This window comes from Anomaloglossus baeobatrachus, chromosome 2, assembly GCF_048569485.1.
Source record: "Anomaloglossus baeobatrachus isolate aAnoBae1 chromosome 2, aAnoBae1.hap1, whole genome shotgun sequence".
NCBI classification, from domain to species: Eukaryota; Metazoa; Chordata; class Amphibia; order Anura; family Aromobatidae; genus Anomaloglossus; species Anomaloglossus baeobatrachus.
Window position 1 is genome coordinate 93,362,825 of NC_134354.1, and position 71,939 is coordinate 93,434,763.

General features: G+C 45.2%; 3 protein-coding genes across 3 annotated transcripts; all 3 read left to right on the plus strand.

Moving 5' to 3' along the window:
* Positions 1-8,918: 8,918 nt before the first annotated feature.
* LOC142283580 (protein kinase C theta type-like) lies at positions 8,919-12,067 on the plus strand. Its single transcript, XM_075333131.1, has 8 exons — positions 8,919-9,055; positions 9,268-9,359; positions 9,489-9,551; positions 9,705-9,843; positions 9,952-10,143; positions 10,257-10,385; positions 10,479-10,666; positions 11,486-12,067. The coding sequence occupies exons 1-8, from the start codon at positions 8,933-8,935 to the stop codon at positions 11,514-11,516; spliced, it is 957 nt and encodes a 318-aa protein (XP_075189246.1). The 5' UTR covers positions 8,919-8,932; the 3' UTR covers positions 11,517-12,067.
* Positions 12,068-33,952: 21,885 nt separating this feature from the next.
* Positions 33,953-38,288, plus strand: LOC142287022 (protein kinase C delta type-like). The gene is made up of 10 exons (XM_075333418.1): positions 33,953-34,043; positions 34,871-34,959; positions 35,110-35,280; positions 35,493-35,584; positions 35,714-35,776; positions 35,930-36,068; positions 36,177-36,368; positions 36,482-36,613; positions 36,707-36,894; positions 37,707-38,288. Exons 1-10 carry the CDS (start codon positions 33,953-33,955, stop codon positions 37,735-37,737), a joined length of 1,188 nt encoding a protein of 395 aa, XP_075189533.1. The 3' UTR covers positions 37,738-38,288.
* Positions 38,289-68,560: 30,272 nt separating this feature from the next.
* LOC142283596 (protein kinase C theta type-like) lies at positions 68,561-70,861 on the plus strand. Its single transcript, XM_075333132.1, has 5 exons — positions 68,561-68,655; positions 68,764-68,955; positions 69,069-69,197; positions 69,291-69,478; positions 70,297-70,861. The coding sequence occupies exons 1-5, from the start codon at positions 68,590-68,592 to the stop codon at positions 70,325-70,327; spliced, it is 606 nt and encodes a 201-aa protein (XP_075189247.1). The 5' UTR covers positions 68,561-68,589; the 3' UTR covers positions 70,328-70,861.
* Positions 70,862-71,939: the final 1,078 nt, after the last annotated feature.

Consider the following 71,939-nt stretch of genomic DNA (forward strand, 5'->3'; position numbering starts at 1 on the left):
GAAATTCTTCTGTAACCAATGCCGTCAGTATGTTTTGCAACAATAAGGTTGTGAAGGTCTTGAACAGCTCACTGGTTTTACCTATCATGATATGTTTCTTGTGTGGCACCTTGGTAATTAGACAAGTTTTTATAAGCCATCAGAAATGATGGGCGAGCACTAAAATACTCAGGTACTACAGTAGTTACTTTAGTCAATCAGGTCAGATGCTCTGAAAGGGCTCAACTCAAATAATGAGTGTTATGGAAGTCAATAATTGGGCGGTTCGGCTCTCTACCCACATACAGCCAGCCATATGCGGAGCACTTCCAGGGGGAGGGAGGACAGAGTTTTTAGATACATATTTATTTAGAAAATTGGTGACGTGTTCAATACTTATTTCACCCGCTTTAGTATCAGAACCTGAGTAATCTTATAACGCAGTTTATTGCCATTATTCCATTAGAAGACTCCCTTTTCTGAATACAAAATGTATAGTGATCTGGAATTAAAAGGGCAGTCAAAAACCAAATAATCTAATCACTTTTCTAATATATGTCAATTAAAAATTCCCTGCAGTTCCCTTTTTGCTCTAACTTCATTGTTTCTTTTTTTTTTTCCTTTATTTCCTATAACTTTTTTGTTTGAGAATCCCCAATGCCTGCTTGGACACTGAAACAGGATAGCTTCACGCAACGTGATAATACATATGTGGAGTGTAGACTCTTTATGAACTTTCCCCAAGAGCTCAGAGATTTAAGGCACCAACACAACGAGGGGGATAGGGCTTTCCAGCTTATGCGGCCCACTGAAATCCCAAGTGTCAGTCATCGAGAGCACAGCTCCTCTATCCAAAGATAGGAAGCGGGACCCCGACAGCTTCAGGCCGAGGGGTCACTTAGAACTTCTAAAAGACAGTGCATTGAGGCAGGCTCCAGACCATTAGCAATACCAACGGGAACGGAGTCCCGGACATGCTCCCCTCAAGCGTCAGTGGTACCCAGAGACTTGGTTTACTCCTCTGTCAGAGTCTGCTTTAGAGTCGCATCAACACCAACACGGCCTGAGGGAGTATGCTGCTCTTCCCTGCGTCCAACCTGCATCACGCTCCCCTACACCTTATCATCCCGAGTCCAGGGACCTTCCCTACCAGTAGAGGGAACGTCATCTGGCTGCCCCACTCCATCTCACCCGTGTACTCCCATTGGCAGCTGCTGTACTCCTCTTACTGGGAACCACGGGTGGCATCACGAACTCCTACCCCCTGTAAATACCCCACCTTTACATTTCAGAGGCCACAAGCCCCCGGGTCCGGAGAATGTCGAGCCACAGCAACCCTGGATCAGAGTGGTTCGATAGCTGCAGGTGCGGCACACATTTAATTTGGCCACTGAAATAAGGGTTACAAGGGAGTGACATGATGGATCATAGATGAAGCCGTGATCTTGCCTGAGCTATAACTGGATGACATCAGAACTGCAAATAATTACAACTCTCATTTTAAAGCAGAAGGGCCAACAGGAAAGTACAGAAAATGGAGGAAGAGACTCTGTGAGCCTCATCTTATCTGTGGTTGTAGATGACCCCAGGAAGATGTTACGCTCGCAAAAGTGCGCATGTGGTAAATAAGGTAAAATATGCTCCTGGACGAAGCTTTTCTTGCGAAACGCACATCGAGTCGGTTGGGACCTGGCCCTTACGTGTGACTCGCTGGACTGGTAATTACATTGAAAAACTAGTGTAAAAAAATTGTAAGTGTGTTTCTTAGAATGTACAAAAAAAATAATAAAAATGAGTGAAAAAAATGCAAATAGTAATTTTTCAAATTTGTGTTCCAACAACTACATAAACAATGGGGCTATCAAACTGCTCACTGCTCCCTAGATAAATACATTACAGGGTATAAATTACAAACATAGACATTTGTGGCAGTTTTCTGTTGTTCTTGAACCACACAGACTCTGCAAATATGGCCATCTATTCCAAATAACTATTACTGATTAATACAGTTGTTAGCCGCATCCATGCGGTAACGAATGGGGAAGTGGATGTGCTACTGATGGTGCACGCATGGAGGTAGGAGAAACTGTGCCTGCTGCGTGACTACAACGAAAAGGATCAGCCACCAGACCTACCTTACTGTCCCACTTTGCGGGGGGGGGGACAACACTCCTGAAGTCCAAACAGTGCTAACAGTTTGTCGGTTGGATGGCAGATGATATTTTTTTCAATTGTCCTAGAATTTAATCAGAGTCTCTCCTCTCCGTCTCTTGATCTCTTGCTGCATGTATAATCCCTCCTTGGGATTCTAGATAGTTCTTCTACTGAGTGCATAGGCTGTACAAAGGTAGGAGTCTGAATCTTTTTACAATTGACACAAAATATAGTCAGAGGCCTCTTCTCTGTCTCTTGCTGTGTGTATTACCATCCGTCCTGTGAATTCTAGCTAGGTCTTGCACTGAGTACAAAGTCTTTGGAAGTTTCGGAAGTCATATTCTTTGTAAAATTGCATCAGAATTGAATCACAGTCTCTCCTTTACGTCTCTTACTGGGTATATTACAGTCCCTCCTTCTAATTTTTGGCAGCCCTTGCACTTAGTGCATAGTCTTTGTGAGTGTAGCAGTCCCACTACCCACTTTTATGTCTAATTCAAGGTGTATCAGAGGCCCTCTTTCCTTCTCTTTTTGGAAGTTCTTGCATAGTCCGCATAGGCTTTGTGAGTTTCAGAGTCCCTCTATCATAAAGTAAACCGGATGTATCTGACCATGTCATACACACCATATGCCCAGGTAAGGGTAAGGTAAGGTATCCTCCAACTGTGACACCAAGTCGCCTGTGACATCGCTGTCACTCGGGCGTCTTGCTGTCACAGTTGGAGGATCCAGCGGTGGCCACGAGTTACCTTAGTGACAGCTGAGCAGATCGCGCGGCTCTCTTCAGTAGCTTTGTGGAGCTGACAGGAGTGGCGGTGTCTGCTGCAGCTCCTGACACCTTCATGTAGCAGAGCTGGATGCGATGCTGGACCTCCGTGGATTACGCCGGACATGGAGGGGTTTTTCGGGCTTAATAAAGTGGTGAACGAGGGTATTTGTTAGTGCTTTTTATTGCAAATAAAGGATTTTTCAGGTGTGTGTGTTTATTTACTGTAACTTACAGATTAATCATGGAAAGTATCTCGGGGAGACGCCGGACATGATTAATCTAGGATTTAGTGGCAGCTATGGGCTGCCATTAACTCCTTATTACCCCAATTGACAACGCACCAGGGCAAATCGGGAAGAGCCGGGTACAGTCCCAGAACTGTCGCATATAATGTATGTGGCAATTGTGGGTGGCTGCTGACTGATATTGTTAGGCTGGGGGGCTCCCCATAACGTGGGGCTCCCCATCCTGAAAATACCAGCCTTCAGCCGTATGGCTTTATCTGGCTGGTATTAAAATGGGGGGGGGAACAGCAAGCCGTTTTTTTTAATTATTTATTTATTTTACTGCATAGTATAGACACGCTCACCGGCTGCTGTGATTGGGTGCAGTGAGACAGCTATCACTCAGCGTGGGGGGCGTGTCTGACTGCAACCAATCACAGGCACCTGTGTGTATGGAAAGCAGGGAATACGAGATTGGTTAATCAGCGGCCGGCATTTTCAAAGTAATTGTTGCCGCGTATTCTCTGCACAGCTGTTCCTCGCCGCACTGGTGATTGTGGATTGTTAAGTATGAGCCGGGGGAAGAAAAAGACCGAGCACCAATGTAAGTATGACTGAGAACAGCAGAAAATAAGGTAAGTAGACTGACTTTAATAATAAAAATAAAAAAAAAAATAGATCGCTCATTTAAAAACGCACACGGACGAAACGTGCTGAATACGGACATACTCTGTGTGCAGGCACGGACCCATAGACTATAGCGGATCTGTGCCTGCGTGCTGCCAGCCAAAAACGGACATGTCGTACGTGTAGAAAAACGTACACACGTACTTACCACACGGACACACGTTCCGTGTGATTTTACGTGTGTGTACCATCTACCATAGAGTAACATTTGTGTCCGTGTCTCCGTGTCTCCGGTACGTGCAAAAATGTACCAAACACGTACTGGAAACACGGATGTGTGTTGCAGGCCTATGTAAAGTTTAGTCTTTAACAAATGAAATACGGCACTATGGGGTTGAGATCAGGTGATGACTCCTGCGTTAATTTGGCTTTATGTTTTGGGTTATTGTCCATCTGTATTATGAAATGGCGACCAATCAGTTTGGCTGCATTTGACTGGATTTGAGCGCACAATACGTCTCTGAAAACCCCAGAATTCTTCCGGCTGCTTCTGTCCTGTGTCACATCATCAATAAACACTAAGGATCCAGTGCCACTGGCAGCCATGCATGCCTGGCCGTTACACTGCCTCCGCCAAGTGTTACATTTGATGTGGTATGCTTTGGATCATGACCTGTACCATGCCTTCACCATACTTTTTGCTTTCCATCATTCTGGTAGAGGTTGATCTTGGTTACATCTGTCCAAAGAATGTTCTTCCAGGACTGTACTGTTTTTTAAGGGTTCTTTTTTTAGCAAAGACCAATCTAACCTTCTTATTCTAGAAGCTTATGAGTGGCTGCACCGTGCAGTGAACCCTCTGTATTTTCTTTCATGCAGTCTTTTCTTTATGATAGATTTAGATTTTTATATGCCTATAATCTGGAGAGTGTTGTTCACTTGGTTGGATGTTGTGAAGGGGTTTTTCTTCACCATCATAATTATTCTGCGATCATTCAGCAGTATTGTCTTCTGTGGATATCCAGGTTTTTTTGCTTTGTTGAGATCACTATTGTTTTCTCTATTTCTTTCTCAGAATGTACCAAACTGTAGATTTAGACACTTCTAATATTGTAGCAATTTCTCAGATTTTTTTTTTCTGTTTTTGCTGATGATGGATGGCTTGTTTTACTTACATGGAAAGCTCTTTGACTGCATATTTACTGCTCAGCAACAACTTCAAAATGCACGCACCCAGGGGCAGAACGATCGCGGTTGCAGGGGTCGCCTTCCGACCGACCCTGGGGATTGCACATTCAATTGTATTGGCATCACAGATGCCAATACAATTGAAAAAAATGACGAGTGAGCATCATGCTTCCTCTCTCATCATTCTCCCGCTGTGTCTGCGCTCTGATGTGTCAGCACAGCAGACTGCGATGATGACATCACTACTGCAAACTGTGCTGAGATGTGCCGAGCAGCAGAACAGTGGACATACTGAGGGGACCGGAGCAGCGGGGGGGCACAAGGAGAAGTGAGTATGTATTTATTCATGGCAGACAGATGACTAAGGGGTGCATTAAATGATATGGGAGTTCTATGCTACAATATGGAAGAATATGGGAGCTGCATAATGCTTTATGGGGGCTGCATGAAACTTTATGGGGGCTGCATGATTATTTTGAGGGGGCTACATGATACTATATGGGGGTTAAATAATACTATATCGAGGACTATGGGGGTGCATTGAACTATATGCAGGCGTTTGGGGGGTGCATTATACTACATGGAGGTATATAGGGGTTGCATTATAATATATGGAGGGCCATAGGGGTGCTTTATACTATATGGAGGACTATGGGAAATGTATTATACTATATGGAGGACTATGGGGAGTGTATTATAATATATGGAGAACTATGAGATGCATTATATGATATGAAGGACTATGGGGGATGCATTATAATATATGGAATACTATGGGGGCTGCATTATTATATATGAAGGCCTAGGTGGGTGCATTATAATACTAGATATTATATCAGGATAAAGGAGTATGGGAAAGCTGGGTGCTGAGGTTAAGAGCCAAGTGTTAGCATAATTATCCTGTAGCACGAGGGGGATGGGGACGAGGAGGGGGCCAGGTCAAAATTTTGCACTTGGGTGCCATTGCAAGTGCCATACCTCAAATCAACTCCAGGCCTTTTATGTGCTTAATTGAGAACAAAACATCAAAGGCATTGCCCACACCGGCCCATGAACCAGCCTGAGAGTCAAATGTGCAATTACTTTTGGGCCCATTAAAACCAGGGGGGCACATGTAAAGGAGCGGAAACTCCTAAACCCTTCATTTAATTTTAATGTGGATACCCTCAAATGAAAGCTAAAAGTCAGAACTTTATGTCCATGTCCATTATATACCTATAACTTGAATATGTTTCAGTAACCAGGTAAAAAAAACAACATTTGTGTCAGTATCCAAATATATTTATGGACCTAAATGTATGTCATCACATTCATTTAGTTTTTTTGTTTTTATTTCACTCCTTTGTTACTCGATTCATTTGTTCAGATTCTTGATGACATTAAAATGGGAAAACTGTTCTTAAATGAGTCTTCTTGGTATGATTATTTTACTTGATAAAAACCTGGCATTAATGGGGGTGTGTAGACTTTTTATATCAGTGTAGAGTCCAGGCTATTTTGCTCACTGAAGAATATCTAATCTGAATACGAATGTTCTGAAGTATAAAGTCTTTATGGCAAATACCTGTAAAAATGGACATCATTTATCAAAACTGACCCAAAATAAATAACTTTTCAAATAAATATACATTTTTAACATATCCATTCTTATCAATATTTCACGTTACTTAAAATAAGTGATAAATTGTGTAAATGCAAAAGAAAAGCTGTCAAAATATAAATTAATATTAATTAAGGGTTTTGTATTGAAAAGGTTTTATTTTGGTGTGACATTAGGTTTTTAGAAATTATACAGAAACTTTACAACTGTTAATAAACTCAGGCCTATAAGCCAGGCTCATGATGTCACTGGCCCATCATTGCTGTCATTTCAACTTTGCCTTTGGTCCCTTTGTGATGTCACTTGACCTTTGGCTTTGGTTCCGCTGTGATGTCACTTGACCTTTGGCTTTGGCCCCTCTGTCATGTCATGTGATCATTAGAATATGATGATGTCACAATTGCCTTTGTGATGTCACGGAATCAATGAAATGTCTCTGCAGCCTGAATATTATCCAGTTGTTTTCATCACTTAGTGGGTGAGGGCAATTTTTCTTGCGCTTGGCAAATTTTGGTTTGATATAAAATATTTGACTGAAAAGCAGAAGGCCTGTCATGGGAGCAGTTCTAGACTACATCCGGGAGCGCCCTAGAGGTGGACAGGACCTTCCTCAGCCCAAAACGACATCTATGGAGCTGAATAATAGGAAGAGAAAGGGAGAGAGACTTGGTAAGGTCTCAAGAAAGAGGAGAATAGAAGCATCAGAGGGTGAACAAGAGGGCACCAATCAAAACATGATCAAAGCTTCAAAAAGACCTGGAAGCCCGATACAGGAGAGTATCATGAAAAAGAAAAAAAAGGGAAAAGATGGCATCATTATCAAAGCTTCAAAAAGACCTGGAAGCCCGATACAGGAGAGTATCATGAATAAGAAAAAAAAGGAAAAAGATGGCATCATTATCAAAGCTTCAAAAAGACCTGGAAGCCCGATACCAGAGAGTATCATGAAAAAGAAAAAAAAGGAAAAAGATGGCATCATTATCAAAGCTTCAAAAAGACCTGGAAGCCGGATACCAGAGAGTATCATGAAAAAGAAAAAAAAGGAAAAAGATGGCATCATTATCAAAGCTTCAAAAAGACCTGGAAGCCCGATACCAGAGAGTATCATGAAAAAGAAAAACAAGGAAAAAGATGGCATCATTATCAAAGCTTCAAAAAGACCTGGAAGCCCGATACCAGAGAGTATCATGAAAAAGAAAAAAATGGAAAAAGCGATGGGGGATAAAGCTGTGGATGGACCCAGTGTTTACCCCAATACTGACACTGAGCAGCTCTCAGGTGAGTACAGATCTAAGACACAGAGACCCAATATCCGAAATTTAGTCAATGACAGGATTTTTCGTAGGAACCCACTTATTATGATTACGGTCTTGTTTCTCTTTGGTACCCCCCTATATTTTTGTACCCATCTGTAGGAGGCCACTTTGGCATTAGCTAGGTCTATTATTTTCTTACTGCAGAAATACAATGGGCTCCAGAAATGGTATTTCTATGAAGCCCCCTATAGCCTATTGTCTGTATGCCATCTCCCTCTGGGGATAGTGGTCAGATGGAGAAGCAAAATACATAGACACATGGTGTGTACATCAAAGTGTCTCTCTGGGGGCCAAACCTGTTATCCCCCCTTTATTATAGTAAGAGCAGGTTTTAGAAAATAACCAATAAGTATTTAACAAGACATAGAATATAAGACAATCATAATACATGAAAGATAAAACAATCTTAATACAATATAGCATAATATAATATAATCAAATTATTAATAATGAATTACATCATTTATATCAAAAAGCATGTAATTTATTGTTAATGGTAAGACACTTCCCTATAATATATTTTTTGATTATAGTCTGCTGGTTTGGTTCTGCAGTGGTTATCTTTTTGCGTAATGCTGTGGTTCACTGTTCCAAAAAACTTAATTAGAACAGAGGTTATGATATATAATAAAAAGTAAAAATTAAGACAAATCAAATAAAGAGTGAAAGTTGAGATTTATGTAAGAAGTCAGATAATGTAACAAAATGGAGATTGTGTTGCATGAACTATTATATTCACATACAGATATTGGCTTTCTGTCACATCTTATTTCTCCCTTCCCCACCAGGTATAACACCAGCTGAATCTCCCATCATTGTGATGGGAGTGGAGAGCTTCACCTTCCATAAAATCCTTGGAGAGGGCTCATATGGTAAAGTAAGTATTAGACATTGTGGTGACATCTTCCTCATGTGTCTGATGTGGAGCAGTAATATGACTCTAGGAGCGTCACTGCTTCACATCTTCTCATCACATCTCATGACAGCTCATTCCATTCCTCCAGTTCTAACTCTCTGTATTCTCCAGGTCATGTTGGCCACACATCAGGCCTGCCAAAAACAACTGGCAGTGAAGATGGTGAAGAAGAGGCTCCTAGTCAAGGACTCAAGAGACGATGTCCTGATAGAGCGACAGGTCCTGGAGATGATTAGGAACAGTCCATTCATTTCTCGGGCTTTTGCCACCTTCCAGTCCCAGGTAAGAGGCTCATAATCCAACATTTCTGAGTCATCGATGTATTAAATTTATCTACTCTATGTGCCAATTTGTGTGCAATGTTCTTCTAGGTCACAGTCATAGTATTTGTTAAAAGAATGTGACTTAGAAGAACATTGATTAAAACCAGTGCAACCAGTGCCTCATATCGACAATATTTCATTTACCCTCATTATTTCCTCTGTTTTACACAGGACTATGTTTTCTACGCCATGGAATATCTCAGTGGAGGAGACCTTAGAGGCTTCATCACAACGTATGCCCCTATTCCCATTCCAGCCATCAGGTAAGTTAGAATGTCATATATTAGATGAAGATAATGGTTGTCAGGGATATACGGCTTTATGTCATTATCACTCTCTTAGTTTAGTGGATGAAATATTGGATTTTGATGGATTTCTTTTTTTCTCATCAGATTTATTGCAGCTGAGCTGATCTGTGGGCTGCAGTTTCTCCACAGCAGAGGCATTATACACAGGTAAGTACGGCACACTTTCTATGTAGACCTGGTATGAATAGTCTTATACCCTCATCCTAATGCCCTCTGTAGACACTTTTTATCTCAGGCCACAATGGGGTCTTCCGCCCGGTTAATATAATAAATATGTTATTATCTCTTTTTTTCTACCAGAGATATAAAATCAGACAACATCTTACTGGACAACAATGGTCACTTGAAGATTGCTGATTTTGGTCTTGCCGTGATGAACATCTTTGGCAATGCAAAAACGACAGGATGGGCCGGGACGCTTAAATATATGGCTCCTGAGGTGAGGAATCATTTACATGTCCCTGAGTTATCTCAATACAAGACTGGACATCTCCATGTGTTCCGCTGTCTGGTCAATATTCTTATTGTCTTCTTTATGTCTTCACAGATTCTTTTAGAGAAGCCATACAACACAGCAGTGGACTGGTTCTCTGCTGGTGTTGTGATATATGAGATGGCTACTGGCAGATATCCATTCAGTGAAGATGAAATTGAGGAGAACATCGAGAAGGCACTGATCAATGATGATCCTGCCTTTCCAAAAGAACTGGACCCCCAAGTCAAAGCCGTCATAAAGGGGGTGAGTATAAAGGCACAACTCAGTAATAAAGTTTTTGAATACTATGAAAAACACAACAATAAAAAAGGATAACAACTGAAGGCTGAATAAATGTCTTCATTGTATGTTCCCAGCTCTTGGATAAGTCACCAAAGAGTCGGCAGAAATTCGTGGACAACATTAAAGATCATCCATTCTTTACGGAGATCAACTGGACAGAAATAGAGGGCGGCAAAGCATCTCCACCATTCCACTTACCACCTGTAAGTATATGACCCAGAGAAGATGGTGACAGCAGTACATCTCTATTGTGTGACTTCTTTATAAACACTGATTCTTGAATATTTTGTCCACAGCCACCAGTGATGACATCAGATGCAATGAAAGATGTCCTTTCTTTCTCCGAAGCCACTAAACCACGAATGGCTAAAAAAAATCAAAATCTTTTCTGTGGATTCACATTTGCTGATGATGGATGGAAGGTTGTAAAGCAGATGCAGAAAGCTAAAACACCTAATCGGAGACCTAAAACACCCCATTACAGGTGAGTCATTGTAAATGGGACTGGGATAGGGGTCATGAAACCCCATCTTGTCCCATGAGAATCAGTTAGCACAGTGTAGTGAGGAAAACTCTTAAGGGTGCTTTACATGGTGCGATATCGCTAATGATTTATCGTTGGGGTCACAGTGTTTGTGATACACATCCGGCGTCGTTAGCGACATCGCAGCATGTAACACGTACGAGCGACCATCAGCGATTGCAAAAGTGGTTAAAATCGTTGGTTTTGGAGAGATCGCCCAAACACCAAATATCGTTGTCAGGTGAGTAACGAGGTTGTTTGTCATTTCTACGGCATCACACATCGCTATGTGTGACACCACAGGAATGACAAACAACTCCTTACCTGTATCCACCAGCAATGCGGAAGGAAGGAGGTGGGTGGTAGGTTATGTGCCGCTCATCTCCGCCCCTCCGCTTCTATTGGCCAGCCGCTTAGTGACGCCGCAGTGACGTCGCTATGACGCCGAATGCACGTCCCACTTGAGGGAGGGATTGTTCGGCGGTCACAGCGACGTCGCTGCCAAGGTATATGCGTTTGACGCTGACATAGCAATAATTTTTGCTACGGCAGCGATCAACAAATGTCGCACGAGTGACGGGGGCAGGTGCTAACGCTCGCGACATTGCTAGCAATCGCTAGCGATGTTGCAGCGTGTAAAGCACCCTTTAGTGTTGCTTACAGTTTGCTGATTGCCCATGGGGCCAAACCTGGAGGTGTTTTCCCATTAAGATAATCCCATTTCATGTGTCCCATTAATATGGAAAAGTTATTTCTAACCTAGTATCTCTTTTTGTGAAGGTCGCCTACCACAGAATCTGGAGGAGGATAAGATGGTGGAAATAAAGAGCTCTGAAGACATGCCCCAGCAGAGCATCTAATGGAAATGATATGCACCAGAAAGAGCCAACGAGTCTTAGAGTGCACTCCTGACTACTTGTCAGTCCTGGCTCCTAATCAATCAACACTAGGAGTGTCCTGAGGGCCGTGACCTGCAGTGTAACATGCAGCCATATCCACTCCTTCCTATTGAAGGATGGGGGTGTTGCTACATTCTGGTGCTCTGCAGTGTCCAAATACAAGAAGAAGATGAAGACCATGAAAATCCTACCAGGAGTCAGTAAAATGACCGTGGACCAGAACTTCTAGATGGCATGTTGCCTTGTGCCCCCAGGGAAGGACAGTTATCCATAGGCCATGGTTCCCTAGAGGTTTCCCCCACAGGGGGTTTTTCCTCTCCTGAGTGCCGATGGATAAACACAACATAAAAACAATGGCAACTTGTCATCTTCTGCCCTAGGTGGATCTCCTACTACAACCACTAGTGGCATAGAGGAACCTAAGAGGACTTTTACAAGCAATAAACAGGACAATTCACCATCATGTGCTAGTAATAGTTTCAATTTATATCTTATGTATAAGTATTTTTTTCTATTTACCCTTAAAGAGAACAGGGTGTACTGTATTAATTTTTATTCTCATCAGGGCTGAACTCCTGGTCACTATGGGTCACTGCTTTACTCTTCCTTCCAATAATTTGGATACATTTCCCCTATGATTGTGTTTTTTCACTAAAATCTCAGCCAGGGAGTAACACCTCAATATAAATCTCCCTTCAGTCCCTAGATTTCTGAAAGATTCAGTCGTTCTTTCCTAAGGTGACACTTCCACTGACTTCCAGGCGTACGGACCTGGCCACTGTTCCCTGTTTGATGCAATGGTTTAATGTTTCTTTAACCCCTTAACAACCACCAATGCGCATTAAAATGGCGGTCACTCAGGAAATAGGGAATAAGGAAATTGTGCCCCCAGAGCTGCAAAATCTCCAGGATTTCAACTACCAGGAATAACAGAGAACCGGGAGAACACGAACGAGACCAGTTACATAACGGTGATCCTGTGCCTCTCTCTTCTCTCCTTGTAGTTGTTCTGGGAGATAAGAGGGATACAAGTGCTGTCCTGTCAGTGAAGTTAGAATCAAGTTCAAGATCAAATCAATGAACCCTACCCTAATCTCCTGATCATCACCCCCAGATCATCACCCCAACACCATTCCCCTTGTCATCCCCCTAATCAGATTGCATTTTAATTTTTATTTATTTTTTTTTATCTTATGATTTTTTCTTTCTGTCTTTACTAATAGCTGGGTTAGGGTTTAGTGTTCTGGGTTTTATAAAATTTACACAACAAAAGTATAATAAAAGAAAAATAATAAAATACAACTAAAAAAATACCAGTCTTAGATTAGGTTTAGGTTTACTAGTGTTAGGTTTGCTTTTAGGTTTTATTCTTTTAATGTTAGGCAAGTATATAAAATACAATAGTGGCCCTCAGAATGCTTACTATGGAGCAGGCGTATACGCTGCTTTGCTACGGCAGTTCCGGGACAGATACAGAATTTGCCTCTAAAGCAGAACTGTTTTGAAACAGTGACAACTCGGCTTCCTCCACAGGATCCCACAGCCTGATGGTAGCATAGTCAGTCGTCACTGCTGAAACGTCAGTGGCAGGGCCAAGTTCTGCAGTCCCCTCTTCATAGAGCTATCCTGATCAGTCCTTTTCCCCGCAAATTCCCCAGTTTCCAGCAGCCTATGGTACAAAAGTTGACGTCACTAATTTTACCTCCTTTGATTTTTTCAAAATTTTTGCCACCCAAGAATCCCTACAATTAATCGCCCAGCAAACCAATTTCTATGCCCTTCAATACATAAAACCCATGGCCTTCCATTTCTGTTCATGGAGTTTCACCAATGTCTCTGAAATAGAAAATAATAGGGGTATTAGCCTCAACATAAATTTATTGAAAAAACAACAAAAACCACATACTCTGCTCCTACTGGGCAACAAAATCTGTCCTCAGTACCCTTTTATTTACAGCTGTAATGACCCTATCCCGTTATGAAGCCGTAATGAATTTTCCTCTTTTTAGGGACAATTCCCAAGTTCTCTAAGAAATGACTCTGATTAGGATTGCCTTAGTAAATTGAGACCCCTAATTTATTTTTAAATTCCTATACCCCTCAGCACAATGTTTCCATTGAAGCAGAGGTTACCATTAGAGATGAGCGAACCGGTCGCGGTTCGGCTCGAGTTCGGTTCGCCGAACGGAGGTCTCGTTCGAGTTCAATTCGGCGAACCGAACCGGTTCGCCGAACCACTCGAACCGCATAGGAAACAATGGCAGGCAATCACAAACACATAAAAACACCTAGAAAACACCCTCAAAGGTGTCCAAAAGGTGACAAACAACTCACAACACAACACAAACACATGGGAAAGTGACAAGGAGATATACTCATGCGAAAACAAAAGAGCTGGACAAGGAAAAAGAGGAGGAGACACAGATATATGAGTATATGCAAGGAAACATCGATGCCATTACTGTGCAACTTGAGCCCTGCTCACTTTAGGCTTCCAATCTGGATAAATTGCCTGAGCTTGCCACGTACGCCTTGGGGATCTTGTCGTGTCCTGCAGCCCGCGTTCTCTCGGAACCTGTCTTCAGTGCTGCTGGGGGTCTGCTGGCAGATGAGCACATGCGTCTATCCACTGACAACGTTGGCATGGCTCTCGGAGGACTTTTCTTCCCCTGGGTCATCCAGGGGAGGCGAAAGGCACGCGTATTTTTGAGAGTGCTTCTTGCAAAGCATCTTTTTCATTTTGAAAAGGGGGATCAACTGATGCCAGTCAAGTGGGGTGTGTGTGGCCCAATTAGTGGAAACGAGGGAGACTGTGGTTGGAGTCCCCTCGCTGTGTTTCTAAAAGAACCAAGATGAACAAGTCATGACTCTCAGAGGACTTTTCTTCCCCTGGGTCAACCAGAGGACGCGAAAGGCACACGTATTTTTGAGAGTGCTTCATGCAAAGAATCTTTTTCATTTTGAAAAGGGGGATCAACTGATGCCAGTCAAGTGGGATGTGTGTGGCCCAATAATTGGCAACGAGGGAGACTGTGGTTGGAGTCCCCTCGCTGTTTTTTAGATGATTTTCGAAGTGCATGTCATGCCTAAAAGGTATTGTTTCGGCATCTCAAACTTGTTGGCTACAGAAAGGCTGCCTTTACACCCTTTTATCACCAAGGATTTTCGAGACCTTATGCCCATTGCAGTGCCCCAAGAGCCGATGGCCATTTGCCACTCCTTCCCCAAGAAAGGGGTGCCCGCGCTAACACAGCAGGTCGCACACAACATCACCGCTTCCTTGAGAAACTCTGTGTGTTACAGGGTGAATTTCAGCACAGATACTTGGAACAGTAAGCATGGACAGGGGCGTTAAATGTCGCTGACTGGGCACTGGGTAACTATGGTGATAGATGGAGAAGTGTCTGCTGTACAAGTCTTTCCGTCCCCACGAGTTGTGTGTTTAAATCCTTCCTCTGTATGTACAAGTTCCTCCACTGCTTCTGCCTCATCAACCTCGTGTTGTTCCTGCACCTCAGCCCAAACCCTGTGTGGTCAGGCCACCTTTCCTTGTAACTGTGCCCAAGGAATCCCACACAACTCCTTACTATGCTGGCAGCAGAGCTCAAGGCCATCAGGTGGTCAAATGTTTACTTTGAAATGTAGGGGAAATGTGAGACACCGCTGAGGAGTTGTGGACGGTTAGCTCTGTAGAGTGAGACCGAGTTTCATCAATGGTTGTCTCCACTCAACCAGCAGCCAGGGAATGCCGGGTGCGACAATGATGCTAAACAGTCTGCGGCCCTTCTTCAGGGCAATGTGACACACGTGCCTTGTATGACTCACGTGTTGAATCCAAATCTCCAACAATGTTTAAAACACTATCCCGGCCTACATGTCCTTCTGTCGAGGGCACGGTGTAACGCCTGCCTGGATCGACACACTCAGATGGGCTGTAAAGGATAGGCTAGAGGGAACCCACTCACCAAGCTGGACCCCCAGAACCCTGAAACCCTTTAATCCCTATACAGTGATGTTGAATGACACAGGGCCCAAGTTGATCAATACCTGTGGAAGGCTGCAGTTCCAGAGAATAGTAGTCATGCAGGGTCAAAACATTAATTGAGGAAGAGGAACAGAATGTGAGGGACAGGACTTAATCAGAAAACAAGCAGAGGTGAAATGCAAATCGGCCAACGAGGTACCTAAACAGCAAGCAGGAAAAGTAGTCAGGTAACAAGCACACAAACTCATAAAACTAAACTGGGGGTAACAGTAACCAGAGGTTCATAGCTATGTCTGGCAGTGGTCTTCACTCTTCAGACAGGAGGGGCCTAAAAAAGGGTGTTGTGTCTTCCCATTGGTTGTAGCTGAATGATGGTACTTCATCTGTGAGATACCCACCACCTGCATTCAGCCTGTGGTTCTGCATCTGTCAAGGTAACGCATCCCAGTGGGTGAGCATAACCTGTGTCCACCTGCGCCGCTGGCGTCGACTCCTCTCCCATCATCAGCACTATGCACGAAAGGAACACGTTGTCACCTTGCGACAGGAGTACAAATTGACGTAGCGGACTACGGTGGTGACTTAACAGTCATGTGCGGCAATGATGCAAACATGGCAGCGTGCCTTCGTCAGGCCCATGTGACACACGTGACTTGTATGGCTCACATGTTTAATCTGATTCTCCAGCAATTTTTAAAACAACATCCCGGCCTACATGGCCTTGAACAGCGGGCACACTCACTATGTGCTCACTTCCATCGTTCGCACCCAGTAGCTCAACAACTTTCATTGCTCCTGAAGTCTTAAAGTCTGGCGGTTAAACGTCAGAATTGCGATGTTCCGACACGCAGGAATTTTAATCTGCACATGTTGCAGCGTCTGTGGCAGCACCGCAGAGCCCAGCTGAAATACGTTATGAGGTTTACCCTGGGCTAACTTGATCCAGAGGTGGTGCACATCAGGCTGCTGGAGTGGTGTCAGATTAAGGACATATGCACCGTTCTACACAGTTTACAAATGTCGACGCAGATGTTTAACACTGGCGATGACATTCTCAGCGTGACAATTTTGGTCATCTACATGATGGAACACACTGTAAGTATTATTCGGAGTCAGGTGTTGGTCCAAGAGGAAGGGAGGAAGTACTGGAGGAGTCATATGCGGAAGGGATAACAAGATCTACAAGGTCCAGACGGTCAGCGGCACCTTGGTGGCAGTCATGGTACGGTGGGGGAGAGGGATTATCAAGGGAGCATAGTATCAGCAAAACAGTTCAGGAAGGTGCAGGAGCCCAGGAAGAAATGGAGGATGAACTGGCGATGGGCATGGAAGACTCAGCAGATTAGTGAGAGCTTGCTCACATTTTGGTTGTGCGAGGTTGTGGGGAGAGGGCAGAGGAAGGAGGCACGATTCTCACCTCTCCGCCACCAACACACCAAGGACTTGATCCTCCTGGATGCTCAAGACACATGAGTGCCTTCTTGCTGCACTACCAACAACATGACCCTCGGATTGTACGAATTCCAAGTCATGCTGACTACTGGGTTGCCACACTGTTAGATCCCCGGTACAACACAAAATTTTGCGAAATAACTCCTGCCATAGAAAGGGACGCACGTATACAGGCGTATCAGCAGAAGGTGGTACGCAATCTTACATCTGCTTTTCCACTAAACACCAGTGGTGCACAGAGTGAATCTCAACGCTTTTTCATCGATAGGAGGAAATGGTCTTACTTGTCCACATCTGAGGGACCGAGGGCTGGCTGCTGTGCTGAGACGGCGTTGAGTACGGTGTCTCTGCAGAGTTGCATTTTTGGTCATATACAAACTGAGTTGAAAAAGGACAGATGCTGGTGGAAAGGGGAACAGGTGTGTTGGAAAGCGTAAAAAAGTTTCTGTCCGTGGGTTTGGTGGTTAAGCAACATTAACATTTGCTGAAGAAACAACATCTGTTACGGTGGGACTGGCAGATTTGGATAAGGTGGCATATACTATGTTACCGCTATATCAAAAATATTAAGAAGAAATGAAAGAGAAAGGTAGATATCACAATCGCCATTCGGTGTCCACCGTTCTCAGAGATGGAAAAGGAGAACTTGGCAACTGGAAGGTTAGGTGGAGGATACAGAGCAGGTTGACTCTCAAACAAATAGTAGCCTGAACCGAGTTAGACGCAACTCGGATCTGGAGACTTGGAGCCCTGTTAACGTGACAGGGTCCACACGACCACCCAGCCCCGGAACTCCCTGTTAACAACACAGGGGCCATTGGTTACGCAGTCCGTGTGCATAGGTGACACACCTGTGGACAGCAGACGTATCAGCAGCAGCAGGCCTGTTTATGCCACTGGGCTGCACTAGCAGGACTGGTAGGACAGGAGCTGTTCTTAAACGTTCTGCGTTACCAACTGTGGTGGCGGCCTGCATCGATGACCTATCCCTGCCTACCTCTGGCCTAAAGCTGCAATGGGTTCAACACATGGAGGTGTGCTCTTTCGGAGCATAATAGAAGACTGGGCACCTTCTTCTTGGCTCCAGCCCCTTTTATAACCTGGGTCCGCCCGAAACCAGAGTGGACCACAATGCACCTCCTGGAGACAAAAGCAGAGTGACACGTCATGAGTGGCATAACTAGCGTCCTATTTTGAACCGCCACTTGAATGATGACCTCATGTCTGCCACAACCAAAACACCTCAATAGTCATCGTCTGACCAACAACAATCAGGTGACAAGTCATGGCCCTCTGCAAGCCTGTTGGGAGTGGCCTGGCCAAATTGTCAGGACACCTGATGCCCTGTGGTCTTTATGGGCTCCCCACATCATGGGCAGGGCCAAAGAGTTCATTACCCGACCTAGCCTGTGATGCAGTAAGTGCCTGAGCATGCTCAGTAGCATGAAATACAGTTTCTGAAAAAAAGACTATCCGCTTCAGCTAGGCACAACACAGGACTTAGACCCGGCACGGAGTGCAAGTACCTGTGCAAAGAGTCTTTTCTCAGTCAGTGTGAAGTCCCACAGGTGTTGTGTTGGTGCATTACCTTCAGGGACTCCACGTGGAGGAAGAGTCTGGTCACACTTAGATTGCTTCTTTATATGTATTTTCGTGACGCCACTCTCGGTATTGCGGTCAGTGGGGACCGCCACTGCAGTGTAAGGGGACACCTGGGGCTGATGTTGGGTGCAGTTAGTTTTAGTGGCCTCCCGAGAGTGAGTCAAGCACCAGGGCCCTGTGTAAGTGTGTTGAGCCGCAGGTTGCAGAATGACTCAGGCACAGTCCAAACGAGCATGCTCTGTAGCCCAAAATTAAGACTTTGCCTCAGGAATGACATAGTCAGGCAGAGCATACTCAGTTGGCGAAACACTGGAGTTAGGCTGCGGCTGGGGTAAATCGGCACACAGGAAGGAGCAACCGCGGAAACACTTCGTTCAATTGTGAGGGGAGTCATTTTGGAGTTTTGTGAGGAGTACCGTAACGCCAGTGAGCAGCATCCTGTGCCACAGACCAACATTCTTCCGGTGCTGTCTATACTGTTAACCATGATAGGAGCGTAAAGTCTGTATTTATGGCAACTGGACATCACATTACCCGGGTACGGTAGGCTGTGTCCAGACTGTAATGCGTGCACGCAAAACTTTGTTTTATTATGAAAACACATATCTATTCTGGGTAGGACGACTATATAGACAATCATACTTGCTGCCTCTGCACTGTCAAATTGTCACGTACAGTTTAAATCATAGAGGGACAGCGACACATGTTTGCATTGAATGTTGCTTTTCAATATTTACATGACTGTGTTGCAGAGCTGTGTGGTTTGCATTCACACTGTTATCATCTGCCTTATCTGTGAGGCTTCAGCTAACAAGGGTATTCAGGGTGGGTGATGTGTTTTGTCTATGTTTAGGTAGATAACTGGGAAGCTCTTGTGATGCGCCACTAGTTAGTTGTCTTCGCACACACACGCACACACACGCACACACACACGCACAAACACACAATTACTGCTGCTACGCAGAGGGCTTAGCAAGCAGTAGGCCACTGATTAGATTGTTCTATTATTTCAATTTAATGCATGGTTCTTATTGTTTGTTTTGGGAAAGTGAAATAATCATTTATGAACCCAACTGCAAACAGTGCTTTCATGTTGCGTGGTTTTGCTGCATACTGTCGATCCCACCAAATACAAGACTTAAAATGAAGCATAAGTCGCAAAGGGAATTTCACTGTGCTACAATTCGGCCTAGCGGGGCTGTGCAACCACCGCCTGCTCCATCAAGTGCATCTGCGTGCTCTTCATCTTCTGTGACTGTGGGGACAGCAGTCACACATGCTTTTTCACGATGAACTTCCACCCCTTTACCCGTAAGCGGGAGTGTGATTGCCAGGTCGTGACTTGTTTTCTAAGTGGAAACAGATGGTATTGTTGAGCTGTCAGACATCGAGAGAACCACCATTGGATGAAGGCAACATTATATCCACGCCTGCACCTTTGTGAATGATTGGCTGGACTACCTTCAGTTAATTATTGTGTTCCACAAATGGAAAGGAGTGTAGAACGCACATGTGTTGTACTTTGCTTGGCAGCAAAGGAACACTAACTTAGTATTCCAGACAATTTTAGGATGGCAGAAAAAGTGTCATCTCCTTGGGCAAATTAAATAGCGTGGCAAAAGTGGGCAGGTGGGTACAGTGGCCGTGTTCTGTGTGTACCAGGACAGTAAAGCAAGCCTCACTTTCTATCCCTCCTAATGGTGAAATGCAGCAAAGAATTCCATGAGCTTGCTATAAAAATAGCGTTGCAAAATGTTCAGGAGGGTGTTATGCAGAGGTGTTAGAAATAGCTTGGCACCATTGGGGCACAAATGGAGTACAACAGCCACTTTTTGGATGCCACTAACTGTTAGCATTTTTTGCTATTATTATAGCTTATTAAAAACAGAGCAGGAGTGTGCAATGCAGTGGTGCTGCAAATAGCTTTGCACCAGTGGGACACTAATGGAAGTCCAACAGCTACTTTTAGGATGCCACTAAGTTTACTCAGTGTTTGCTAGTATAATGGCTTAGTAACAATGAGTTTGAGTGTGCAATGCAGAGGTGCTGCAAATAGATTTGCACTAGTGGGACACTAATGGAAGTCCAACAGCCACTTTTAGGATGCCACTAAGTTTACTCAGTGTTTGCTAGTATAATGACTTAGTAACAATGAGCTTGAGTATGCAAAGGGCAGGAGGGTACAGTGGCAGGGTTGTGGGTCTGGGTAGAGGAAAGGAAGCCTCACTTTCTATCCCTCCTAATGGGGAAATGCAGCGAGGAAGTCCCTGACCTTAGCTACACAGACGCTGTTATCTTCTGTAGCTGTTAAAATCTGTTTTCACGGACCTGATTGTCACCTATGGCTCTGAGCCTGCTGTTATTAGCCCTTACAAGGGCTAATAGAAACTTCTATCCCAATTCTGTAAAGCGCTGTGTGTAGAGCGTACACAGCAGTATCGGAGACAGGAGCTATGCCAGCGGTGACTGACACCCAGACGCAGAAGGCAGATAATGGCGTCCAGACGGGCAGATGCCCGTATTTATAATGCAGGGACATGTGACATGGACATCCTATCACACATGCCGTTGCTTCTCTGGCTAAAAGTCCACTTAGCTGTGTGTGTGTCTGGGATTGGCTGACATGCTGGCCCGCCCCACTACACGCGCGCGCTTAGGGAAGGAAGACAAGGAAAAAAAAAAAATGGCGATCGTCATTATCCCAGCAGCAGTGATCTGAATGCGCTGTTCCCGCACACTATACGCTGAAATTTCATAATAGTAGGAGTCACAGAGTGACTTACACTATTACAGCGGAAAGCCAGCTAGGAATTAGCTTGGCTTTTTGCTGCTAGAACCGTTCTCGAACGTAACTAGAACTATCGAGCTTTAGCAAAAATTTCGAGTTCTTGTTCGATCTAGAACAGCCCCCAAATCACTCGAACCGCGAACTGGAGAACCACGAACCGCGAACCGCGCTCAACTCTAGTTACCATCCTTCTAGACCTTGAGACGAGCCACATTCAGCTCTGAGAGAGATTTGCAAGCCACATTCAGCTTCTGCCCCTCACTGTAGTGACACCCAGAGCCTCTCATTACACGTATAATGACAGCCAAAGCTTTTCAAAAGAAATCACACTAAGTTCCATACCCAAATTAGATCTGCTCTTCTTTTTTGGGGCAACTCACAAAAGTCACCATCTGGAGACCTGCCCTTCACAGCTGTTTGCTAGACCAGATTCTAATGCACCAATCTGGAAGACGGTCATGAGCTACACATCACAGGCCTGCAAGCCACGTGTGGCTCCCGAGTTACAGGTTGGTGACCACTGCATTGACAAATCCCTTATAAGCGTCAAGGGCCGTCTGTTATTTATTCCAATTAATCCCCTCCAAGCGTGACAAATATGGTGCCAAATTATACTAAATTTACTAGAGCACAACATGGTACATGTGCACCTTTCTCATTTATGAAGGTAAGTGTGATGCCCTGGACCCCAGGGGTCACGGAATAACATCACATACACACACACACCCCTCCCCTGGTCAGGAACACCCGTCAAACAAAACCCTTGTTGCCTCCCTCCAGGTTCTGATGTCCACACCAGGTGAGGTGGAGCCAGGCGGTTGGCCCCACCCACCGAGGAGTTCACAGGCCTGGAGGCGGGAAAAGCAGTCAGTTGAGTTGAGTGGAGTTGAGTGGAGTTGAGGAGTTGAAGTGGAGACTGTGTGTGTCTGGGTCGGAGCCCAGGCACCATCAGCAAGGTCGGCAGACGGTGGTGACCGTCTGTAGGCGTTAGTGGAAGTCTGCGGAACGGTAGGACCAGGGTCGGGCGGTGGCCCGCCGGTACCGAACCGGGGAGCAGATTGAAGCTAAGCACCAAGGCAGGGTACTCAGACCCCGACTAGGCTCGGAAGCCGCCGTAACGGTCAAATTCTTTGATTGCGATCTGGACCCCAGGGGTTCATTCCCACCCAAGTCCCATCAGAAAGTAACAGCCCAACCCGTCCGGATAAGAGCCAACGCCAATGGCCAGAGATCCAAGGTCCAGCGCCTGCGGGCAAAACGGGCTCTCCCGACACGTACAAGCCGGGGAGCGGACCACCTGTGTGAATCCATAGTGGTCAAACACTTACAAACAGGTGCAGGGAAAGACCCATCCGGGGAAAGTGAAGACACCGCAGCCGACTGCGTGCCCCGTCCATCCAGCCGTTTGGTTTACCAGAGACTCTGTCATTGACTACCTGAGTGAGTACACCAGTGCCATCCGGCACAGCGCTACACCACTGCCCCGCATCCGCACTGCCTCCCTGCATCGGCACCTGCACCTATCCCTTACTCACCAACCCAACCGGGGCCCCGGGACCAACAGCCCCTACCCATGGAGGGGCCAACACCTCAGCTGCTCCCCGCCATCACTCCCAGGAACCCCTGTCACCAGCAGCGGTGGTGCACACCATCACCACAACCCCGTGGGTGGCGTCACAACCGACATCCCACCACCAAACCTCCCTTTTTCACTCGTGGGCGAGGAGGCGCTGATCGAGCCCCCGGGTCCAGCCCCGTACTCGAGCCACTGAGGAGCAGAAGCACCGGACCCGAGTGCCAGTGATTCCCAGGCGAGCGGCGTTCCCAACCCCTCCGCCCGCGACATAGGTACCACCAAATAAACCCTCCAAACTACCCCCAGAAAAATTAGCATCCCTGGAAAAAAATTGTTTAGTAGTACACCAAATTATATTTCTGAACATTGAAAAACTAGTGAAAAATGTTCAGTGTTTTTTTTAGAACACACAAAAAAGATTCATAAAAATGAGAGAAAATAATGCAAATTGTGATTTTTCAAATTTGTGTTGCTTCAACTGCATACAAAATGGTGCAATAAAACTGCTTACTGCCTCCCTAGATAAGACATTAGAGGATAGAATTTACAAAAAATGACGTTTGTGGGAGTTTTCTCTTGTTCTTCAACCACACAGGTCTGCAAATATGGCAATCTATTTCAAATAGAGTCTAATTTGTGTTCCAACATTCAAATATTGCTCTTTCCGTTCCGAGCCCTCCCATTTGTCCAAACAGAACTTTCTGACTACATGTGGGGTATTGCCGCGTTCATTAGAAACTGGGTAACAAATTGTGAGTCCCCATTTTTGGTGTTACTGTGCCGCCCCAGCAGCGTTCGAACCGCTCGGATCCGGGGCTCACTGAGGCTCGAGGGTCTCCGGGCCTGGGGGCTTGCGGCCACTACAAATAAAAAAGGAGGGCTATTTACAGGGGAGAGATAGTTCGTGACACCACCCGTGGTGTGTGGTAATGGGGACTACCGCCGCTGCCGATGGAAGTGCCCGGGGGAGATAGAATGGGGGCAGCCAGATGACGTTTCCCTCCACGGGTATGGAAGGCTCAGAGACTCGGGATTTTCGGCTGCAGGGTAGCACAGGTCTTGGTGGTAGCAGTGGAGGACCATGTACTCACTCAGACAGCATCTGTGATGAAAAGCAGACTCTGACAACAAGGTAAACCAAGTCTCTGGGTGCCACTGCCCTCTTGGGGGAGCTCGTCCGGTTATCCGAGCCCTACAGTACTGCCTGATGGTTCAGAGCCTGCCTCCGTGAATAAATTTAGAAGTGTTCAGGTGGCCCGTAGGCATAAAGCTGTCCGGAACCCGTTCCCTACTATTGGTAGTGGAGCTGTGCTCTTAAGAGCTCACACTTGGGATTTCTGTGGGCTGCATTTCTTGGAAAGCCCTATCCCCCTCGTTGAGCTAGTGCCCCTAATCTCTGAGCTTCGTGGGGGCAGTCCATAAAGTCACTATCCTCCGCAGGTTAATTGGGCCCAGACCACCGTCTGCAACCCAACCCTTCACTCAACTTCCCTGGGAGCTCAAACCCCCAGTTTTCTCTCCCTTAGAGAGCTACTACTTCCCTTCCTCTCACTTTGCTCCCCTCAAGCCGACTGACTTGTCACCTACCACTAGTCTGTGTGATCCCTAGGTGGGCGGCCCTATTCCAGCTCAGCAGCCCACTGGAGTGTCTGACAGGGTGTGATGTGAAGTGTCATTGTGATTTTAGATGCTGATGGAAGCAGTACTATAGGTTGGGAACCCAGAACCAAGAGGGGTTTAGTCCTGCACTAAGGGTAAAGAGCGTGTAGTACCCTGTGACGCCCTGACTAGTCCAGGGGCATCACATTACCTCTTACAAAAGTAAGAAATTTAGAGTTAACGCAATATTTGTGTGGAAAAAAATTAAAAATGTCAATATCATGACCTAATGTTGACAAATTCTGTGTAGTGCCTGTGGATCAAAATGCTCGCTATGCCCATAAATGCTATCCTTGATGAGTCTAGTTTCCATAATGGGGTCACTTGTGGGGGGTTTCTGCTGTTTGGGCACCTTAGGGGCTTTGCAAATGCAACATAGTGCTCACAATCTATTTCAACCAAATTTGTGTTCCAAAATTCCAATATTGCTCCTTCCCTTCTGAGCCTGGCTGTGTATCCAAACAGAGGCCTCAGAAGAAACTGCGTAATAAATTTTGGGGTCTATTTTGATGTGCTATGTCTTGTAAAAGTGTAAAAAAAAATTATTTTTTATTCCACTTTGTATTATATCCTGTGAAGCACCAGGAGGGTTAAAGCATTGCTTGACAGCAGTTTTGAGGTATTTGAGGGGTGCAGGTTTTAAAAATTGTATCACATTTGGGGAGTTTCCAATACATAGGCCCCTCAAAGGCCATTTAAGTTTGAATAGGTCCCTAAACAAATGGGTCTGGTTAATAAAAATAAATAAATAAATTAGAAATTGGTGCTGAAATTTTAACACTTTCAACAACCTGACAAAATAAAATGACGTTTGAAAAAAAGATACAAATGTAAATAGACATATGGGAAATGAAATTTATTAATTATTTTGTACAGCATGACTAACTGGTTTAAGAAAATAAAAATTGAAAGCTTAAAAATTACAAAATGGAAAAAAATGCAGCCAAAATACTGATATTTTCACAAATAAACTCAAAATATATCGACATAAATTTACCACTATCATAAAGAACAAGTGTCGAGAAAAAATATATTCCAAATCAATAATTCCATCACCTGTGAAATACTGAGGAAATCCTGAAAACATGCACTGTTAGTGGGCCTTGAGGACTGGAGTTGGGGAACACTGCTTTAGAACACTCAGTCATTGGACCTTTCCTATCCTTTTCCTGAGTCCATTAAAATCTGCCTTTATAAAGTCCAACCTTAAAATTTGAGTCGTCACAGGTCTTCCTCCTCTTGTCATCCAAAATTCAAGAGCAACATGATCACTGTCTCCTAAATTCCCAGCCACCTTTAGTTCCTCAACCATTTCCCCCTTGGATGGTTTGAACATGATTTTTCTTCATCAATGGAGTCTTGCGTGGTGAGTGTGCATACAGACCATGGAGTAGGAGTGCATTACTTATTGTTTTCTTTGAAACAATTATACCTGCTGAATCCAGGTTTTTCTGTAGTTCTCCACAAGTGGTCTTTGCCTCTTGTACAATTCTTCTGATAATTCTTTTCACTCCTCTATCTGAAATCTTGTGTGGAGCACCGGGTCATGGCTGGGTTATAGTGAAATGATGTTACTTCCACTTCAAGATTATGGCCCCAACAGTGCTGACTGTAATCTTCAGTAGTTTAGAAATTCTTCTGTAACCAATGCCGTCAGTATGTTTTGCAACAATAAGGTTGTGAAGGTCTTGAACAGCTTACTGGTTTTACCTATCATGATATGTTTCTTGTGTGGCACCTTGGTAATTAGACAAGTTTTTATAAGCCATCAGAAATGATGGGCGAGCACTAAAATACTCAGGTACTACAGTAGTTACTTTAGTCGATTAGGTCAGATGCTCTGAAAGGGCTCAACTCAAATAATGAGTGTTATGGAAGTCAATAATTGGGCAGTTCGGCTCTCTACCCACATACAGCCAGCCATATGCGGAGCACTTCCAGGGAGAGGGAGGACAGAGTTTTCAGATACATATTTATTTAGAAAATTGGTGACGTGTTCAATACTTATTTCACCCGCTTTAGTATCAGAACCTGAGTAATCTTATAACGCCGTTTATTGGCATTATTCCATTAGGAGACTCCCTTTTCTGAATACAAAATGTATAGTGATCTGGAATTAAAAGGGCAGTCAAAAACCAAATAATCTAATCACTTTTCTAATATATGTCAATTAAAAATTCCCTGCAGTTCCCTTTTTGCTCTAACTTCCTTGTTGCTTTTTTTTTTTCCTTTATTTCCTATAACTTTTTTGTTTGAGAATCCCCAATGCCTGCTTGGACACTGAGACAGGATAGCTTCACGCAACGTGATAATTCATATGTGGAGTGTAGACTCTTTATGAACTTTCCCCAAGAGCTCAGAGATCTAATGCACCAACACAACGAGGGGGATAGGGCTTTCCAGCTTATGCGGCCCACTGAAATCCCAAGTGTCAGTCATCGAGAGCACAGCTCCTCTATCCAAAGATAGGAAGCGGGACCCCGACAGCTTCAGGCCGAGGGGTCACTTAGAACTTCTAAAAGACAGTGCATTGAGGCAGGCTCCAGACCATTAGCAATACCAACGGTAACGGAGTCCCGGATGTTCTCCCCTCAAGCGTCAGTGGTACCCAGAGACTTGCTTTACTCCTGTGTCAGAGTCTGCTTTAGAGTCGCATCAACACCAACACGGCCTGAGGGAGTATGCTGCCCTTCCCTGCGTCCAACCTGCATCACGCTCCCCTACACCTTATCATCCCGAGTCCAGGGACCTTCCCTACCCGTAGAAGGAACGTCATCTGGCTGCCTCACTCCATCTCACCCGGGTACTCTCATTGGCAGCTGCTGAACTCCTCTTACTGGGAACCACGGGTGGCATCACGAACTCCTACCCCCTGTAAATACCCCACCTTTACATTTCAGAGGCCGCAAGCCCCCGGGTCCGGAGAATGTCGAGCCACAGCAACCCTGGATCAGAGTGGTTCGATAGCTGCAGGTGCGTCACACATTTAATTTGGCCACTGAAATAAGGGTTACAAGGGAGTGACATCATGGATCATAGATGAAGCCGTGATCTTGCCTGAGCTATAACTGGATGACATCAGAACTGCAAATAATTACAACTCTCATTTTAAAGCAGAAGGGCCATTAGGAAAGTACAGAAAATGGAGGAAGAGGCTCTGTGAGCCTCATCTTATCTGTGGTTGTAGATGACCCCAGGAAGATGTTACGCTCGCAAAAGTGCGCATGTGGTAAATAAGGTAAAATATGCTCCTGGACAAAGCTTTTCTTGCGAAACGCACATCGAGTCGGTTGGGACCTGGCCCTTACGTGTGACTCGCTGGACTGGTAATTACATTGAAAAACTAGTGTAAAAAAATTGTAAGTGTGTTTCTTAGAATGTACAAAAAAAATAATAAAAATGAGTGAAAAAAATGCAAATTGTAATTTTTCAAATTTGTGTTCCAACAACTACATAAACAATGGGGCTATCAAACTGCTCACTGCTCCCTAGATAAATACATTACAGGGTATAAATTGCAAACATAGACATTTGTGGCAGTTTTCTGTTGTTCTTGAACCACACAGACTCTGCAAATATGGCCATCTATTCCAAATAACTATTACTGATTAATACAGTTGTTAGCCGCATGGGGTCATCCCCATTAACGGATGGGGATGAGGACGTGCTACTGATGGTGCACGCATGGAGGTAGGAGAAACTGTGCCTGCTGCGTGACTACAACGAAAAGGATCAGCCACCAGACCTACCTTACTGTCCCACTTTGCGGGGGGGGGGGGGACAACACTCCTGAAGTCCAAACAGTGCTAACAGGTTGTCGGTTGGATGGCAGATGATATTTTTTTCAATTGTCCTAGAATTTAATCAGAGTCTCTCCTCTCCGTCTCTTGATGTCTTGCTGCATGTATAATCCCTCCTTGGGATTCTAGATAGTTCTTCTACTGAGTGCATAGGCTGTACAAAGGTAGGAGTCTGAATCTTTTTACAATTGACACAAAATGTAGTCAGAGGCCTCTTCTCTGTCTCTTGCTGTGTGTATTACAATCCGTCCTGTGAATTCTAGCTAGGTCTTGCACTGAGTACAAAGCCTTTGGAAGTTTCGGAAGTCATATTCTTTGTAAAATTGCATCAGGATTGAATCACAGTCTCTCCTCTACATCTCTTACTGGGTATATTACAGTCCCTCCTTCTAATTTTTGGCAGCCCTTGCACTTAGTGCATAGTCTTTGTGAGTGTAGCAGTCCCACTACCCACTTTTATGTCTAATTCAGGGTGTATCAGAGGCCCTCTTTCCTTCTCTTTTTGGAAGTTCTTGCATAGTCCGCATAGGCTTTGTGAGTTTCAGAGTCCCTCTATCATAAAGTAAACCGGATGTATCTGACCATGTCATACACACCATATGCCCAGGTAAGGGTAAGGTAAGGTATCCTCCAACTGTGACACCAAGTCGCCTGTGACTACATCGCTGTCATTCGGGCGTCTTGCTGTCACAGTTGGAGGATACAGCGGTGGCCACGAGTTACCTTAGTGACAGCTGAGCAGATCGCGCGTCTCTCTTCAGTAGCTTTGTGGAGCTGACAGGAGCGGCGGTGTCTGCTGCAGCTCCTGACACCTTCATGTAGCAGAGCTGGATGCGATGCTGGACCTCCGTGGATTACGCCGGACATGGAGGGGTTTTTCGGGCTTAATAAAGTGGTGAACGAGGGTATTTGTTAGTGCTTTTTATTGCAAATAAAGGATTTTTCAGGTGTGTGTGTGTTTATTTACTGTAACTTACAGATTAATCATGGAAAGTATCTCGGGGAGACGCCGGACATGATTAATCTAGGATTTAATGGCAGCTATGGGCTGCCATTAACTCCTTATTACCCCAATTGACAACGCACCAGGGCAAATCGGGAAGAGCCGGGTACAGTCCCAGAACTGTCGCATATAATGTATGCGGCAATTGTGGGTGGCTGCTGACTGATATTGTTAGGCTGGGGGGCTCCCCATAACGTGGGGCTCCCCATCCTGAAAATACCAGCCTTCAGCCGTATGGCTTTATCTGGCTGGTATTAAAATGGGGGGGGAACAGCAAGCCGTTTTTTTTAATTATTTATTTATTTTACTGCATAGTATAGACACGCTCACCGGCTGCTGTGATTGGGTGCAGTGAGACAGCTATCACTCAGCGTGGGGGCGTGTCTGACTGCAACCAATCACAGGCACCTGTGTGCATGGAAAGCAGGGAATACGAGATTGGTTAATGAGCGGCTGGCATTTTCAAAGTAATTGTTGCCGCGTATTCTCTGCACAGCTGTTCCTCGCCGCGCTGGTGATCGGGGATTGGTAAGTATGAGCCGGGGGAAGAAAAAGACCGAGCGCCAATGTAAGTATGACTGAGAACAGTAGAAAATAAGGTAAGTAGACTGACTTTAATAATAAAAAAAAAAAAAAAAATAGATCGCTCATTTAAAAACGCACACGGACGAAACGTGCTGAATACGGACATACTCTGTGTGCAGGCACGGACCCATAGACTATAGCGGGTCCATGCCTGCATGCTGCCAGCCAAAAACTGACATGTCGTCCGTGTAGAAAAACGTACACACGTACTTACCACACAGACACACGTTCCGTGTGATTTTACGTGTGTGTACCATCTACCATAGAGTAACATTTGTGTCCGTGTCTCCATGTCTCCGGTACGTGCAAAAATGTACCAAACACGTACTGGAAACACGGATGTGTGTTGCAGGCCTATGTAAAGTTTAGTCTTTAACAAATGAAATACGGCACTATGGGGTTGAGATCAGGTGATGACTCCTGCGTTAATTTGGCTTTATGTTTTGGGTTATTGTCCATCTGTATTATGAAATGGCGACCAATCAGTTTGGCTGCATTTGGCTGGATTTGAGCGCACAATACGTCTCTGAAAACCCCAGAATTCTTCTGGCTGCTTCTGTCCTGTATCACATCATCAATAAACACTAAGAATCCAGTGCTACTGGCAGCCATGCATGCCTGGCCATCACACTGCCTCCGCCGAGTGTTACAGATAATGAGGTATGCTTTGGATCATGACCTGTACCATGCCTTCACCCTACTTTTTTCTTTCCATCATTCTGGTAGAGGTTGATCTTGGTTACATCTGTCCAAAGAATGTTCTTCCAGGACTGTACTGTTTTTTAAGGGTTCTTTTTTTAACAAGGACCAATCTAACCTTCTTATTCTAGAGGCTTATGAGTGGCTGCACTGTGCAGTGAACCCTCTGTATTTTCTTTTATGCAGTCTTTTCTTTATGGTAGATTTAGATTTTTATATGCCTACAATCTGGAGAGTGTTGTTCACTTGGTTGGATGTTGTGAAGGGGTTTTTCTTCACCATCATAATTATTCTGTGATCATCCAGCAGTATTGTCTTCTGTGGATATCCAGGTTTTTTTGCATTGTTGAGATCACTATTGTTTTCTCTATTTCTTTCTCAGAATGTACCAAACTGTAAATTTAGACACTTCTAATATTGTAGCAATTTCTCAGAATTTTTTTTCTGTTTTTGCTGATGATGGATGGCTTGTTTTACTTACATGGAAAGCTCTTTGATTGCATGTTTACTGCTCAGCAACAACTTCAAAATGCACGCACCCAGGGGCAGAACGATCGCGGTTGCAGGGGTCGCCTTCCGACCGACCCTGGGGATTGCACATTCAATTGTATTGGCATCACGGATGCCAATACAATTGAAAAAAATGACGAGTGAGCATCATGCTTCCTCTCTCATCATTCTCCCGCTGTGTCTGCGCTCTGACGTGTCAGCACAGCGGACTGCGATGATGACATCACTACTGCAAACTGTGCTGAGATGTGCCGAGCAGCAGAACAGTGGACATACTGAGGGGACCGGAGCAGCGGGGGCACAAGGAGAAGTGAGTATGTATTTATTCATGGCAGACAGATGACTAAGGGGTGCATTAAATGATATGGGAGTTCTATGCTACAATATGGAAAAATATGGGAGCTGCATAATGCTTTATGGGGGCTGCATGAAACTTTATGGGGGCTGCATGATTATTTTGAGGGGGCTACATGATACTATATGGGTGCTAAATAATACTATATCGAGGACTATGGGGGTGCATTGAACTATATGCAGGCGTTTGAGGGGTGCATTATACTACATGGAGGTATAAGGGGGCTGCATTATAATATATGGAGGGCCATAGGGGTGCTTTATACTATATGGAGGACTATGGGAAATGTATTATACTATATGGAGGACTAGGGGAGTGTATTATAATATATGGAGAACTATGAGATGCATTATATGATATAAAGGACTATGGGGGATGCATTATAATATATGGAATACTATGGGGGCTGCATTATTATATATGAAGGCCTAGGGGGGTGCATTATAATACTAGATATTATATCAGGATAAAGGAGTATGGGAAAGCTGGGTGCTGAGGTTAAGAGCCAAGTGTTAGCATAATTATCCTGTAGCACGAGGGGGATGGGGACGAGGACGGGGCCAGGTCAAAATTTTGCACTTGGGTGCCATTGCAAGTGCCATACCTCAAATCAACTCCAGGCCTTTTATGTGCTTAATTGAGAACAAAACATCAAAGGCATTGCCCACACCGGCCCATGAACCAGCCTGAGAGTCAAATGTGCAATTACTTTTGGGCCCATTAAAACCAGGGGGGCACATGTAAAGGAGCGGAAACTCCTAAACCCTTCATTTAATTTTAATGTGGATACCCTCAAATGAAAGCTAAAAGTCAGAACTTTATGTCCATGTCCATTATATACCTATAACTTGAATATGTTTTAGTAACCAGGTAAAAAAAACAACATTTGTGTCAGTATCCAAATATATTTATGGACCTAAATGTATGTCATCACATTCATTTAGTTTTTTTGTTTTTATTTCACTCCTTTGTTACTCAATTCATTTGTTCAGATTCTTGATGACATTAAAATGGGAAAACTGTTCTTAAATGAGTCTTCTTGGTATGATTGTTTTACTTGATAAAAACATGGCATTTAATGGGGGTGTGCAGACTTTTTATATCAGTGTAGAGTCCAGGCTATTTTGCTCACTGAAGAATATCTAATCTGAATACGAATGTTCTAAAATATAAAGTCTCTATGGTAAATACCTGTAAAAATGGACATCATTTATCAAAACTGACCCAAAATAAATAACGTTTTAAATAAATATACATTTTTAACATATCTATTCTTATCAATATTTTACGTTATTTAAAATAAGTGATAAATTGTGTAAACGCAAAAAGAAAAGCTGTCAAAATATAAATTAATATTAATTAAGGGTTTTGTATTGAAAAGGTTTTATTTTGGTGTGACATTAGCTTTTCAGAAATTATACAGAAACTTTACAACTGTTAATAAACTCAGGCCTATAAGCCAGGCTCATGATGTCACTGGCCCATCATTGCTGTCATTTCAACTTTGGCTTTGGTCCCTTTGTGATGTCACTTGACGTTTGGCTTGGGTTCCGCTGTGATGTCACTTGACCTTTGGCTTTGGCCCCTCTGTCATGTCATGTGATCATTAGAATATGATGATGTCACAATTGCCTTTGTGATGTCACAGAATCAATGAAATGTCTCTGCAGCCTGAATATTATCAAGTTGTTTTCATCACTTAGTGGGTGAGGGCAATTTTTCTTGCGCTTGGCAAATTTTGGTTTGATATAAAATATTTGACTGAAAAGCAGAAGGCCTGTCATGGGAGCAGTTCTAGACTACATCCGGGAGCGCCCTAGAGGTGGACAGGACCTTCCTCAGCCCAAAACGACATCTATGGAGCTGAATAATAGGAAGAGAAAGGGAGAGAGACTTGGTAAGGTCTCAAGAAAGAGGAGAATAGAAGCATCAGAGGGTGAACAAGAGGGCACCAATCAAAACATGATCAAAGCTTCAAAAAGACCTGGAAGCCCGATACAGGAGAGTATCATGAAAAAGAAAAAAAAGGAAAAAGATGGCATCATTATCAAAGCTTCAAAAAGACCTGGAAGCCCGATACCAGAGAGTATCATGAAAAAGAAAAAAAAGGAAAAAGATGGCATCATTATCAAAGCTTCAAAAAGACCTGGAAGCCCGATACCAGAGAGTATCATGAAAAAGAAAAAAAAGGAAAAAGATGGCATCATTATCAAAGCTTCAAAAAGACCTGGAAGCCCGATACCAGAGAGTATCATGAAAAAGAAAAAAAAGGAAAAAGATGGCATCATTATCAAAGCTTCAAAAAGACCTGGAAGCCCGATACCAGAGAGTATCATGAAAAAGAAAAAAATGGAAAAAGCGATGGGAGACAAAGCTGTGGATGGACCCAGTGTTTACCCCAATACTGACACTGAGCAGCTCTCAGGTGAGTACAGATCTAAGACACAGAGACCCAATATCCCAAATTTAGTCAATGACAGGATTTTTCGTAGGAACCCACTTATTATGATTACGGTCTTGTTTCTCTTTGGTACCCCCCTATATTTTTGTACCCATCTGTAGGAGGCCACTTTGGCATTAGCTAAGTCTATTATTTTCTTACTGCAGAAATACAATGGGCTCCAGAAATGGTATTTCTATGAAGCCCCCTATAGCCTATTGTCTGTATGCCATCTCCCTCTGGGGATAGTGGTCAGATGGAGAAGCAAAATACATAGACACATGGTGTGTACATCAAAGTGTCTCTCTGGGGGCCAAACCTGTTATCCCCCCTTTATTATAGTAAGAGCAGGTTTTAGAAAATAACCAATAAGTATTTAACAAGACATAGAATATAAGCTAATCATAATACATGAAAGATAAAACAATCTTAATACAATATAGCATAATATAATATAATCACATTTTTAATAATGAATTACATCATTTATATCAAAAAGCATGTAATTTATTGTTAATGGTAAGACACTTCCCTATAATATATTTTTTGATTATAGTCTGCTGGTTTGGTTCTGCAGTGGTTATCTTTTTGCGTAATGCTGTGGTTCATTGTTCCAAAAAAACTTAATTAGAGCAGAGGTTATGATATATAATAAAAAGTAAAAATTAAGACAAATCAAATAAAGAGTGAAAGTTGAGATTTATGTAAGAAGTCAGATAACGTAACAAAATGGAGATTGTGTTGCATGAACTATTATATTCACATACAGATATTGGCTTTCTGTCACATCTTATTTCTCCCTTCCCCACCAGGTATAACACCAGCTGAATCTCCCATCATTGTGACGGGAGTGGAGAGCTTCACCTTCCATAAAATCCTTGGAGAGGGCTCATATGGTAAAGTAAGTATTAGACATTGTGGTGACATCTTCCTCATGTGTCTGATGTGGAGCAGTAATATGACTCTAGGAGCATCACTGCTTCACATCTTCTCATCACATCTCATGGCAGCTCAGGCCTTTCCTCCAGTTCTAACTCTCTGTATTCTCCAGGTCATGTTGGCCACACATCAGGCCTGCCAAAAACAACTGGCAGTGAAGATGGTGAAGAAGAGGCTCCTAGTCAAGGACTCAAGAGACGATGTCCTGATAGAGCGACAGGTCCTGGAGATGATTAGGAAGAGTCCATTCATTTCTCGGGCTTTTGCCACCTTCCAGTCCCAGGTAAGAGGCTCATAATCCAACATTTCTGAGTCATTGATGTATTAAATTTATCTACTCTATGTGCCAATTTGTGTGCAATGTTCTTCTAGGTCACAGTCATAGTATTTGTTAAAAGAATGTGACTTAGAAGAACATTGATTAAAACCAGTGCAACCAGTGCCTCATATCGACAATATTTCATTTACCCTCATTATTTCCTCTGTTTTACACAGGACTATGTTTTCTACGCCATGGAATATCTCAGTGGAGGAGACCTTAGAGGCTTCATCACAACGTATGCCCCTATTCCCATTCCAGCCATCAGGTAAGATAGAATGTCATATATTAGATGAAGATAATGGTTGTCAGGGATATTCGGCTTTATGTCATTATCACTCTCTTAGTTTAGTGGATGAAATATTGGATTTTGATGGATTTCTTTTTTTCTCATCAGATTTATTGCAGCTGAGCTGATCTGTGGGCTGCAGTTTCTCCACAGCAGAGGCATTATACACAGGTAAGTACGGCACACCTTCTATGTAGACCTGGTATGAATAGTCTTATACCCTCATCCTAATGCCCTCTGTAGACACTTTTTATCTCAGGCCACAATGGGGTCTTCCGCCCGGTTAATATAATAAATATGTTATTATCTCTTTTTTTCTACCAGAGATATAAAATCAGACAACATCTTACTGGACAACAATGGTCACTTGAAGATTGCTGATTTTGGTCTTGCCGTGATGAACATCTTTGGCAATGCAAAAACGACAGGATGGGCCGGGACGCTTAAATATATGGCTCCTGAGGTGAGGAATCATTTACATGTCCCTGAGTTATCTCAATACAAGACTGGACATCTCTATGTCTTCCGCTGTCTGGTCAATATTCTTATTGTCTTCTTTATGTCTTCACAGATTCTTTTAGAGAAGCCATACAACACAGCAGTGGACTGGTTCTCTGCTGGTGTTGTGATATATGAGATGGCTACTGGCAGATATCCATTCAGTGAAGATGAAATTGAGGAGAACATCGAGAAGGCACTGATCAATGATGATCCTGCCTTCCCAAAAGAACTGGACCCCCAAGTCAAAGCCGTCATAAAGGGGGTGAGTATAAAGGCACAACTCAGTAATAAAGTTTTTGAATACTATGAAAAACACAACAATAAAAAAGGATAATGACTGAAGGCTGAATAAATGTCTTCATTGTATGTTCCCAGCTCTTGGATAAGTCACCAAAGAGTCGGCAGAAATTTGTGGACAACATTAAAGATCATCCATTCTTTACGGAGATCAACTGGACAGAAATAGAGGGCGGCAACAAAGCATCTCCACCATTCCACCTACCACCTGTAAGTATATGACCCAGAGAAGATGGTGACAGCAGTACATCTCTATTGTGTGACTTCTTTATAAACACTGATTCTTGAATATTTTGTCCACAGCCACCAGTGATGACATCAGATGCAATGAAAGATGTCCTTTCTTTCTCCGAAGCCACTAAACCACGAATGGCTAAAAAAAATCAAAATCTTTTCTGTGGATTCACATTTGCTGATGATGGATGGAAGGTTGTAAAGCAGATGCAGAAAGCTAAAACACCTAATCGGAGACCTAAAACACCCCATCACAGGTGAGTCATTGTAAATGGGACTGGGATAGGGGTCATGAAACCCCATCTTGTCCCATGAGAATCAGTTAGCACAGTGTAGTGAGGAAAACTCTTAAGGGTGCTTTACATGGTGCGATATCGCTAATGATTTATCGTTGGGGTCACAGTGTTTGTGATACACATCCGGCGTCGTTAGCGACATCGCAGCGTGTAACACGTACGAGTGACCATCAGCGATTGCAAAAGTGGTTAAAATCGTTGGTTTTGGAGAGATCGCCCAAACACCAAATATCGTTGTCAGGTGAGTAACGAGGTTGTTTGTCATTCCTGCGGCATCACACATCGCTATGTGTGACACCGCAGGAATGACAAACAACTCCTTACCTGTATCCACCAGCAATGCGGAAGGAAGGAGGTAGGTTATGTGCCGCTCATCTCCACCCCTCCGCTTCTATTGGCCAGCCGCTTAGTGACGCCGCAGTGACGTCGCTATGACGCCGAATGCACGTCCCCCTTGAGGGAGGGATTGTTCGGCGGTCACAGCGACGTCGCTGCCAAGGTATGTGCGTTTGACGCTGACGTAGCAATAATTTTTGCTACGGTAGCGATCAACAAATGTCGCACAAGCGACGGGGGCAGGTGCTAACGCTCGCGACATTGCTAGCAATCGCTAGCGATGTTGCAGCGTGTAAAGCACCCTTTAGTGTTGCTTACAGTTTGCTGATTGCCCATAGGGCCAAACCTGGAGGTGTTTTCCCATTAAGATAATCCCATTTCATGTGTCCCATTAATATGTAAAAGTTATTTCTAACCTAGTATCTCTTTTTGTGAAGGTCGCCTACCACAGAATCTGGAGGAGGATAAGATGGTGGAAATAAAGAGCTCTGAAGACATGCCCCAGCAGAGCTTCTAATGGAAATGATATGCACCAGAAAGAGCCAACGAGTCTTAGAGTGCACTCCTGACTACTTGTCAGTCCTGGCTCCTAATCAATCAACACTAGGAGTGTCCTGAGGGCCGTGACCTGCAGTGTAACATGCAGCCATATCCACTCCTTCCTATTGAAGGATGGGGGTGTTGCTACATTCTGGTGCTCTGCAGTGTCCAAATACAAGAAGAAGATGAAGATCATGAAAATCCTACCAGGAGTCAGTAAAATGACCGTGGACCAGAACTTCTAGATGGCATGTTGCCTTGTGCCCCCAGGGAAGGACAGTTATCCATAGGCCATGGTTCCCTAGAGGTTTCCCCCACAGGGGGTTTTTCCTCTCCTGAGTGCCGATGGATAAACACAACATAAAAACAATGGCAACTTGTCATCTTCTGCCCTAGGTGGATCTCCTACTACAACCACTAGTGGCATAGAGGAACCTAAGAGGACTTTTACAAGCAATAAACAGGACAATTCACCATCATGTGCTAGTAATAGTTTCAATTTATATCTTATGTATAAGTATTTTTTTCTATTTACCCTTAAAGAGAACAGGGTGTACTGTATTAATTTTTATTCACATCAGGGCTGAACTTCTGGTCACTATGGGTCACTGCTTTACTCTTCCTTCCAATAATTTGGATACATTTCCCCTATGATTGTGTTTTTTCACTAAAATCTCAGCCAGGGAGTAACACCTCAATATAAATCTCCCTTCAGTCTCTAGATTTCTGAAAGATTCAGTCGTTCTTTCCTAAGGTGACACTTCCACTGACTTCCAGGCGTGCGGACCTGGCCACTGTTCCCTGTTTGATGCAATGTTTTAATGTTTCTTTAACCCCTTAACAACCACCAATGCGCATTAAAATGGCGGTCACTCAGGAAATAGGGAATAAGGAAATTGTGCCCCCAGAGCTGCAAAATCTCCAGGATTTCAGCTACCAGGAATAACAGAGAACCTGGAGAACACGAACGAGGCCAGTTACATAACGGTGATCCTGTGCCTCTCTCTTCTCTCCTTGTAGTTGTTCTGGGAGATGAGAGGGATACAAGTGCTGTCCTGTCAGTGAAGTTAGAATCAAGTTCAAGATCAAATCATTGAACCCTACCCTAATCTCCTGATCATCACCCCCAGATCATCACCCCAACACCATTCCCCGTGTCATCCCCCTAATCAGATTGCATTTTAATTTTTATTTATTTTTTTTTATCTTATGATTTTTTCTTTCTGTCTTTACTAATAGCTGGGTTAGGGTTTAGTGTTCTGGGTTTTATAAAATTTACACAACAAAAGTATAATAAAAGAAAAATAATAAAATACAACTAAAAAAATACCAGTCTTAGATTAGGTTTAGGTTTACTAGTGTTAGGTTTGCTTTTAGGTTTTATTCTTTTAATGTTAGGCAAGTATATAAAATACAATAGAGGCCCTCAGAATGCTTACTATGGAGCAGGCGTATACGCTGCTTTGCTACGGCAGTTCCGGGACAGATACAGAATTTGCCTCTAAAGCAGAACTGTTTTGAAACAGTGACAACTCGGCTTCCTCCACAGGATCCCACAGCCTGATGGTAGCAGAGTCAGTCGTCACTGCTGAAACGTCAGTGGCAGGGCCAAGTTCTGCAGTCCCCTCTTCATAGAACTATCCTGATCAGTCCTTTTCCCCGCAAATTCCCCAGTTTCCAGCAGCCTATGGTAGAAAAGTTGACGTCACTAATTTTACCTCCTTTGATTTTTTTAAAATTTTTGCCACCCAAGAATCCCTACAATTAATCGCCCAGCAAACCAATTTCTATGCCCTTCAATACATAAAACCCATGGCCTTCCATTTCTGTTCATGGAGCTTCACCAATGTCTCTGAAATAGAAAATAATAGGGGTATTAGCCTCAACATGAATTTATTGAAAAAACAACAAAAACCACATACTCTGCTCCTACTGGGCAACAAAATCTGTCCTCAGTACCCTTTTATTTACAGCGGTAATGACCCTATCCCGTTATGAAGCCCTAATGAATTTTCCTCTTTTTAGGGACAATTCCCAAGTTCTCTAATAAATGACTCTGATTAGCATTGCCTTAGTAAATTGAGACTCCTAATTTATTTTTAAATTCCTATACCCCTCAGCACAATGTTTCCATTGAAGCAGAGGTTACCATTAGAGATGAGCGAACCGGTCGCGGTTCGGCTCGAGTTCGGTTCGCCGAACGGAGGTCTCGTTCGAGTTCGGTTCGGCGAACCACTCGAACCGCATAGGAAACAATGGCAGGCAATCACAAACACATAAAAACACCTAGAAAACACCCTCAAAGGTGTCCAAAAGGTGACAAACAACTCACAACACAACACAAACACATGGGAAAGTGACAAGGACATATACTCATGCGAAAACAAAAGAGCTGGACAAGGAAAAAGAGGAGGAGACACAGATATATGAGTATATGCAAGGAAACATCGATGCCATTACTGTGCAACTTGAGCCCTGCTCACTTTAGGCTTCCAATCTGGATAAATTGCCTGAGCTTGCCACGTACGCCTTGGGGATCTTGTCGTGTCCTGCAGCCCGCGTTCTCTCGGAACCTGTCTTCAGTGCTGCTGGGGGTCTGCTGGCAGATAAGCACATGTGTCTGTCCACTGACAACGTTGGCATGGCTCTCAGATGACTTTTCTTCCCCTGGGTCATTCAGGGGAGGCGAAAGGCACACGCATTTTTGAGAGTGCTTCATGCAAAGCATCTTTTTCATTTTGAAAAGGGGGATCAACTGATGCCAGTCAAGTGGGGTGTGTGTGGCCCAATTAGTGGAAACGAGGGAGACTGTGGTTGGAGTCCCCTCGCTGTGTTTCTAAAAGAACCAAGATGAACAAGTCATGGCTCTCAGAGGACTTTTCTTCCCCTGGGTCAGCCAGAGGACGCGAAAGGCACACGTATTTTTGAGAGTGCTTCATGCAAAGCATCTTTTTCATTTTGAAAAGGGGGATCAACTGATGACAGTCAAGTGGGATGTGTGTGGCCCAATTAGTGGCAACGAGGGAGACTGTGGTTGGAGTCCCCTCGCTGTTTTTTACATGATTTTCGAAGTGCATGTCATGCCTAAAAGGTATTGTTTCGGCATCTCAAACTTGTTGGCTACAGAAAGGCTGCCTTTATACCCTTTTATCACCGAGGATTTTCGAGACCTTATGCCCATTGCAGTGCCCCAAGAGCCGATGGCCATTTGCCACTCCTTCTCCAAGAAAGGGGTGCCCGCGCTAACACAGCAGGTCGCACACAACATCACCGCTTACTTGAGAAACTCTGTGTTACAGGGTGAATTTCACCACAGATACTTGGAACAGTAAGCATGGACAGGGGCGTTACATGTCGCTGACTGGGCACTGGGTAACTATGGTGATAGATGGAGAAGTGTCTGCTGTACAAGTCTTTCCGTCCCCACGAGTTGTGTGTTTAAATCCTTCCTCTGTATGTACAAGTTCCTCCACTGCTTCTGCCTCATCAACCTCGTGTTGTTCCTGCACCTCAGCCCAAACCCTGTGTGGTCAGGCCACCCTTCCTTGTAACTGTGCCCAAGGAATCCCACACACCTCCTTACTATGCTGGCAGCAGAGCTCAAGGCCATCAGGCGGTCAAATGTTTACTTTGAAATGTAGGGGAAATGTGAAACACCGCTGAGGAGTTGTGGACGGTTAGCTCTGTAGAGTGAGACCGAGTTTCATCAATGGTTGTCTCCACTCAACCAGCAGCCAGGGAATGCCGGGTGCGACAATGATGCTAAACAGTCTGCGGCCCTTCTTCAGGGCAATGTGACACACGTGCCTTGTATGACTCACGTGTTGAATCCGAATCTCCGACAATGTTTAAAACACTATCCCGGCCTACATGTCCTTCTGTTGAGGGCACGGTGTAACGCCAGCCTTGATCGACACACTCAGATGGGCTGTAAAGGATAGGCTAGAGGGAACCCACTCACCAAGCTGGACCCCCAGAACCCTGAAACCCTTTAATCCCTATACAGTGATGTTGAATGACACAGGGCCCAAGTTGATCAATACCTGTGGAAGGCTGCAGTTCCAGAGAATAGTAGTCATGCAGGTCAAAACATAAATTGAGAAAGAGGAACAGAATGGGAGGGACAGGACTTAATCAGAAAACAAGCAGAGGTGAAATGCAAATCGGCCAACGAGGTACCTAAACAGCAAGCAGGAAAAGTAGTCAGGTAACAAGCACACAAACTCATAAAACTAAACTGGGGGTAACAGTAACCAGAGGTTCATAGCTATGTCTGGCAGTGGTCTTCACTCTTCAGACAGGAGGGGCCTAAAAAAGGGTGTTGTGTCTTCCCATTGGTTGTAGCTGAATGATGGTACTTCATCTGTGAGATACCCACCACCTGCATTCAGCCTGTGGTTCTGCATCTGTCAAGGTAACGCATCCCAGTGGGTGAGCATAACCTGTGTCCACCTGCGCCGCTGGCGTCGACTCCTCTCCCATCATCAGCACTATGCACGAAAGGAACACGTTGTCACCTTGCGACAGGAGTACAAATTGACGTAGCGGACTACGGTGGTGACTTAACAGCCGTGTGCGGCAATGATGCAAACATGGCAGCGTGCCTTCGTCAGGCCCATGTGACACACGTGACTTGTATGGCTCACGTGTTTAATCTGATTCTCCAGCAATTTTTAAAACAACATCCCGGCCTACATGGCCTTGAACAGCGGGCACGCTCACTATGTGCTCACTTCCATCGTTCGCACCCAGTAGCTCAACAACTTTCATTGCTCCTCAAGTCTTAAGGTCTGGCGGTTAGACGTCAGAATTGCGATGTTCCCACATGCAGGAATTTTAATCTGCACATGTTGCAGCATCTGTGGCAGCACCGCAGAGCCCAGCTGAAATACGTTATGACGTTTACCCTGGGCTAACTTGATCCAGAGGTGGTGCACATCAGGCTGCTGGAGTGGTGTCAGATCAAGGACATATGCACCGTTCTACACAGTTTACAAATGTCGACGCAGATGTTTAACACTGGCGATGACATTCTCAGCGTGACAATTTTGGTCATCTACATGATGGAACACACTGTAAGTATTATTCGGAGTCAGGTGTTGGTCCAAGAGGAAGGGAGGAAGTACTGGAGGAGTCATATGCGGAAGGGATAACAAGATCTACAAGGTCCAGACGGTCAGCGGCACCTTGGTGGCAGTCATGGAACGGTGGGGGAGAGGGATTATCAAGGGAGCATAGTATCAGCAAAACAGTTGAGGAAGGTGCAGGAGCCCAGGAAGAAATGGAGGATGAACTGGCGATGGGCATGGAAGACTCAGCAGATTAGTGAGAGCTTGCTCACATTTTGGTTGTGCGAGGTTGTGGGGAGAGGGCAGAGGAAGGAGGCACGATTCTCACCTCTCCGCCACCAACACACCAAGGACTTGGTCCTCCTGGATGCTCAAGACACATGAGTGCCTTCTTTCTGCACTACCAACAACATGACCCTCGGATTGTACGAATTCCAAGTCATGCTGACTACTGGGTTGCCACACTGTTAGATCCCCGGTACAACACAAAATTTTGCAAAATAACTCCTGCCATAGAAAGGGACGCACGTATACAGGAGTATCAGCAGAAGGTGGTACGCAATCTTACATCTGCTTTTCCACTAAACATCAGTGGTGCACAGAGTGAATCTCAACGCTTTTTCATCGATAGGAGGAAATGGTCTTACTTGTCCACATCTGAGGGACCGAGGGCTGGCTGCTGTGCTGAGACGGCGTTGAGTACGGTGTCTCTGCAGAGTTGCATTTTTGGTCATATACAAACTGAGTTGAAAAAGGACAGATGCTGGTGGAAAGGGGAACAGGTGTGTTGGAAAGCGTAAAAAAGTTTGTGTCCGTGGGTTTGGTGGTTAAGCAACATTAACATTTGCTGAAGAAACAACATCTGTTACGGTGGGACTGGCAGATTTGGATAAGGTGGTATACACTATGTTACTGCTATATCAAAAATATTAAGAAGAAATGAAAGAGAAAGGTAGATATCCCAATCGCCATTCGGTGTCCACCGTGCTCAAAGATGGAAAAGGAGAGGTTGGCAACTGGAAGGTTAGGTGGAGGATACAGAGCAGGTTGACTCTCAAACAAATAGTAGCCTGAACCGAGTTAGACGCAACTCGGATCTGGAGACTTGGAGCCCTGTTAACGTGACAGGGTCCACACGACCACCCAGCCCCGGAACTCCCTGTTAACAACACAGGGGCCATTGGTTACACAGTCTGTGTGCATAGGGGACACACCTGTGGACAGCAGACGTATCAGCAGCAGCAGGCCTGTTTATGCCACTGGGCTGCACTAGCAGGACTGGTAGGACAGGAGCTGTTCTTAAACGTTCTGCGTTACCAACTGTGGTGGCGGCCTGCATCGATGACCTATCACTGCCTACCTCTGGCCTAAAGCTGCAATGGGTTCAACACATGGAGGTGTGCTCTTTCGGAGCATAATAGAAGACTGGGCACCTTCTTCTTGGCTCCAGCCCTTTTTTTAACCTGGGTCCGCCCGAAACCAGGGTGGACCACAATGCACCTCCTGGAGACAAAAGCAGAGTGACACGTCATGAGTGGCATAACTAGCGTCCTATTTTGAACCGCCACTTGAATGATGACCTCATGTCTGCCACAACCAAAACACCTCAATAGTCATCGTCTGACCAACAACAATCAGGTGACAAGTCATAGGGGCAGCCCTCTGCAAGCCTGTTGAGAGTGGCCTGGCCAAATTGTCAGGACACCTGATGCCCTGTGGTCTTTATGGGCTCCCCACATCATGGGCAGGGCCAAAGAGTTCATTACCCGACCTAGCCTGTGATGCAGTAAGTGCCTGAGCATGCTCAGTAGCATGAAATACAGTTTCTGAAAAAAGACTATCCGCTTCAGCATGCTGTCTAGGCACAACACAGGACTTAGACCCAGCACGGAGTGCAAGTACCTGTGCAAAGAGTCTTTTCTCATTCAGTGTGAAGTCCCACAGGTGTTGTGTTGGTGCATTACCTTCAGGGACTCCACGTGGAGGAAGAGTCTGGTCACACTTAGATTGCTTCTTTATATGTATTTTCGTGACGCCACTCTCGGTATTGCGGTCAGTGGGGACCGCCACTGCAGTGTAAGGGGACACCTGGGGCTGATGTTGGGTGCAGTTAGTTTTAGTGGCCTCCCGAGAGTGAGTCAAGCACCAGGGCCCTGTGTAAGTGTGTTGAGCCGCAAGTCTCAGAATGACTCAGGCACAGTCCAAACGAGCATGCGCTGTAGCCCAAAATTAAGACTTTGCCTCAGGAATGACATAGTCAGGCAGAGCATACTCAGTTGGCGAAACACTGGAGTTAGGCTGCGGCTGGGGTAAATCGGCACACAGGAAGGAGCAACCGCGGAAACACTTCGTTCAATTGTGAGGGGAGTCATTTTGGAGTTTTTTGAGGAGTACCGTAACGCCAGTGAGCAGCATCCTGTGCCAAAGACCAAAATTCTTCCGGTGCTGTCTATTCTGTTAACCATGATAGGAGCGTAAAGTCTGTATTTATGGCAACTGCACATCACATTACCCGGGTACGGTAGGCTGTGTCCAGACTATAATGCGTGCACGCAAAACTTTGTTCTATTATGAAAACACATATCTATTCTGGGTAGGACGACTATATAGACAATCATACTTGCTGCCTCTGCACTGTCAAATTGTCACGTACAGTTTAAATCATAGAGGGACAGCGACACATGTTTGCATTGAATGTTGCTTTTCAATATTTACATGACTGTGTTGCAGAGCTGTGTGGTTTGCATTCACACTGTTATCATCTGCCTTATCTGTGAGGCTTCAGCTAACAAGGGTATTCAGGGTGGGTGATGTGTTTTGTCTATGTTTAGGTAGATAACTGGGAAGCTCTTGTGATGCGCCACTAGTTAGTTGTCTTCGCACACACACACACACACGCACACACACGCACAAACACACAATTACTGCTGCTACGCAGAGGGCTTAGCAAGCAGTAGGCCACTGATTAGATTGTTCTATTATTTCAATTTAATGCATGGTTCTTATTGTTTGTTTTGGGAAAGTGAAATAATCATTTATGAACCCAACTGCAAACAGTGCTTTTCATGTTGCGTGGTTTTGCTGCATACTGTCGATCCCACCAAATACAAGACTTAAAATGAAGCATAAGTCGCAAAGGGAATTTCACTGTGCTACAATGCGGCCTAGCGGGGCTGTGCAACCACCGCCTGCTCCATCAAGTGCATCTGCGTGCTCTTCATCTGCTGTGACTGTGGTAACAGCAGTCACACATGCTTTTTCACGATGAACTTCCACCCCTTTACCCGTAAGCGGGAGTGTGATTGCCAGGTCGTCACTTGTTTTGTAAGTGGAAACAGATGGTATTGTTGAGCTGTCAGACATCGAGAGAACCACCATTGGATGAAGGCAACATTATATCCACGCCTGCACCTTTGTGAATGATTGGCTGGACTACCTTCAGTTAATTATTGTGTTCCACAAATGGAAAGGAGTGTAGAACGCACATGTGTTGTACCTTGCTTGGCAGCAAAGGAACACTAACTTAGTGTTCCAGACTATTTTAGGATGGCAGAAAAAGTGTCAGCTCCTTGGGCAAATTAAATAGCGTGGCAAAAGTGGGCAGGTGGGTACAGTGGCCGTGTTCTGTGTGTACCAGGACAGTAAAGGAAGCCTCACTTTCTATCCCTCCTAATGGTGAAATGCAGCAAAGAATTCCATGAGCTTGCTTTAAAAATAGCATTGCAAAATGTGCAAGAGGGTGTCATGCAGAGGTGTTAGAAATAGCTTGGCACCATTGGGGCACAAATGGAGTACAACAGCCACTTTTTGGATGCCACTAACTGTTAGCATTTTTTGCTATTATTATAGCTTATTAAAAACAGAGCAGGAGTGTGCAATGCAGTGGTGCTGCAAATAGCTTTGCACCAGTGGGACACTAATGGAAGTCCAACAGCTACTTTTAGGATGCCACTAAGTTTACTCAGTGTTTGCTAGTATAATGGCTTAGTAACAATGAGTTTGAGTGTGCAATGCAGTGGTGCTGCTGTGGCGCCCCTGACCTGGTCAGGCACCACTGAGTACTGCACCCATGCTGGGGACAGTACAATACAGGTAATCCAGAAGGCTGACAGGGGTGTGGAACACAGGCGCATAGTGATCAGGTCTCACACATGTACCCATGAGAGGACCCCTGGGGATCCCAGGAGGGGGCAAAGCCTATACCTCCACTGGAATAGTGGCAGGGGGTTAAAAAGCCTCCATCTCCTCTCAAGGGGTGTGGTGGAGAATCTGGTTGCTAGGTGGCGTAGGCAAGAACAGGAGAGGAGGAGCAGTGAGTCAGTTAGAGGGAGAACTCCAGAGGGCTCAGTGAGGAGCAGACCTGTGGGGCTGATGCTGTCTAACAGCGCCCGCGCAGTGGCTACAGACGGGGGAGAACGGTCAACTAGAAGTGCTGCCTGAAAGCCAGCTTCAGCTAGAGAGTGCACGGAGTGGGAAGTACGGAGACTTCTAGAGAGCACCAGGCCCAACCGGGCGGCAGATCCCGAAGCGAGGATAGATTCACCTTTCCCTGCTAAACCTGCCGGTGTGGGGCTCTTACAGCCCACACCACAACAACCAAAAGCCGCAGCCACGTAACCGCAAGTAGGGCCCATAGGTCACAGGAGGCAAGAGGCTGGAGTGGCCTGGCCCGGGGAACAAGCACACGGCAACACAAGAAGGGGAGAGAGGCTTGGAGCATCTTCCCTGGGTGACCCCCATAGGGACTCAAAGTCGGGGTCACCCCAAACCACCAAGGGCTAAGGAAGGCGAGTTTGTAGTCACCCTCATACAGTCAGCCGGAAGGATACCTGGTTCCCACCTGGTTCATCCCAGCTACGCCCGGGTTACTCACCCTGCCACCTGAAGTGAGTAAAAACCCTGAAAGACACTCTGCCTGTGTGTGGTCATTCTGCGACTTGTGGTACTACAGCTTTACAAAGGGCCCTGGGGCTTGCCTCACTCTCAGGAGGCTACTACACCCGACTGCACCCACCATCAGCCCCAGGTGCCTCCTAATCTGCAGTGGCGGTCCCCTCTGGCCGCAAATCTGAGAGTGGCGTCACGATCAAAACTGAAGATTCCCTACCTGTGACCAGCACCAGCTACGTGGAGTCCCTGAAGGTATGCACTGATACAACACCAGCGGGGCTTCACATCTGGCGTCACGAACAGGATAAGGACTAGACCTGTCCAGACAGGTGACCATGTGCCTGGGCGGTCCGCTTGAAAAATTGGAAGCGCCGCCATATTGCCACCATGAAAAGCGCGCTGAAAAACAACAGCAGCCCGCGCTGGAAGAAGTTACCGCCCACGAAGAGGTGTGGCTACCCAGAGATCCCCTGCAGGGTTCTGACCTTGCCAGCTATGAGAGTGGAAGCGTCGAGAGACGGCGGGAAGGAAAGGAAGCCACAAGCCTGCTGCTGAGAGAGGAGCTGCTGAAAGAGGCAGAGCAGAAACTGGACAGCTTGTTACAGGAGGCAGCGAAGAGTCCACTGCTGGGAGACCGTGCAGAAGACGGCGCAGAAGAAATGGCGTCTGACCGCAGGAACCCAGAACCAGGCTCCGCTGCCTGGTGGTACCGAGAGCTGGCCCAGTTTTGCAACCGGCTGGAGACCCGGGTCGTGGAGCAGATTCGGGAGGAACGGATGGAACTGCAGGAGCTGACCGCGGCGGTTCGGGCCTATGAAGGGAGAGCTGCATGCCGAGTGTCAGGCGGGACGGCGACGACGCAGACCCCAGTGCTACCAACAACGGGTGAGTCGAATGATGCCCCGGCCCGCGCAAGTGCCCCGACCCCTGCTGCCACGTCCGCGGTCCCTGAAGAGGCGTCCGGTGCGGCGACGCTGAAGCAGGCCGCAGCCACGCCAGGTGCGGCCCACCAAGCCCCAGCGGCTGCAGCGATGCCCTGCTCGGCCCACCAAGACCCAGTCCCTGCAGCGATGCCCTGCCCGGCCCGCCAGGACCAGGCCGCCGCCATCCTGGGCGCGGCCCGCCAAGACCAGGCCGCCGCCATACAGGGCGCGGCCCGCCAAGCCCAGACTGCTGCAGCGACGTCCAGCCCAGCCTGCACAGAGCCCCCTGCAACAGCGACACTGATCCAGGCCGCCGCCATGCCAGGCGCGGCCCGCCAAGACCAGGCCGCCGCCATACAGGGCGCGGCCCGCCAAGACCAGGCCGCCGCCATGCCAGGCGCGGCCCGCCAAGACCAGGCCGCCGCCATACAGGGCGCGGCCCGCCAAGACCAGGCCGCCGCCATACAGGGCGCGGCCCGCCAAGCCCAGACTGCTGCAGCGACGTCCAGCCCAGCCTGCACAGAGCCCCCTGCAACAGCGACACTGATCCAGGCCGCCGCCATCCCGGGCGCGGCCCGCCAAGACCAGGCCGCCGCCATACAGGGCGCGGCCCGCCAAGACCAGGCCGCCGCCATACAGGGCGCGGCCCGCCAAGACCAGGCCGCCGCCATCCAGGGCGCGGCCCGCCAAGACCAGGCCGCCGCCATGCCAGGCGCGGCCCGCCAAGGAAAGACTACCTCAGCATTTACCCCGGCCTGTAAGGCCAGAGCAGACACCGCTCCCCGGTCCACAGAGGTTTCTGATAGGCAGCCCACGGTGGGTGAAGACCCTGCATATTGGCAGATGAAGGCTGACCTGGAGGCCAAATTTCCACAATGGTTGGTGAGCCAATACATACCCCCTCCGCATACCCCAAAGAGTCTCCTGCTAACTCCTGCAGCAGCTACACCAAGGAGTCCCTCACCTGGGCCGGCTGAAGAGCATCCATCCCCAGCACTGCCACAGCTGGAGTGCCAGGAAGAACTAAGGGGGAGAGGAGGCCAGGAAGCAGAAGGGTTGACTCCGACTCCAGTGCCACCAGTAGCAGATGTGTATTCAGAGCCGGAAATGCTGCCATACTCCCGCTGGGACGAGGAGGACCTGACCCCCTCTGCAGGAGAAGAGCTGCCTAAGAGCTTCACCTGGGAGCCCACAGGCATGGATCCAGCCCGCAAGACACGGCGCAGAAGAACACAGTTTGCTCCAGCACCACAGTCTCCTGAACAGAGAGCAGTCACCGCCAGAGACCTAAAGGAGAAGCGTTTGTTGAGAGAGTCCAAAGCCCAGGCTAGAGGACCCCTGTGTTATGGCGTAGTGGAAGATTTCAACTTGAAAAGCGGCTATGGCTTCATTGTAGCACCAGGAATAAAAGAAGGGATATTTGTAAACCGCAGAGATGTGAACGCTCATCTGCCAAGAGGACACCCTTGCAGAAATCTGAAAATGGGAGATTCGGTACAGTTTACCATGCACCAAGGTGAAAGGGGATTGTACGCACTTGATGTAGCCTTACGTACCAGCAAACCCTACAGCCATCCCATGCCACAAGAAAGACAAGAAAGACAAGAAAGACAAGAAAGACAAGAAAGACAAGAAAGACAAGAAAGACAAGATAGAGATAAAGAACCAGATGTAGAAACAGATGAAGACCAAGAACGGAAAGATAAAGATCCTACAGATGAAGAAAGAGACAAAGAGCAAGAAAGTCACAGGTGCCAGTGCCCAACGTGCCCTCGCCCTAGTGAAAAAGAGGAGTAAAGCAAAGTAAAGTAAGAAGTTACTGTTTTGACCAGTTTTGAAAAGTTTTGTTTTGCAACGTTTAAGCATGTGCCCACAAAAACTATTGTGAGAACTAAACTTAAGGCTATGAACTTGCTATAGCCACAAACTCTCGCAGTGTAAATAGTTACACCAGTGGCACCACCACCAGGGCCAGCCTGTTTAGGGGCTTGGCTCGTCTGCAACCAGTGGGGCCCGTCCGTAGAAAAGGGCCTTGGCTCACCTGCGACCAGAGAGCACGCCTGTTTATGGGGCCTTGGCTCACCACCACAAAGAGGGTACCTGGTCAGCACCAACTGTGGAGGCCGCCTCTGCATCCTGCCAGAAGAGGCTGACGGCGCGGATCCACCAGGCCAGGTATACCCTGAAACCACCAGCCCATGTAAGCCGCCTCTACATCCTGCCAGAAGTGGCTGAAGTCGCGGCCAACGGGAGAGGAAGATTGGAGGAAAGGTCTGGAGAAACGGATGGCCCAGACCTGGTTACCAACAGGACCGGTGACCTGCCTCCTGAGAGGGTTTTTGGGTGGGTTAACGGACTTGTGGGTGGAGGGTGGTGATGTCTGATACCTGGTGGTTTTAAAAATGTTTTACATGTTTTAATGTTTTATGCATTTTAAAATGTTGTCTTGCAGCCCGAGGACGTGCTGGTGATAACTAAGGGGGAATGTGGCGCCCCTGACCTGGTCAGGCACCACTGAGTACTGCACCCATGCTGGGGACAGTACAATACAGGTAATCCAGAAGGCTGACAGGGGTGTGGAACACAGGCGCATAGTGATCAGGTCTCACACATGTACCCATGAGAGGACCCCTGGGGATCCCAGGAGGGGGCAAAGCCTATACCTCCACTGGAATAGTGGCAGGGGGTTAAAAAGCCTCCATCTCCTCTCAAGGGGTGTGGTGGAGAATCTGGTTGCTAGGTGGCGTAGGCAAGAACAGGAGAGGAGGAGCAGTGAGTCAGTTAGAGGGAGAACTCCAGAGGGCTCAGTGAGGAGCAGACCTGTGGGGCTGATGCTGTCTAACAGCGCCCGCGCAGTGGCTACAGACGGGGGAGAACGGTCAACTAGAAGTGCTGCCTGAAAGCCAGCTTCAGCTAGAGAGTGCACGGAGTGGGAAGTACGGAGACTTCTAGAGAGCACCAGGCCCAACCGGGCGGCAGATCCCGAAGCGAGGATAGATTCACCTTTCCCTGCTAAACCTGCCGGTGTGGGGCTCTTACAGCCCACACCACAACAACCAAAAGCCGCAGCCACGTAACCGCAAGTAGGGCCCATAGGTCACAGGAGGCAAGAGGCTGGAGTGGCCTGGCCCGGGGAACAAGCACACGGCAACACAAGAAGGGGAGAGAGGCTTGGAGCATCTTCCCTGGGTGACCCCCATAGGGACTCAAAGTCGGGGTCACCCCAAACCACCAAGGGCTAAGGAAGGCGAGTTTGTAGTCACCCTCATACAGTCAGCCGGAAGGATACCTGGTTCCCACCTGGTTCATCCCAGCTACGCCCGGGTTACTCACCCTGCCACCTGAAGTGAGTAAAAACCCTGAAAGACACTCTGCCTGTGTGTGGTCATTCTGCGACTTGTGGTACTACAGCTTTACAAAGGGCCCTGGGGCTTGCCTCACTCTCAGGAGGCTACTACACCCGACTGCACCCACCATCAGCCCCAGGTGCCTCCTAATCTGCAGTGGCGGTCCCCTCTGGCCGCAAATCTGAGAGTGGCGTCACGATCAAAACTGAAGATTCCCTACCTGTGACCAGCACCAGCTACGTGGAGTCCCTGAAGGTATGCACTGATACAACACCAGCGGGGCTTCACACTGCAAATAGATTTACACTAGTGGGAAACTAATGGAAGTCCAACAGCCACTTTTAGGACATCCTATCACACATGCCGTTGCTTCTCTGGCTAAAACTCCACTTAGCTGTGTGTGTGTCTGGGATTGGCTGACATGCTGGCCCGCCCCACTACACGCGCGCGCTTAGGGAAGGAAGACAAGGAAAAAAAAAAAATGGCGATCGTCATTATCCCAGCAGCAGTGATCTGAATGCGCTGTTCCCGCACACTATACGCTGAAATTTCATAATAGTGGGAGTCACAGAGTGACTTACACTATTACAGCGGAAAGCCAGCTAGGAATTAGCTTGGCTTTTTGCTGCTAGAACCGTTCTCGAACGTAACTAGAACTATCGAGCTTTAGCAAAAATTTCGAGTTCTTGTTCGATCTAGAACAGCCCCCAAATCACTCGAACCGCGAACTGGAGAACCACGAACCGCGAACCGCGCTCAACTCTAGTTACCATCCTTCTAGACCTTGAGACGAGCCACATTCAGCTCTGAGAGAGATTTGCAAGCCACATTCAGCTTCTGCCCCTCACTGTAGTGACACCCAGAGCCTCTCATCACACGTATAATGACAGCCAAAGCTTTTCAAAAGAAATCACACTAAGTTCCATACCCAAATTAGATCTGCTCTTCTTTTTTGGGGCAACTCACAAAAGTCACCATCTGGAGACCTGCCCTTCACAGCTGTTTGCTAGACCAGATTCTAATGCACCAATCTGGAAGACGGTCATGAGCTACACATCACAGGCCTGCAAGCCACGTGTGGCTCCCGAGTTACAGGTTGGTGACCACTGCATTGACAAATCCCTTATAAGCGTCAAGGGCCGTCTGTTATTTATTCCAATTAATCCCCTCCAAGCGTGACAAATATGGTGCCAAATTATACAAAATTTACTAGAGCACAACATGATACATGTGCACCTTTCTCATTTATGAAGGTAAGTGTGATGCCCTGAACCCCAGGGGTCACGGAATAACATCACATACACACACACACCCCTCCCCTGGTCAGGAACACCCGTCAAACAAAACCCTTGTTGCCTCCCTCCAGGGTCTGATGTCCACACCAGGTGAGGCGGAGCCAGGCGGTTGGCCCCACCCACCGAGGAATTCACAGGCCTGGAGGCGGGAGAAGCAGTCAGTTGAGTTGAGTGGAGTTGAGTGGAGTTGAGGAGTTGAAGTGGAGACTGTGTGTGTCTGGGTCGGAGCCCAGGCACCATCAGCAAGGTCGGCAGACGGTGGTGACCGTCTGCAGGCGTTAGTGGAAGTCTGCGGAACGGTAGGACCAGGGTCTGGCGGTGGCCCGCCGGCACCGAACCGGGGAGCAGATTGAAGCTAAGCACCAAGGCAGGGTACTCAGACCCCGACTAGGCTCGGAAGCCGCCATAGCGGTCAAATTCTTTGATTGCGATCTGGACCCCAGGGGTTCATTCCCACCCAAGTCCCATCAGAAAGTAACAGCCCAACCCGTCCGGATAAGAGCCAATGCCAATGGCCAGAGATCCAAGGTCCAGCGCCTGCGAGCAAAACGGGCTCTCCCGACACGTACAAGCCGGGGAGCGGACCACCTGTGTGAATCCATAGGGGTCAAACACTTACAAACAGGTGCAGGGAAAGACCCGTCCGGGGAAAGTGAAGACACCGCAGCCGACTGCCGGCCCCGTCCATCCAACCGTTTGGTTTACCAGAGACTCTGTCATTGACTACCTGAGTGAGTACACCAGTGCCATCCGGCACAGCGCTACACCACTGCCCCGCATCCGCACTGCCTCCCCGCATCAGCACCTGCACCTATCCCTTACTCACCAACCCAACCGGGGCCCCGGGACCAACAGCCCCTACCCATGGAGGGGCCAACACCTCAGCTGCTCCCCGCCATCGCTCCCAGGAACCCCTGTCACCAGCAGCGGTGGTGCCCACCATCACCACAACCCCGTGGGTGGCGTCACAACCAACATCCCACCACCAAACCTCCCCTTTTCACTCGTGGGCGAGGAGGCGCTGATCGAGCCCCCGAGTCCAGCCCCGTACTCGAGCCACTGAGGAGCAGAAGCACCGGACCCGAGTGCCAGTGATTCCCAGGCGAGCGGCGTTTCCAACCCCTCCGCCCGCGACATAGGTACCACCAAATAAACCCTCCAAACTACCCCCAGAAAAATTAGCATCCCTGGAAAAAAATTGTTTAGTAGTACACCAAATTATATTTCTGAACATTGAAAAACTAGTGAAAAATTTTCAGTGTTTTTTTTAGAACGCACAAAAAAGATTCATAAAAATGAGAGAAAATAATGCAAATTGTGATTGTGGGAGATTTCTCTTGTTCTTCAACCACACAGGTCTGCAAATATGGCAATCTATTTCAAATAGAGTCTAATTTGTGTTCCAACATTCAAATATTGCTCTTTCCGTTCCGAGCCCTCCCATTTGTCCAAACAGAACTTTCTGACTACATGTGGGGTATTGCCGCGTTCATTAGAAACTGGGTAACAAATTGTGAATCCCCATTTTTGGTGTTACTGTGCCGCCCCAGCAGCGTTCGAACCGCTCGGATCCGGGGCTCACTAAGGCTCGAGGGTCTCCGGACCCGGGGGCTTGCGGCCACTACAAATAAAAAAGAAGGGCTATTTACAGGGGAGAGATAGTTCGTGACACCACCCGTGGTGTGTGGTAATGGGGACTACCGCCGCTGCCGATGGAAGTGCCCGGGGGAGATGGAATGGGGACAGCCAGATGACGTTTCCCTCCACGGGTAGGGAAGGCTCAGAGACTCGGGATTTTGGGCTGCAGGGTAGCACAGGTCTTGGTGGTAGCAGTGGAGGACCATGTACTCACTCAGACAGCATCTGTGATGAAAAGCAGACTCTGACAACAAGGTAAACCAAGTCTCTGGGTGCCACTGCCCTCTTGGGGGAGCTCGTCCGGTTATCCGAGCCCTACAGTACTGCCTGATGGTTCAGAGCCTGCCTCCGTGAATAAATTTAGAAGTGTTCAGGTGGCCCGTAGGCATAAAGCTGTCCGGAACCCGTTCCCTACTATTGGTAGTGGAGCTGTGCTCTTAAGAGCTCACACTTGGGATTTCTGTGGGCTGCATTTCTTGGAAAGCCCTATCCCCCTCGTTGAGCTAGTGCCCCTGATCTCTGAGCTTCGTGGGGGCAGTCCATAAAGTCACTATCCTCTGCAGGTTAATTGGGCCCAGACCACCGTCTGCAACCCAACCCTTCACTCAACTTCCCTGGGAGCTCAAACCCCCAGTTTTCTCTCCCTTAGAGAGCTACTACTTCCCTTCCTCTCACTTTGCTCCCCTCGAGCCGACTGACTTGTCACCTACCACTAGTCTGTGTGATCCCTAGGTGGGCGGCCCTATTCCAGCTCAGCAGCCCACTGGAGTGTCTGACAGGGTGTGATGTGAAGTGTCATTGTGATTTTAGATGCTGATGGAAGCAGTACTATAGGTTGGGAACCCAGAACCAAGAGGGGTTTAGTCCTGCACTAAGGGTAAAGAGCGTGTAGTACCCTGTGACGCCCTGACTAGTCCAGGGGCATCACATTACCTCTTACAAAAGTAAGAAATTTAGAGTTAACGCAATATTTGTGTGGAAAAAAAGGAAAAATGTCAATATCATGACCTAATGTTGACAAATTCTGTGTAGTGCCTGTGGATCAAAATGCTCGCTATGCCCATAAATGCAATCCTTGATGAGTCTAGTTTTAATAATGGGGTCACTTGTGGGGGGTTTCTGCTGTTTGGGCACCTTAGGGGCTTTGCAAATGCAACATAGTGCTCACAATCTATTTCAACCAAATTTGTGTTTCAAAATTCCAATATTGCTCCTTCCCTTCTGAGCCTAGCTGTGTATCCAAACAGAAGCCTCAGAAGAAACTGCGTAATAAATTTTGGGGTCTATTTTGATGTGCTATGTCTTGTAAAAGTGTAAAAAAAAATTATTTTTTATTCCACTTTGTATTATATCCTGTAAAGCACCAGGAGGGTTAAAACATTGCTTGACAGCAGTTTTGAGGTATTTGAGGGGTGCAGGTTTTAAAAATTGTATCACATTTGGGGAGTTTCCAATACATAGGCCCCTCAAAGGCCATTTAAGTTTGAATAGGTCCCTAAACAAATGGGTCTGGTTAATAAAAATAAATAAATAAATTAGAAATTGGTGCTGAAATTTTAACACTTTCAACAACCTGACAAAATAAAATGACGTTTGAAAAAAAGATACAAATGTAAATAGACATATGGGAAATTAAATTTATTAATTATTTTGTACAGCATGACTAACTGGTTTAAGAAAATAAAAATTGAAAGCTTAAAAATTACAAAATGGAAAAAAATGCAGCCAAAATACTGATATTTTCACAAATAAACTCAAAATATATCGACATAAATTTACCACTATCATAAAGAACAAGTGTCGAGAAAAAATATATTCCAAATCAATAATTCCATCACCTGTGAAATACTGAGGAAATCCTGAAAACATGCACTGTTAGTGGGCCTTGAGGACTGGAGTTGGGGAACACTGCTTTAGAACATTCAGTCATTGGACCTTTCCTATCCTTTTCCTGAGTCCATTAAAATCTGCCTTTATAAAGTCCAACCTTAAAATTTGAGTCGTCACAGGTCTTCCTCCTCTTGTCATCCAAAATTCAAGAGCAACATGATCACTGTCTCCTAAATTCCCAGCCACCTTTAGTTCCTCAACCATTTCCCCCTTGGATGGTTTGAACATGATTTTTCTTCATCAATGGAGTCTTGCGTGGTGAGTGTGCATACAGACCATGGAGTAGGAGTGCATTACTTATTGTTTTCTTTGAAACAATTATACCTGCTGAATCCAGGTTTTTCTGTAGTTCTCCACAGGTGGTCTTTGCCTCTTGTACAATTCTTCTGATAATTCTTTTCACTCCTCTATCTGAAATCTTGTGTGGAGCACCAGGTCATGGCTGGGTTATAGTGAAATGATGTTACTTCCACTTCAAGATTATGGCCCCAACAGTGCTGACTGTAATCTTCAGTAGTTTAGAAATTCTTCTGTAACCAATGCCGTCAGTATGTTTTGCAACAATAAGGTTGTGAAGGTCTTCAACAGCTTACTGGTTTTACCTATCATGATATGTTTCTTGTGTGGCACCTTGGTAATTAGACAAGTTTTTATAAGCCATCAGAAATGATGGGCGAGCACTAAAATACTCAGGTACTACAGTAGTTACTTTAGTCGATCAGGTCAGATGCTCTGAAAGGGCTCAACTCAAATAATGAGTGTTATGGAAGTCAATAATTGGGCAGTTCGGCTCTCTACCCACATACAGCCAGCCATATGCGGAGCACTTCCAGGGAGAGGGAGGACAGAGTTTTCAGATACATATTTATTTAGAAAATTGGTGACGTGTTCAATACTTATTTCACCCGCTTTAGTATCAGAACCTGAGTAATCTTATAACGCAGTTTATTGCCATTATTCCATTAGGAGACTCCCTTTTCTGAATACAAAATGTATAGTGATCTGGAATTAAAAGGGCAGTCAAAAACCAAATAATCTAATTACTTTTCTAATATATGTCAATTAAAAATTTCCTGCAGTTCCCTTTTTGCTCTAACTTCCTTGTTGCTTTTTTTTTTTCCTTTATTTCCTATAACTTTTTTGTTTGAGAATCCCCAATGCCTGCTTGGACACTGAAACAGGATAGCTTCACGCAACGTGATAATACATATGTGGAGTGTAGACTCTTTATGAACTTTCCCCAAGAGCTCAGAGATCTAATGCACCAACACAACGAGGGGGATAGGGCTTTCCAGCTTATGCGGCCCACTGAAATCCCAAGTGTCAGTCATCGAGAGCACAGCTCCTCTATCCAAAGATAGGAAGCGGGACCCCGACAGCTTCAGGCCGAGGGGTCACTTAGAACTTCTAAAAGACAGTGCATTGAGGCAGGCTCCAGACCATTAGCAATACCAACGGTAACGGAGTCCCGGATATTCTCCCCTCAAGCGTCAGTGGTACCCAGAGACTTGCTTTACTCCTGTGTCAGAGTCTGCTTTAGAGTCGCATCAACACCAACACGGCCTGAGGGAGTATGCTGCCCTTCCCTGCGTCCAACCTGCATCACGCTCCCCTACACCTTATCATCCCGAGTCCAGGGACCTTCCCTACCCGTAGAAGGAACGTCATCTGGCTGCCTCACTCCATCTCACCCGGGTACTCCCATTGGCAGCTGCTGAACTCCTCTTACTGGGAACCACGGGTGGCATCACGAACTCCTACCCCCTGTAAATACCCCACCTTTACATTTCAGAGGCCGCAAGCCCCCGGGTCCGGAGAATGTCGAGCCACAGCAACCCTGGATCAGAGTGGTTCGATAGCTGCAGGTGCGTCACACATTTAATTTGGCCACTGAAATAAGGGTTACAAGGGAGTGACATGATGGATCGCAGATGAAGCCATGATCTTGCCTGAGCTATAACTGGATGACATCAGAACTGCAAATAATTACAACTCTCATTTTAAAGCAGAAGGGCCATTAGGAAAGTACAGAAAATGGAGGAAGAGGCTCTGTGAGCCTCATCTTATCTGTGGTTGTAGATGACCCCAGGAAGATGTTACGCTCGCAAAAGTGCGCATGTGGTAAATAAGGTAAAATATGCTCCTGGACAAAGCTTTTCTTGCGAAACGCACATCGAGTCGGTTGGGACCTGGCCCTTACGTGTGACTCGCTGGACTGGTAATTACATTGAAAAACTAGTGTAAAAAAATTGTAAGTGTGTTTCTTAGAATGTACAAAAAAAATAATAAAAATGAGTGAAAAAAATGCAAATTGTAATTTTTCAAATTTGTGTTCCAACAACTACATAAACAATGGGGCTATCAAACTGCTCACTGCTCCCTAGATTGCTAGTAATGAGGAAACAAAAGGCGCAAATAGGGTCTTACCCGGCAATAACCGTTTAGAAAGTAAAGGTGAAACACTCACCTGATGAAGTTGTGCCAGTCACAACTCCTTGTAAAGCATGTGAGTGTCAGCGTGGTTCCAAGCAGCGGCCCCGTAATGATCGTGCTGAAGGGATATTTTATATATGTATATACATATATGAGAAAAACGGGTTTAAGCCGCGCTAAAGAAACGATATTTCCAAGATGTTAAATTTAAGATCTCTTTTTTACTACAGTTCCAACGCGTTTCAGAGACATAAACCGTCTCCTTCTTCAGGGAAAAGAGAAAATGTACACACAGTATGCAGACCAGTTGGTTATATAGGAGTCCATTAAAAGCCACGTTGATCACAGTGACGTCAATGCTCTCATGGTAACAGAATGACTCATGAGCACGTGAAGACTACAACGAAATCGTGTTAGTTTTTTTTAAAAAATATATATATATACATGTATACAAGCATCTGACTTTTTCACATCATAAAAATGACTGCAAAATAAAAGATAATGATGAATAAAAGTGTAAAAATAAAAATTATTGAAACTATTTGGTTTTTTTCTAAGCGCGTAAATGTGATGGTAGACATAAAAGACCACTGTTAAATGTGGTACTAGAACCCCAAAGAAGGAGTATATCCCTGAGTCCTAACTCCAAATAGCTCGTAACTATCCATTACTCTATGGCTGACTGCTTGTTGAAGGGGAAAGAAACAAACAACTATTGAATAACCCCGTAGTAAGGGGTTAAAGGTGTCCACAATAGAACCTCCGTCACAATAGAACCTCTTTCTGCTCCTCAAATGGAGATGAATGTTTCAAAATAAAAGACCGCATGTCCTGCCTATCAAATTTCGTCATATATCTTATAGAATGTTCCTGCGGCAAGTTATATGTGGGCAGAACAAGCCAAGCCCTTCACAATAGGCTAAATTCTCATCGCCACAATGTAAGATCTGGCTTTCTCCTACATAGTTTGTCCAGACACTGCACAGTCCAGCACAACAGAAGTCTGGATTTTACGATCACCCCAAATCATCATCATTTTTATGATGTGAAAAAGTCAGATGCTTGTATACATGTATATATATATATTTTTTAAAAAAAACTAACACGATTTCGTTGTAGTCTTCACGTGCTCATGAGTCATTCTGTTACCATGAGAGCATTGACGTCACTGTGATCAACGTGGCTTTTAATGGACTCCTATATAACCAACTGGTCTGCATACTGTGTGTACATTTTCTCTTTTCCCTGAAGAAGGAGACGGTTTATGTCTCTGAAACGCGTTGGAACTGTAGTAAAAAAGAGATCTTAAATTTAACATCTTGGAAATATCGTTTCTTTAGCGCGGCTTAAACCCGTTTTTCTCATATATGTATATACATATATAAAATATCCCTAGATAAATACATTAGAGGGTATAAATTGCAAACATAGACATTTGTGGCAGTTTTCTGTTGTTCTTGAACCACACAGACTCTGCAAATATGGCCATCTATTCCAAATAACTATTACTGATTAATACAGTTGTTAGCCGCATGGGGTCATCCCCATTAACGGATGGGGATGAGGACGTGCTACTGATGGTGCACGCATGGAGGTAGGAGAAACTGTGCCTGCTGCGTGACTACAACGAAAAGGATCAGCCACCAGACCTACCTTACTGTCCCACTTTGCGGTTGGGGGGGGGGGGGACAACACTCCTGAAGTCCAAACAGTGCTAACAGGTTGTCGGTTGGATGGCAGATGATATTTTTTTCAATTGTCCTAGAATTTAATCAGAGTCTCTCCTCTCCGTCTCTTGGTCTCTTGCTGCATGTATAATCCCTCCTTGGGATTCTAGATAGTTCTTCTACTGAGTGCATAGGCTGTACAAAGGTAGGAGTCTGAATCTTTTTACAATTGACACAAAATGTAGTCAGAGGCCTCCTCTCTGTCTCTTGCTGTGTGTATTACAATCCGTCCTGTGAATTCTAGCTAGGTCTTGCACTGAGTACAAAGCCTTTGGAAGTTTCGGAAGTCATATTCTTTGTAAAATTACATCAGAATTGAATCACAGTCTCTCCTCTACATCTCTTACTGGGTATATTACAGTCCCTCCTTCTAATTTTTGGCAGCCCTTGCACTTAGTGCATAGTCTTTGTGAGTGTAGCAGTCCCACTACCCACTTTTATGTCTAATTCAGGGTGTATCAGAGGCCCTCTTTCCTTCTCTTTTTGGAAGTTCTTGCATAGTCCGCATAGGCTTTGTGAGTTTCAGAGTCCCTCTATCATAAAGTAAACCGGATGTATCTGACCATGTCATACACACCATATGCCCAGGTAAGGGTAAGGTAAGGTATCCTCCAACTGTGACACCAAGTCGCCTGTGACATCGCTGTCACTCGGGCGTCTTGCTGTCACAGTTGGAGGATCCAGCGGTGGCCACGAGTTACCTTAGTGACAGCTGAGCAGATCGCGCAGCTCTCTTCAGTAGCTTTGTGGAGCTGACAGGAGTGGCGGTGTCTGCTGCAGCTCCTGACACCTTCATGTAGCAGAGCTGGATGCGATGCTGGACCTCCGTGGATTACGCCGGACATGGAGGGGTTTTTCGGGCTTAATAAAGTGGTGAACGAGGGTATTTGTTAGTGCTTTTTATTGCAAATAAAGGATTTTTCAGGTGTGTGTGTGTTTATTTACTGTAACTTACAGATTAATCATGGAAAGTATCTCGGGGAGACGCCGGACATGATTAATCTAGGATTTAATGGCAGCTATGGGCTGCCATTAACTCCTTATTACCCCAATTGACAACGCACCAGGGCAAATCGGGAAGAGCCGGGTACAGTCCCAGAACTGTCGCATATAATGTATGCGGCAATTGTGGGTGGCTGCTGACTGATATTGTTAGGCTGGGGGGCTCCCCATAACGTGGGGCTCCCCATCCTGAAAATACCAGCCTTCAGCCGTATGGCTTTATCTGGCTGGTATTAAAATGGGGGGGGGACAGCAAGCCGTTTTTTTTAATTATTTATTTATTTTACTGCATAGTATAGACACGCTCACCGGCTGCTGTGATTGGGTGCAGTGAGACAGCTATCACTCAGCGTGGGGGCGTGTCTGACTGCAACCAATCACAGGCACCTGTGTGCATGGAAAGCAGGGAATACGAGATTGGTTAATGAGCGGCCGGCATTTTCAAAGTAATTGTTGCCGCGTATTCTCTGCACAGCTGTTCCTCGCCGCGCTGGTGATCGGGGATTGGTAAGTATGAGCCGGGGGAAGAAAAAGACCGAGCGCCAATGTATGACTGAGAACAGCAGAAAATAAGGTAAGTAGACTGACTTTAATAATAAAAATAAAAAAAAAAATAGATCGCTCATTTAAAAACGCACACGGACGAAACGTGCTGAATACGGACATACTCTGTGTGCAGGCACGGACCCATAGACTATAGCGGATCTGTGCCTGCATGCTGCCAGCAAAAAACGGACATGTCGTCCGTGTAGAAAAACGTACACACGTACTTACCACACAGACACACGTTCCGTGTGATTTTACGTGTGTGTACCATCTACCATAGAGTAACATTTGTGTCCGTGTCTCCGTGTCTCCGGTACGTGCAAAAATGTACCAAACACGTACTGGAAACACGGATGTGTGTTGCAGGCCTATGTAAAGTTTAGTCTTTAACAAATGAAATGCGGCACTATGGGGTTGAGATCAGGTGATGACTCCTGCGTTAATTTGGCTTTATGTTTTGGGTTATTGTCCATCTGTATTATGAAATGGAGACCAATCAGTTTGGCTGCATTTGGCTGGATTTGAGCGCACAATACGTCTCTGAAAACCCCAGAATTCTTCCGGCTGCTTCTGTCCTGTGTCACATCATCAATAAACACTAAGGATCCAGTGCTACTGGCAGCCATGCATGCCTGGCCATCACACTGCCTCCGCCGAGTGTTACAGATAATGAGGTATGCTTTGGATCATGACCTGTACCATGCCTTCACCCTACTTTTTTCTTTCCATCATTCTGGTAGAGGTTGATCTTGGTTACATCTGTCCAAAGAATGTTCTTCCAGGACTGTACTGTTTTTTTAAGGTTTTGTTTTTTTTTAGCAAAGACCAATCTAACCTTCTTATTCTAGAAGCTTATGAGTGGCTGCACTGTGCAGTGAACCCTCTGTATTTTCTTTCATGCAGTCTTTTCTTTATGGTAGATTCTGATTTTTATATGCCTACAATCTGGAGAGTGTTGTTCACTTGGTTGGATGTTGTGAAGGGGTTTTTCTTCACCATCATAATTATTCTGCGATCATCCAGCAGTATTGTCTTCTGTGGATATCCAGGTTTTTTTGCATTGTTGAGATCACTATTGTTTTCTCTATTTCTTTCTCAGAATGTACCAAACTGTAGATTTAGACACTTCTAATATTGTAGCAATTTCTCAGATTTTTTTTCTGTTTTTGCTGATGATGGATGGCTTGTTTTACTTACATGGAAAGCTCTTTTACTGCATGTTTACTGCTCAGCAACAACTTCAAAATGCACGCACCCAGGGGCAGAACGATCGCGGTTGCAGGGGTCGCCTTCCGACCGACCCTGGGGATTGCACATTCAATTGTATTGGCATCACGGATGCCAATACAATTGAAAAAAATGACGAGTGAGCATCATGCTTCCTCTCTCATCATTCTCCCGCTGTGTCTGCGCTCTGACGTTTCAGCACAACGGACTGCGATGATGACATCACTACTGCAAACTGTGCTGAGATGTGCCGAGCAGCAGAACAGTGGACATACTGAGGGGACTGGAGCAGCGGGGGCACAAGGAGAAGTGAGTATGTATTTATTCATGGCAGACAGATGACTAAGGGGTGCATTAAATGATATGGGAGTTCTATGCTACAATATGGAAGAATATGGGAGCTGCATAATGCTTTATGGGGGCTGCATGAAACTTTATGGGGGCTGCATGATTATTTTGAGGGGGCTACATGATACTATATGGGGGTTAAATAATACTATATCGAGGACTACGGGGGTGCATTGAACTATATGCAGGCGTTTGGGGGGTGCATTATACTACATGGAGGTATATGGGGGTTGCATTATAATATATGGAGGGCCATAGGGGTGCTTTATACTATATGGAGGACTATGGGAAATGTATTATACTATATGGAGGACTATGGGGAGTGTATTATAATATATGGAGAACTATGAGATGCATTATATGATATGAAGGACTATGGGGGATGCATTATAATATATGGAATACTATGGGGGCTGCATTATTATATATGAAGGCCTAGGGGGGTGCATTATAATACTAGATATTATATCAGGATAAAGGAGTATGGGAAAGCTGGGTGCTGAGGTTAAGAGCCAAGTGTTAGCATAATTATCCTGTAGCACGAGGAGGGTGGGGATGAGGAGGGGGCCAGGTCAAAATTTTGCACTTGGGTGCCATTGCAAGTGCCATACCTCAAATCAACTCCAGGCCTTTTATGTGCTTAATTGAGAACAAAACATCAAAGGCATTGCCCACACCGGCCCATGAACCAGACTGAGAGTCAAATGTGCAATTACTTTTGGGCCCATTAAAACCAGGGGGGCACATGTAAAGGAGCGGAAACTCCTAAACCCTTCATTTAATTTTAATGTGGATACCCTCAAATGAAATCTAAAAGTCAGAACTTTATGTCCATGTCCATTATATACCTATAACTTGAATATGTTTCAGTAACCAGGTAAAAAAACCAATATTTGTGTCAGTATCCAAATATATTTATGGACCTAAATGTATGTCATCACATTCATTTAGTTTTTTTGTTTTTATTTCACTCCTTTGTTACTCGATTCATTTGTTCAGATTCTTGATGACATTAAAATGGGAAAACTGTTCTTAAATGAGTCTTCTTGGTATGATTATTTTACTTGATAAAAACCTGGCATTTAATGGGGGTGTGTAGACTTTTTATATCAGTGTAGAGTCCAGGCTATTTTGCTCACTGAAGAATATCTAATCTGAATTCGAATGTTCTGAAATATAAAGTCTGTATGGTAAATACCTGTAAAAATGGACATCATTTATCAAAACTGACCCAAAATAAATAACTTTTTAAATAAATATACATTTTTAACATATCCATTCTTATCAATATTTTACATTATTTAAAATAAGTGATAAATTGTGTAAACGCAAAAAGAAAAGCTGTCAAAATATAAATTAATATTAATTAAGGGTCTTGTATTGAAAAGGTTTTATTTTGGTGTGACATTAGCTTTTTAGTCATGTGATCATTAGAATATGATGATGTCACAATTGCCTTTGTGATGTCACGGAATCAATGAAATGTCTCTGCAGCCTGAATATTATCCAGTTGTTTTCATCACTTAGTGGGTGAGGGCAATTTTTCTTGCGCTTGGCAAATTTTGGTTTGATATAAAATATTTGACTGAAAAGCAGAAGGCCTGTCATGGGAGCAGTTCTAGACTACATCCGGGAGCGCCCTAGAGGTGGACAGGACCTTCCTCAGCCCAAAACGACATCTATGGAGCTGAATAATAGGAAGAGAAAGGGAGAGAGACTTGGTAAGGTCTCAAGAAAGAGGAGAATAGAAGCATCAGAGGGTGAACAAGAGGGCACCAATCAAAACATGATCAAAGCTTCAAAAAGACCTGGAAGTCCGATACAGGAGAGTATCATGAAAAAGAAAAAAAAGGAAAAAGATGGCATCATTATCAAAGCTTCAAAAAGACCTGGAAGCCCGATACCAGAGAGTATCATGAATAAGAAAAAAAAGGAAAAAGATGGCATCATTATCAAAGCTTCAAAAAGACCTGGAAGCCCGATACCAGAGAGTATCATGAAAATGAAAAAAAAGGAAAAAGATGGCATCATTATCAAAGCTTCAAAAAGACCTGGAAGCCCGATACCAGAGAGTATCATGAAGAAGAAAAAAAAGGAAACAGATGGCATCATTATCAAAGCTTCAAAAAGACCTGGAAGCCCGATACCAGAGAGTATCATGAAAAAGAAAAAAAAGGAAAAAGATGGCATCATTATCAAAGCTTCAAAAAGACCTGGAAGCCCGATACCAGAGAGTATCATGAAGAAGAAAAAAAAGGAAAAAGATGGCATCATTATCAAAGCTTCAAAAAGACCTGGAAGCCCGATACCAGAGAGTATCATGAAAAAGAAAAAAAAGGAAAAAGATGGCATCATTATCAAAGCTTCAAAAAGACCTGGAAGCCCGATACCAGAGAGTATCATGAAAAAGAAAAAAATGGAAAAAGCGATGGGGGACAAAGCTGTGGATGGACCCAGTGTTTACCCCAATACTGACACTGAGCAGCTCTCAGGTGAGTACAGATCTAAGACACAGAGACCCAATATCCCAAATTTAGTCAATAACAGGATTTTTCGTAGGAACCCACTTATTATGATTACGGTCTTGTTTCTCTTTGGTACCCCCCTATATTTTTGTACCCATCTGTAGGAGGCCACTTTGGCATTAGCTAGGTCTATTATTTTCTTACTGCAGAAATACAATGGGCTCCAGAAATGGTATTTCTATGAAGCCCCCTATAGCCTATTGTCTGTATGCCATCTCCCTCTGGGGATAGTGGTCAGATGGAGAAGCAAAATACATAGACACATGGTGTGTACATCAAAGTGTCTCTCTGGGGGCCAAACCTGTTATTCCCCCTTTATTATAGTAAGAGCAGGTTTTAGAAAATAACCAATAAGTATTTAACAAGACATAGAATATAAGCCAATCATAATACATGGAAGATAAAACAATCTTAATACAATATAGCATAATATAATATAATCACATTTTTAATAATGATTACATCATTTATATCAAAAAGCATGTAATTTATTGTTAATGGTAAGACACTTCCCTATAATATATTTTTTGATTATAGTCTGCTGGTTTGGTTCTGCAGTGGTTATCTTTTTGTGTAATGCTGTAGTTCATTGTTCCAAAAAACTTAATTAGAGCAGAGGTTATGATATATAATAAAAAGTAAAAATTAAGACATCAAATAAAGAGAGAAAGTTGAGATTTATGTAAGAAGTCAGATAATGTAACAAAATGGAGATTGTGTTGCATGAACTATTATATTCACATACAGATATTGGCTTTCTGTCACATCTTATTTCTCCCTTCCCCACCAGGTATAACACCAGCTGAATCTCCCATCATTGTGACGGGAGTGGAGAGCTTCACCTTCCATAAAATCCTTGGAGAGGGCTCATATGGTAAAGTAAGTATTAGACATTGTGGTGACATTTTCCTCATGTGTCTGATGTGGAGCAGTAATATGACTCTAGGAGCATCACTGCTTCACATCTTCTCATCACATCTCATGGCAGCTCAGGCCTTTCCTTCAGTTCTAACTCTCTGTATCCTCCAGGTCATGTTGGCCACACATCAGGCCTGCCAAAAACAACTGGCAGTGAAGATGGTGAAGAAGAGGCTCCTAGTCAAGGACTCAAGAGACGATGTCCTGATAGAGCGACAGGTCCTGGAGATGATTAGGAAGAGTCCATTCATTTCTCGGGCTTTTGCCACCTTCCAGTCCCAGGTAAGAGACTCATAATCCAACATTTCTGAGTCATCGATGTATTAAATTTATCTACTCTATGTGCCAATTTGTGTGCAATGTTCTTCTAGGTCACAGTCATAGTACTTCTTAAAAGAATGTGACTTAGAAGAACATTGATTAAAACCAGTGCAACCAGTGCCTCATATCGACAATATTTCATTTACCCTCATTATTTCCTCTGTTTTACACAGGACTATGTTTTCTACGCCATGGAATATCTCAGTGGAGGAGACCTTAGAGGCTTCATGACAACTTATGCCCCTATTCCCATTCCAGCCATCAGGTAAGATAGAATGTCATATATTAGATGAAGATAATGGTTGTCAGGGATATTCAGCTTTATGTCATTATCACTCTCTTAGTTTAGTGGATGAAATATTGGATTTTGATGGATTTCTTTTTTTCTCATCAGATTTATTGCAGCTGAGCTGATCTGTGGGCTGCAGTTTCTCCACAGCAGAGGCATTATACACAGGTAAGTACGGCACACCTTCTATGTAGACCTGGTATGAATAGTCTTATACCCTCATCCTAATGCCCTCTGTAGACACTTTTTATCTCAGGCCACAATGGGGTCTTCCGCCCGGTTAATATAATAAATATGTTATTATCTTTTTTTCTACCAGAGATATAAAATCAGACAACATTTTACTGGACAACAATGGTCACTTGAAGATTGCTGATTTTGGTCTTGCCGTGATGAACATCTTTGGCAATGCAAAAACAACAGGATGGGCCGGGACGCTTAAATATATGGCTCCTGAGGTTAGGAATCATTTACATGTCCCTCAGTTATCTCAATACAAGACTGGACATCTCCATGTGTTCCGCTGTCTGGTCAATATTCTTATTGTCTTCTTTATGTCTTCACAGATTCTTTTAGAGAAGCCATACAACACAGCAGTGGACTGGTTCTCTGCTGGTGTTGTGATATATGAGATGGCTACTGGCAGATATCCATTCAGTGAAGATGAAATTGAGGAGAACATCGAGAAGGCACTGATCAATGATGATCCTGTCTTCCCAAAAGAACTGGACCCCCAAGTAAAAGCCGTCATAAAGGGGGTGAGTATAAAGGCACAACTCAGTAATAAAGTTTTTGAATACTATGAAAAACACAACAATAAAAAAGGATAACGACTGAAGGCTGAATAAATGTCTTCATTGTATGTTCCCAGCTCTTGGATAAGTCACCAAAGAGTCGGCAGAAATTCGTGGACAACATTAAAGATCATCCATTCTTTACGGAGATCAACTGGACAGAAACAGAGGGCGGCAAAGCATCTCCACCATTCCACTTACCACCTGTAAGTATATGACCCCGAGAAGATGGTGAAAGCAGAACATCTCTATTGTGTGACTTCTTTATAAACACTGATTCTTGAAAATTTTGTCCACAGCCACCAGGGATGACATCAGATGCAATGAAAGATGTCCTTTCTTTCTCCGAAGCCACTAAACCACGAATGGCTAAAAAAAATCAAAATCTTTTCTGTGGATTCACATTTGCTGATGATGGATGGAAGGTTGTAAAGCAGATGCAGAAAGCTAAAACACCTAATCGGAGACCTAAAACACCCCATCACAGGTGAGTCATTGTAAATGGGACTGGGATAGGGGTCATGAAACCCCATCTTGTCCCATGAGAATCAGTTAGCACAGTGTAGTGAGGAAAACTCTTAAGGGGGCTTTACATGGTGCGATATCGCTAATGATTTATCGTTGGGGTCACGGTGTTTGTGATACACATCCGGCGTCGTTAGCGACATCGCAGCGTGTAACACGTACGAGCGACCTTCAACGATTGCAAAAGTGGTTAAAATCGTTGGTTTTGGAGAGATCGTCCAAACACCAAATATCGTTGTCAGGTGAGTAACGAGGTTGTTTGTCATTCCTGCGGCATCACACATCGCTATGTGTGACACCGCAGGAATGACAAACAACTCCTTACCTGTATCCACCAGCAATGCGGAAGGAAGGAGGTTGGTGGTAGGTTATGTGCCGCTCATCTCCGCCCCTCCGCTTCTATTGGCCAGCCGCTTAGTGACGCCGCAGTGACGTCGCTATGACGCCGAATGCACGTCCCCCGTGAGGGAGGGATTGTTCGGCGGTCACAGCGACGTCGCTGCAAGGTATGTGCGTGTGACGCTGACGTAGCAATAATTTTTGCTACGGCAGCGATCAACAAATGTCGCACGAGCGACGGGGGCAGGTGCTAACGCTCGCGACATTGCTAGCAATCGCTAGCGATGTTGCAGCGTGTAAAGCACCCTTTAGTGTTGCTTACAGTTTGCTGATTGCCCATAGGGCCAAACCTGGAGGTGTTTTCCCATTAAGATAATCCCATTTCATGTGTCCCATTAATATGTAAAAGTTATTTCTAACCTAGTATCTCTTTTTGTGAAGGTCGCCTACCACAGAATCTGGAGGAGGATAAGATGGTGGAAATAAAGAGCTCTGAAGACATGCCCCAGCAGAGCTTCTAATGGAAATGATATGCACCAGAAAGAGCCAACGAGTCTTAGAGTGCACTCCTGACTACTTGTCAGTCCTGGCTCCTAATCAATCAACACTAGGAGTGTCCTGAGGGCCGTGACCTGCAGTGTAACATGCAGCCATATCCACTCCTTCCTATTGAAGGCTGGGGGTGTTGCTACATTCTGGTGCTCTGCAGTGTCCAAATACAAGAAGAAGATGAAGACCATGAAAATCCTACCAGGAGTCAGTAAAATGACCGTGGACCAGAACTTCTAGATGGCATGTTGCCTTGTGCCCCCAGGGAAGGACAGTTATCCATAGGCCATGGTTCCCTAGAGGTTTCCCCCACAGGGGGTTTTTCCTCTCCTGAGTGCCGATGGATAAACACAACATAAAAACAATGGCAACTTGTCATCTTCTGCCCTAGGTGGATCTCCTACTACAACCACTAGTGGCATAGAGGAACCTAAGAGGACTTTTACGAGCAATAAACAGGACAATTCACCATCATGTGCTAGTAATAGTTTCAATTTATATCTTATGTATAAGTATTTTTTTCTATTTACCCTTAAAGAGAACAGGGTGTAATGTATTAACTTTTATTCACATCAGGGCTGAACTCCTGGTCACTATGGGTCACTGCTTTACTCTTCCTTCCAATAATTTGGATACATTTCCCCTATGATTGTGTTTTTTCACTAAAATCTCAGCCAGGGATTAACACCTCAATATAAATCTCCCTTCAGTCTCTAGATTTCTGAAATATTCAGTCGTTCTTTCCTAAGGTAGCACTTCCACTGACTTCCAGGCGTGCGGACCTGGCCACTGTTCCCTGTTTGATGCAATGTTTTAATGTTTCTTTAACCCCTTAACAACCACCAATGCGCATTAAAATGCCGGTCACTCAGGAAATAGGAAATAAGGAAATTGTGCCCCCAGAGCTGCAAAATCTCCAGGATTTCAGCTACCAGGAATAACAGAGAACCTGGAGAACACGAACGAGACCAGTTACATAACGGTGATCCTGTGCCTCTCTCTTCTCTCCTTGTAGTTGTTCTGGGAGATAAGAGGGATACAAGTGCTGTCCTGTCAGTGAAGTTAGAATCAAGTTCAAGATCAAATCAATGAACCCTACCCCAATCTCCTGATCATCACCCCCAGATCATCACCCCAACACCATTCCCCGTGTTATCCCCCTAATACGATTAAATTTTATTTTTTTAATTTTTTTTATCTTATGATTTTTTTTTCTTTCTTTACTAATAGCTGGGTTAGGGTTTAGTGTTCTGGGTTTTATAAAATTTACACAACAAAAGTATGAAAAAAGAAAAATAATAAAATACAACAAAAAAAATACCAGTGTTAGATTAGGTTTAGGTTTACTAGTGTTAGGTTTGCTTTTAGGTTTTATTCTTTTAATGTTAGGCAAGTATATAAAATACAATAGTGGCCCTCAGAATGCTTACTATGGAGCAGGCGTATACGCTGCTTTGCTACGGCAGTTCCGGGACAGATACAGAATTTGCCTCTAAAGCAGAACTGTTTTGAAACAGTGACAACTCGGCTTTCTC

Excerpts from the sequence above, each read along its gene's own strand:
- LOC142283596 (XM_075333132.1), top strand. The coding sequence starts at position 68,590 with ATGAACATCTTTGGCAATGCAAAAACAACAGGATGGGCCGGGACGCTT. Across the intron at positions 68,956-69,068 it reads TAAAAGCCGTCATAAAGGGG|CTCTTGGATAAGTCACCAAA; the intron begins GTGAGTATAAAG and ends GTATGTTCCCAG. Across the intron at positions 69,198-69,290 it reads CACCATTCCACTTACCACCT|CCACCAGGGATGACATCAGA; the intron begins GTAAGTATATGA and ends TTTTGTCCACAG.
- LOC142287022 (XM_075333418.1), top strand. The coding sequence starts at position 33,953 with ATGAAAAAGAAAAAAATGGAAAAAGCGATGGGAGACAAAGCTGTGGAT. Across the intron at positions 34,960-35,109 it reads GAGAGGGCTCATATGGTAAA|GTCATGTTGGCCACACATCA; the intron begins GTAAGTATTAGA and ends TGTATTCTCCAG. Across the intron at positions 36,895-37,706 it reads CCTAAAACACCCCATCACAG|GTCGCCTACCACAGAATCTG; the intron begins GTGAGTCATTGT and ends CTTTTTGTGAAG.
- LOC142283580 (XM_075333131.1), top strand. The coding sequence starts at position 8,933 with ATGGTGAAGAAGAGGCTCCTAGTCAAGGACTCAAGAGACGATGTCCTG. Across the intron at positions 9,056-9,267 it reads TTGCCACCTTCCAGTCCCAG|GACTATGTTTTCTACGCCAT; the intron begins GTAAGAGGCTCA and ends TGTTTTACACAG. Across the intron at positions 10,667-11,485 it reads CCTAAAACACCCCATTACAG|GTCGCCTACCACAGAATCTG; the intron begins GTGAGTCATTGT and ends CTTTTTGTGAAG.